This window comes from Furipterus horrens, unplaced genomic scaffold (assembly GCF_987537825.1).
Source record: "Furipterus horrens unplaced genomic scaffold, mFurHor1.1.pri manual_scaffold_16, whole genome shotgun sequence".
NCBI classification, from domain to species: Eukaryota; Metazoa; Chordata; class Mammalia; order Chiroptera; family Furipteridae; genus Furipterus; species Furipterus horrens.
Window position 1 is genome coordinate 11,595,493 of NW_028327186.1, and position 69,969 is coordinate 11,665,461.

The 69,969-nt window shown below is 50.9% G+C and overlaps 3 protein-coding genes and 2 long non-coding RNA genes across 5 annotated transcripts in view; 1 reads left to right on the plus strand and 4 right to left on the minus strand.

Moving 5' to 3' along the window:
- Positions 1 to 2,897: 2,897 nt before the first annotated feature.
- On the minus strand, positions 2,898 to 10,564 carry LOC149992144 (uncharacterized). The gene is made up of 4 exons (XR_016508436.1): positions 10,353 to 10,564; positions 8,034 to 8,080; positions 6,876 to 6,913; positions 2,898 to 4,048 (listed from the first exon to the last, which is right to left on the minus strand). It is a non-coding gene; the product is annotated as an uncharacterized LOC149992144 (long non-coding RNA).
- On the plus strand, positions 4,322 to 24,403 carry TM6SF1 (transmembrane 6 superfamily member 1). The gene is made up of 10 exons (XM_090263672.1): positions 4,322 to 4,755; positions 8,801 to 8,904; positions 10,698 to 10,795; positions 12,134 to 12,237; positions 13,723 to 13,805; positions 14,674 to 14,795; positions 15,699 to 15,803; positions 17,545 to 17,637; positions 18,003 to 18,122; positions 23,481 to 24,403. Exons 1-10 carry the CDS (start codon positions 4,664 to 4,666, stop codon positions 23,670 to 23,672), a joined length of 1,113 nt encoding a protein of 370 aa, XP_090119798.1. The 5' UTR covers positions 4,322 to 4,663; the 3' UTR covers positions 23,673 to 24,403.
- On the minus strand, positions 16,163 to 19,807 carry LOC149992146 (uncharacterized). Its single transcript, XR_016508437.1, has 3 exons — positions 19,655 to 19,807; positions 18,643 to 18,819; positions 16,163 to 16,215 (listed from the first exon to the last, which is right to left on the minus strand). It is a non-coding gene; the product is annotated as an uncharacterized LOC149992146 (long non-coding RNA).
- A 1,400-nt stretch (positions 24,404 to 25,803) lies between the features above and the next one.
- On the minus strand, positions 25,804 to 46,439 carry HDGFL3 (HDGF like 3). The gene is made up of 6 exons (XM_090263673.1): positions 46,212 to 46,439; positions 33,225 to 33,301; positions 31,650 to 31,788; positions 31,178 to 31,336; positions 28,200 to 28,346; positions 25,804 to 26,190 (listed from the first exon to the last, which is right to left on the minus strand). Exons 1-6 carry the CDS (start codon positions 46,293 to 46,295, stop codon positions 26,185 to 26,187), a joined length of 612 nt encoding a protein of 203 aa, XP_090119799.1. The 5' UTR covers positions 46,296 to 46,439; the 3' UTR covers positions 25,804 to 26,184.
- A 9,867-nt stretch (positions 46,440 to 56,306) lies between these two features.
- The window catches only part of BNC1 (basonuclin zinc finger protein 1), a 21,949-nt gene continuing 8,286 nt past the window's right edge, over positions 56,307 to 69,969 (minus strand). Inside the window, exons 2-5 of the mRNA XM_090263754.1 lie at positions 64,169 to 64,268; positions 62,969 to 63,204; positions 59,174 to 61,038; positions 56,307 to 57,148 (exon numbers count right to left, since the gene is read on the minus strand). Of these exons, the coding sequence (XP_090119880.1) occupies positions 56,464 to 57,148; positions 59,174 to 61,038; positions 62,969 to 63,204; positions 64,169 to 64,268 (2,886 nt within the window). The 3' untranslated portion in view covers positions 56,307 to 56,463. The remainder of the gene's footprint in view (positions 57,149 to 59,173; positions 61,039 to 62,968; positions 63,205 to 64,168; positions 64,269 to 69,969) is intronic.

The following is a 69,969-nucleotide window of genomic DNA, read 5'->3' on the forward strand; positions in this document are numbered from 1 at the left end:
TGATGGCTGGCGGCTCACTCTTTCACCCCCTTTCTGCCTGGGTTTTGTCATTCTTTGGCTTTCTCTATCCTTTCATTCTCCGTTTCCTACCCCGAGCACTGGAATCCCCACATCAACACCCCAGTCTAGGCTTCCTTCTCATTTTTTCCCTCCAAACCCATTCTCTGCATGACTTCTTCTATTCCCATGATTTAAGCGAATGTCTGCGATCCCCAAACCTTTCTCTCCAGCCCTGATCATTCTCCTTAGCATAACACTTGTTTTGGAGACCCAAATGCCTACTACACATCAGACTGAGCTGGCCCCATCCCCTTCCCGGGGACCTCCTTCAACTCCTTATGAAATTGCCGCTACCTAACAAAACAACACCTGCTCCTGTCTCCGTGGGGAAAAATTGGGGTCTCACGTTTAAATTTTCTCTCCCCTTTCTCCATCACTGTTTTCTATTTTCCCACCATCCTTTGCTGCATGACAAGCCACCTAAGTCTTTAAAACATCAACAAGGTGTCATCATCTTCCATGATTCTATGGGCTGACCAGGCCCTTTGGTTTATTTAGTGTTGATGCTGGGATGGCCGGGAGGTCAACTAACCTTCTTCCATGTCACCGCTGGGTCCTGGCCGGGATTGCAACTCAGGCTGTCGGCTGGGGCCTTGGTTCTTCTCCATGTGGTCCTCTCCACATGGCTGCTGGGTCTCCTGACAGCATGGTAAAGAAAGAGCATCATGAGAGGGCCAACCCTAACGTGCGAGCTCTTATCAGCCTCTGTTTACATAACACATTCTGATGTCCCATTGGCCAAAGCCAGCCAAGTGTGCAGCATGGGTAGGATGGGCAGTGTGGCTCAAGGTGCCACCAGGAACTGCTACCAGTCTTCTATGTGTCCTTCAAATTTCTGGTCCAGTCCTGGCTGGTGCGGCTCAGTGGATTGAGTACTGGCCTGCAAACCAATGGGTCATGGGTTTAATACCCACTCAGGGCACAGGCTTGGGTTGTGGACCAGGTCCCCAGTTGGGGGCGTGTGAGAGGCAACTGCACATCCATGCTTCTCTCCCTCTTTTTCCCTCCCTTCCTCTCTCTAAAAGTAAATAAATAAAATCTTTAAAAAAAAAATTCTGGTCTACCAGGAGGACCCTTTCCTGTTTCAAGCACTGCCCTGTTTTATAAAAATACATTCCTTGATTTCTTGGTCAGTTACTTATGCTACCTATTCTCATGTTAAGTCTTGAATGAGAGACTTGAAAAGCATCTAGAGAAGGGAAGTGTTAAGGAAGCCCCTTGGCCTCCCCTCCCAGCGGTTGTCTAATCCAGACGCGCTAACATACAAGGTTTTCCTATTTAAACTCAGGGGCAGTCTGGGCACTGCAGCAACCTTGGGTCTGAATACAGTCCTTGCCGCAGTGCTCAGCCTTTTCACGCAGGAAAGTCAATCTACCCTCCCTATCATCATAGAATGCTTTTTCTTCTGCCAGCCGCTATCATTTCAAACTCCCTTTTGCTTCATTTGTTTTAAAACATGGTTATGTGAAATAATATTCATAGAGCATGGGCTGATGGATATGCATCAACAGGCTTTGATCAGAGCAGGCGGATAGGTTCAAGCTGGTCTGTGAGAAGAACCCGACTGGTGTGCCCAGCAGGGGAGGTCTCCGAGATGACACACACGCAGCCTCCATGGGAAGAGAGTTCAGGGGTCGCTGGTGATGCCTGTCCTGGGCATGGACTGGAAGTGACAGTGCCAGGAAGGTCTTTTCCATTCCTGCCCCCAAAGATTGTTCACATTTACCTCTGAACCAAGCTCCAGCTTCCGAAAGATGCTCATTGGTATGACATTCTTTTGCCTTTGGGAGGGTACTGTGGGGCCCTTGGCAATAAGCCAGTCACTTGCATTGAGGCTGTAGCAGGAGACATCCATCCAGAGCCAGATTCTGTATTTGTTGCAGGAAATGTTGCAGAGGACACACTATACGACACAGTGTTCCTATGGAGAAGACCCAGGGAGAAGTCTCCCAAGCGCCAGATATGGGCACTGTTTCCCTTCTTGCTTTGGTTGCTAGGAAACCCGGGACAATGGTGCAGACCTCATGCAGCAACTGCACAAGACCTGACAAACCTTTTACCGTCTAACCTTACCTTTTCCTTCATTTTCTTATCGCTTTCTTGCAGACTTCCTCCTTCTCCCTCTACTTCCCTCCTTTTCTATTTTTTAATTGTCTTCCTTGCTTCCTCTTTTTTTTTTTTTCTCTCCAGTTAACATTTAGCGACCATATGCTCAATGCCTGACACTGGGCTAAGTGCTGGGCATACAGCTATCATCCCCCCAAAATACCCACGTTAATAACTGCAGCCCTGGTCAGAGCACTCGGGGTCACAGAAGAGGAGCCTTGTGTGTCCAGAGTCACTTAGTGTTTCTCGGAGTACACCGGTCACACTGTGGTCCCTTCTCTGGACAGGATCCGAGTGATCTACCCACGAAGGCACACCATCCTCGTCCTGGCCATTCTCAGGTCACAGGCCCCGTCCCATACACCATGTAGATCAGTCCATTTGCTCACCCTTTGCATCTAGAGCAGCGCTTTCCAGCCTTTGTCATCTCATGGCACGCAATAAAATAATTACTAAAATTCTATGGCACACCAAAAGATGTATTTTTTGCTGAACTGACAAAAATAGGTATAATTTTGATTCATACTGGACAGCTGGCTCTTGTTGCCTTGGCTGTTGTCATTTTTAAAAATTTGACAACCTAAGGGAAAAGATGTCCGTGCCCCTGATGAGTAATCAGGTAACACATGCCTTAAAAATTCTCGCAGCACATGGGGTAAAAATCGCTAGAGTGTGCAGCCTTTCGTAAGAGCACACACACAACTGTTTTCGGAAGGACTAAACAGGGGAGGGAGAGCGCCCTGCCCTGCGACAGGGGCTAAAGGATGTGTGGCTACCCTGCCTGAGCATTCTTTCTTAGTTCCTACTTCCTGAAGACAATTCCCTTCATTCCGCTTTCACTTCCTCTCCCTGGCAGAGACGGGCTGTTTAATTCCTGGTTAAGTCGATTACTTTTTAATTGACAGGACAAAGAACTGTGTCTCTCTCTTCAGGGAATGGGCAGTGTGTGCACGTCCATGGTTCTATTTTTGCTTCCAGGAAGCTCGGAGTCAAATTTCGCGGCTATGATATTAGCCTTCATGGCTTGCAAGATTGCTGCTCTTGAAAAAAACCAAGATCAAGCAACCACTTTATTATCTGAATGGCCCCTATTTGAAGTCCTACTCAACCTGTTTGCAAGCAAACAGGAACTTCAATAATTACTGATCCGCATGAAGCAGAACACCAGAGGCCACAGATGCCCAGGCAAGGAAGGAATCAGGCGGCCAAATCTGTAGTGTGTCCATTTCTAGGTGCCCAACAGAATGCTTTGCTGCTGGTTGGCCGTGGCATCAGGCGGAGAGCGACGTATCTGAAGTCCTGCATTCAAACTCACCCTCTCTCTTCTTTGCGCTTTGACCTTGGGCAAGTCCTCTCCAGCGGGCCCTGGATTCAGGAGTGGGGAGCTGGCTGGAGAGAGCCTGGGTGACTCTGGGGCGGGGCGGGCCTCTTTTCCGCTTGTTTTACTCACGGTCTCTTCAGCTCGGGTCAGTTGTGAGCACACTAAGCACCTGTCGTGTCTCCCTCGGTTGTTTGCGCTGCTGGTTCTGTGCCTGAAACTCAGGTCCCTTCTCTTTCCCAACCCGTAGACCAATCCTGGCTCAGTCCCAGGGGGCTTTCTGAGCCCTCCTCCATAACGTGGTCAAGCAGCCAGGGGAACACGTGCAGTTATCTTTCTCTGTAACCGGTAGCATCTGTCTGTCCCTGTTCTGTGCGCAGAGCCTTGGGAAGGCTGCCTGGGAGAGACAGGAACGGCGCTGGTCTCTTTTAAGTCACGGCATTCCTCGGAGGGCCACTCTCAATCCAGAAAATGGGAATTGCAGGTGACAATACGGTGAGTAGGGCAGAGTAAGCACTTGGACCCAGTGGATCCACAATCGCACTGACCTCGGTCACCCCCATTCTGTACGTAGAGAAACAGAAAGAGACTTGAAGTACCTGGACCAAGGTCAACAGCTGGTGACCTTGGGTTTAAAATGGGAATCGGACTCCACGCAGGAGCTGTGCTTGCTGCCCGCTGATGGCTGCTCCGTGGAGTGGTTCCTCGGTTTGAGGGTCATTAGTCCCTTCTCAACTCTGGGGGAGGGTCCCCCGCGTGGATGCTCTCGAGGACCCTTCTGGCCACACCCCCGCCCCCGCCCCCAGGGCCTGGCTCCACCCCCCGCTGGCCCGCACCAGCGCCGGTAGCCTCCCCAGGTTGCCCAGGAGAAGCTCCGGACTGTGCTGTCGCCTTCCCGCTGAAAGCGCGTGCCGCCGGGGCACCTGTCCCCGGGCAGGGGGCTGTCGCCGCCCCTCGACGCGCCCCGAGCTCGCGTCTGAGCCCTGGCGCCCCTGGGCTGGGGATAGGCGAGGTCTGCACGGCGGCCCTGCGCACCGGGCGGCTGCGGGCACTGTGACCGCGCCTGGGGCGCGCTGGCCAGTGGCTCAGAGGATTCGGCTGCGGGGCACGAGCGCTGCCGGAAGCAGGGGCGGGGTGCGCCCGCAAGGGATGCGGTGAAGGGCGAGCTGGTCGGCAGCAATGAGTGCCTCTGCGGCCACAGGGGTCTTCGTGCTGTCCCTCTCGGCCATCCCGGTCACCTACGTCTTCAACCACCTGGCGGCCCAGCAGCAGTGAGTGGGCGCACGGGACGGGGTGGGGGGTGGGCAGCGGGTAGCGCCCAGGGACAGCAGGAGCCCCGGCAACTTTTCAGATGGGACTGAGCCGTCACAGCAGAGCCATGGTCGCTGGCCTCCGGGGATCAGCGTCCGGCCAGGGGCAGGAGGGCAGGCGCCCCGGCCGGGGTCTTCACTGAGGCTGGCACCCTTGCCTTTCAGCGCCATTCTGGGCCAAGTGCTGGGTACCCGCTTGGCGCCAGCGCTGTGCCAGGCGCGCGGGTTTCAGAGGCCAGTAAGGCAGTGCCCCGCCCTTGAGGCGCTCAGGGAGCAGGGTTGGGGGCGGTGGGACACCCCCAGCTACGCGCAGGGCGTTCGCTGTGCTTCTGCCTCGTTCGGAGTTTCGCAGGATTGTTTCCATGTATGAACACACGCATACTTACCATTTCTGATTAATTTTAGAAACTGTTCAGAACGATCAGCAGAAATAGCCCTGAAACAGGGGCAACGCCCTGGGTTCTAGCCGGGCTTTGGCCCTGAGGGTGTGGCCTGGCCTCAGTGTTCTGGTCTGTCCAGTGGCCTGTACCTGCGTCCTAAGTCAGGATCCCAGGAGCCGGGGTGGGATGCGAGCGGGGTGGGAGGCTGGGCTCTGCCGGCGCTGCGTAATGAGATGGGGGGTGGGTGGGTGGGGGCTGAAGGGGGCCGCACAGGGGCTGGGTTCAGAGCCCTGCCCCTCAGCCCTCAGGGAGGGGTCCCTGCCTAAGTGACCCGCACGGGGCCCTGCAGGCCTGCCGGGCAGGCGGGAAGGGTGCCAGGCTTCCTGCCCGCCGATGTCCCCTGCTGCCTGCAGGAGGAGGAAGTAACCTGCTATGCTACCCACAGAGGTTGGTGCTAAGGAAATTACATCACTGGAGGCAGCAAACCCCTCCGACCTCCAGGCTGTGGAGAAGTGTCTGCTCACGGGGCCCAGACTTCCTCCTTGGTCACAACTGGGGCCACCACTTGCTGCCTCCCTTACTCAGATGGCAGCCACCGATCCTGAGGGGCCCCCAGGCACGGGCAGTGACTGCCCTTGGTCTGACCCAGACTCAGGCACATCTCCTGGAACACACAACTCTGGGCAGTGAATGTCACGTGTCTGTGACTGTAGCGCAGGGGGGACCCTGCACCCCTAAAATGGCATTTTGGGCCATCCAACCAGTATTTACTGAGTACCTACGGTATACCTGGCACTAAGTGTTGGGGACAGAGCTATGAACAAGTCAGAGAAGATTGGGGAGGCTTGTGTGGAGACAGACATCAACAAATAAAATGGTACAACATGGGAGAGTGACTGGGGAGGGACCTGGTAGTCAGGAAGGGCTTCTTGGAGGAGGTGACCTGAGCTGCCAGAGGTGGCCACAGCAACATCTGGGGACAGAGCGTTCCAGGCAGGGGAACAGGGAGCAGTGCAGTGAGAGGGACGTGGCTGGTGGCAGGGCTGTTTTGCAGGGACAGCAGCATAGTTTGCTGAAGGATGAGCCTGAGGTTTTGGCCTCAGCCACTGGGGGGACTGTGTGGCATTTACTGAGAACATGTATTATTGGTCACGCTGCTGAGCCCTGCTGTGATGCAAAGGTTCCATCCTCCCGCACTTAGAATCCCAGTCGCCTTGGACCCTTCCCTTTTCTTTCTCCACTCACCCCCTTCCACAATTCCCTCCAGCCCTCCCCCCCCCCCCCCCCCCCGGCTCTGGCCCTCTCTGAGCGGGACCATGCAGAGCCTCCCTCGGGGGCCGCCCTGCCCCAGTGCGCTGCGCCTCAGCCCAGCCCCTCACGCTAGAGCTTCAGTCTCACCAGACTGTTCCGTGCCCCTCGGACACTCCTTAACCACCCTGCCTCCTTTCCGTGCCTCCTCCCTGCCCGACCGTGGTGGCACACTGGTGCTTTATGCCCCAGAGTAAAATGCCGCCTCTTCCTTTTCCAGACCCTCCCTCAAGCAGATGTGCCCTCTGCCTCCCTCACTGCTCCTTCCCGACCCCCTTCATTGTGTTGCTGGCCTTGGTCAGAGCTTCCTTTCCCAGCCATGGCTCCCCTTTGTACTGTCCTGCCTGGCACAGGGCCTTGTGCGTGACAGGCATTCAGTTCAGGGAAAATTACCTGAAGCTAATTCCTTCCCATCAGACCTTTCACGAAGCCTGAAAAGCAGAAAAAGCAGATTAGGTTGAAGAGTCAGGAAAGGGTTGGGATCTACTTCTCTCTCCCTCTCTCACGCGCGCGCGTGCACACGCGCGCACACACCCACACACACCCACCCACACCACACACACACACACACACACACGCTGCTCATTCTCACCCACGCATGGCCCCTCTCAGTAGGTGTCTCTGTGAGCACAAGGGCCTCAGTACCCTGGCCTTACCCCACCCCCATTCCAAGGTGAACACCTTTCCCACCCTTGGGTTAGTCCCGTCCCCCACTCTCCAGTCCCTGCTGGAGCCCTCTGTCCCTGTTCCGAGTGGGCCCTGCACGTGGCTGTCGCCGGGAGACACAGATAGCCTGCTGCCCCAGTTTCATCTCTGCTCCTCCTCCAGAGGGGAGTGCGCGAGGCAGCTGTGACCCAGTGCCCCTGCCCCCTGTACCCCCGACGCGTGCCAGCTACGTGCCGCTGCCGCTGTCAGCTGACCTCGGAGGAGCAGGGGCGGGGGCTGTCTCCCGCCGCCACCTGCCCCGGGCTGTGATTAATATGCCTGCCAGCTTAGATAGCACACCTAACCAGTGCCCTCCTCCCGGGGTGCTTCAGCTCAGGGTCACACTTCCGACCCTCAACAGCTTCCAGGGCCCTCCTCTTCTCCGTCCGTTGGCTCATTCCCACAGGGGGAGCCCAGAGCATCCTCTGGTGGGCACCATGGGCACGCTCATTCTTATTGTAAATTTGTGTCGTCCTTGCATCTGTCCATCCACCATCCACCCGTCCATCCACCCACCACCCACCCGTCCATCCACCCACCACCCATCGGTCCACCCACCCACCATCCGTCCATCCACCCACCACCCATCCGTCCGTCCACCCACTCATCCATCCGTCCATCCACCCACCATCCATCCGTCCATCCACCCACCATCCATCCGTCCGTCCACCCACCCATCCATCCGTCCATCCACCCACCATCCATCCGTCCACCCACCCATCCATCCATCCACCCACCCATTCATCCATCCGTCCATCCATCTATCCACCCACCACCCATCCATCCATAACTCCTTCCTCATTTCTCTCCCCCTCCTTCCTTCCCTGATCCATCAATTTTTTATACCTTAACAGAGGTCCCAGGCAGACTTTCAGCATCACTCGTCCAGGCATCTTGAAAAAAAATGTATATTCCCATGTCCCACTCCTGCAAGTCTAGGGTACAGCACACACCAAGGGCTGCTCCCCTAGTCTCTGCGTGCCAGGGAGATGACTTTCCTGCACCCATGGCCTGTCTCCTTGGGGCCTACTAGCTGCAGGTTGGATGGATCACTTTCCGACTGTAACATTGGGGGCAGATTTCTGGCTGGCCCAGCCTCGCCTTGCCTTGGCTTTCTGGGCGTGGGGCTGGAAGCCAGCCTGCTGGCCCTGGGTGTGGGGGGCTGGCTTCATTCCAGCCTCAGGTCTGGCCCAGACTTCCCCTCCTTGGCCTGGCTGCAAGAGCCCGTGGCTCTTCTTCCTCGTCCTTGCCTGTGTGTGACCGTGACTCCAGTCCACTTCCTGGGGCTCAGTCTGAGGCTTTCTGGCTGGTACTGAGGCCGGTGGCCTGTCGGCCACAGGGGAACGGGCTGGAGGAGCAGATGGTCCGCTCAGACACACCGTCTGTGCAGGGAGCTGGCTGCTGAGAGTGAGGACCTGGTGGCTCTGGCCCCCAAAAGTCCCAGGGGGCAGCCCAGAGGGGCCAAGTGCTGTAAGTAAATGTCACTCACTCCACAGTGCTTGGGCTGCAGGCGGAGGCAGAGCTGGCAATGACTGTATTCAACAGCCAGGAAATTCCCAGCAGCAACGTGTTTGCTTTGATAAGTGACCGCCTCCCTGTTCTGGTCCTTGCAGCTTCTGGACAATTGTAGGGGTGGCTGCCCTCATCCTGCTGCTGGTGGCCCTGTTGGCTCGAATCCTCGTCAAAAGAAAACCACCCCGGGACCCGCTATTCTATGGTACGTCGGAGGCCGGAGTGCCAGGGGCAGTGGGTGGGGGAGCCCAGGGTGCCCTTCTGCCAGGATCCCAGCCATGTTGTTGCAAATGGCAGGACTGCCTTCATTTTTTAGGGCCAAAGAATATTCTTTTTATATATGTACATAATATAAACACACACATGCGCGCGCGCACACACACACACACGCAGGCACGCACGCTCCACTCCTGTTGATGGGACCGTTAGGCTGTTTCCGTATCTTGGCTATAAAGGCTGTTTTCCTTGCGCCTGGGTCTGCAGACCGGGTGCGGCTGCCCGGCTCCAGGCTGTGTGTGGGACTCGGGGCTGTCCGCTGCATCTCCCCGTCCTTGGACCAGCAGCTCCCTCGGGTGTGCCTTTATGTGGCAAATACAGAGGCCCACGCGGGGGCGTGGAGGAAGAGAGATGTCTCTTAAGGCCTTGGCCTGGAGCTGGCCCCCGAAACCTTCACACACATTCCACTGACCAAGGCAAGGTTCGCGGCTGAGCCATCACTGATGACGTGGGAATAGTCTCTGCCCACAGGGACCTTGGCAATGGTGAGGAAGACAAGAACCGTGACTAATTCCACCCAGTTTGCTTCTACAAAACACTTAGCTGCCCTCATGTCTCTCCTGACTCCTGGGGGTGCCGCACCGCTGCTCCTACACACCCAGCCCTTTGTCCTGGCCCGTCACAGTCTTGAACACGCTGCAGCCTCAGGATAGGCCCCAGACCAGACTCCTGCCCCATGGAGGGCAAAGACTGTCCTCGTCCTCTCTGACCCAGTGCTGACGCTTCCTTTCTGGGAGACACACGATGGCCGGTCACCTTGGATGGCTAGTCACTGTCAGGCAGACCTGGGCCAGAGGCCTCCACGGGCAGGGTGTGCGGGGTCCACGGGCAGGGCACACGTGGGCCTCCTGTTCCCTCTGGGGCGGTGTCACCACTGCCTCCTGGCTGCAGACTCTGGGTGGGGGAGGCCGGCTTCCCTTCCCGGGAGTCACCCACCCCACGCTCCTCCCCACGTCTTCTTTCCCCAGCAGATTTCTCCACGGTCCGTGCCCACCACTTGGTTTAAGATGCCAGTTTGTTTCAACTAGGAAGAGGCAGCTTTTCTGAAAAACTAACATAAACCAAGTCTGATCACTTGCTGATGAGAAAGTGGTTTTCCTTGGCTTTCTTGCTGCTAGCTTTAGGCCCATCTAGAAGATTCTCACAGCCCCCGTAAGACGCCCTAAGACGCTATGGCTTTCCTTGTTTGATGTTCATGTCGCATCTATTTTTAAACATCACTGGCCTTTCCTCTTAAAGCCACTGCCCTCGTATGTCAGCCACTGTCTGCGCCTGGGATCTCCGGTGCGGAGCAGGGCAAGCACCCACACGGCAAGCTGGCCTGTCTGGGAACCACTGAGATGAACGATCTCTTCCGAGTCATCATTTTAAACCCACCTGGTGGTCACCTCTGTGCTTTAGCCACTGGTTCCAGGTTTTGTCCAGGTGGGGGGTGGGGGTGGCCCTGGGCAGCCACCCATAGGGAGTGGAGGGTCGGAGGGGGTGGGTGAGTCTCCCTCTTTCCCCTGGCGGCATTCCCTCGCTGAGAGCACCCGGCGGGGAGGCCAGAGCCACGCCTCAGGCAGCGGTCCCGCGGAGTGTTCTGCCAGGCCACGTTGACACCACCCGTAGGGTCTTCTGGAAAACACGAAAAAACCCCGCTGCCGCTGGCCCGCACCCGCTCTGCGCCAGCACCTCCCCGCTGCCCACCGTGACCCGCTGCCCTCTGCCCTCTGCCCCCAGTGTACGCCGTATTCAGCTTTACCAGCGTGGTGAACCTCATCCTAGGCCTGGAGCAGGACGGCATCATTGACGGTTTCATGGCGCACTACCTGAGAGAGGTAGGCACCTTCCCTGGGTGTAAGCGGGGGCCGCACGTGGTACGTCTGCCATTCACCGCCGTGGACAGAGGCCATGCCTTCCCACGGGGCGTAAGGATTAGGTCGGGGGATGCAACTCTCTCCCATCTCACCCTGACCCACTGCCCTCCTCCTTAACTGGTGCCTAATATGAGGCACTTGAAATGAATCGAGGATCTGTGTGAGTCATATTATTTAAATATCACTCCATCTGAAAGTCCACGTCAGCCTCATGCACATCAAGGACCAGGCGTGTGATGGGCTTTTGGATTGCGGCGATCACCGCCCCCCGCCGCGGCAGGACAGAGCTGTCTGGGACCTGACAGCCCGTCCTGTTTCCTCAGTTTATGGTGTGATGAAGCCAGCTCCAGAGAGGGGAGGCAACTGACTCAGGGTCACACAGGAAATAAGGAGCAGAGAGGAAAGCAGAGTCAGCATCTATGTTTTAAATAATGGGGAGCCTTGCAGGCAGGCTAAAGGAGTTTGGCCTTTATCTTGTACACGAGGGAAGGTTTGAAGTTGGGGGACCCATCAGGAGGCATTGAGGGGCTGGGGGAGGACTCGGGGTGAGCTGGGGGTGATGGGGAGCAAGATCCTGCTTTGGGGAGAATGCTGGCTGCTCTGCCCCAGAGGAGCCAGAGGAAGCAGCGGTTCCGCAGACGTGGGCTGGGGTGGACTCCAGGGACCGAGCCCTGTCCTAGTGCAGAGACGGGGCCTGCAGAGGGAGGAACGGCTGGGGGGGGCGGGGCTCACGGTGGGGGGGGTACTGTTCTCATGTTAAAAAAAAAAAAAAAGACAATGGCAGTGGACAGTAAGCATTTCCTAGGGAGGTGGAGGGCCTTGCAAGAAGGGACCGTTTGGGCAAAAGCTTGGAGACGAGACAGGCCATGCGCCCCACCGCCAGCCCAGGGCACAGGTCTGCGGGGAGGATGCTGAGGTCCTCTGGGGACATGAGGAGTTCCAGGTGGTGGAGGCACATCCGGGCAGCGTCCCCGCTGGCAGGGCTTTGCAGCTGTGAGGGCTGTGCCCGGCGGGGAGACCGAGGCCGCCCGAGCACAGCTGGCACCTCCCAGCCGGGGGGGAGAGGGGCTGGCCCAGGAGAAGTGGGGACAGCAAAGGGCTTAGCGAGCCGGCAGCCCCAGCGTCGTTACATTTCAATGCCTTGCTGCCGCCGTGGCCATTTTAGAAGATGAAGCATGGTTTCACGTGAGCAGACGAACACCTATCAGCTCTTTTTAGTTTACCTGCTGCACAGGCCTGGGGTTCTGCACTGGTGTTCGGGCCGCGTGTAAAGCGGACTCCTGTTAATGCTTCCCTTAGGGCGAACCGCATCTGAACACGGCCCACGGGCACATGGCCTGCTACTGGGACGGCTCTGCGCATTACCTCATGTACCTGGTGATGGTGGCGGCCATAGCCTGGGAGTAAGTCACTTCGCCTGTGTGTGTGCCTTTGCCGCCTTAGCAACCGACACCCGGGTAGGTGAGGAAAGCGTACGCGGAGGCCTGCACGCCACAGGCGCCCCCCGACATGGAGACGTGCTGGAGGGAGTCAGTCACGGCTTGTTCCCTGCGCGCTCCCTGCCTTTGGACGCGTCCCTCTGGATGACCCCTGCAGCGGCGACAGCTCAGGGCGACCCCTCAGCCTTCTCATTACACTCTCTTGTGAGAACAGGCTTCTCGGGAACCTAAGCCCAGCACATTTACATTCAGAGCTTCTCTTCCCCGCATCTGGGGGGAGCCCCAAGGCTCCGGGGCCTGTCCTTTTATTCCTTCCCAAGCCAGTCTGTGCTGGCTGCCCTGGGAATGCACGTACACAGGGCTAAGAAGGCGGGAGGGTCTTAGGTGCCATTTGGTGTGCTAGGACCATGCCGTGGGGACACGCGCAGCTTCTCCGGAGACCCCTGCACCACGGCCCCGGCCGTGGCAGCGGGCAGCGCTCTTGGGCTGAATTTGGGACTTGCCTGCCCGTGCTGGTCCGCCCAGGACAGCTTAAGTCCAGCGACCTGCCCAGACCTCCCCGTGGCTCCCGGTTAGAGAAAGCCCACGTTCTTGTCTTGCCCCCCACACAACAGACCTTCAGCTAGACCAAGTGCATGCCCTTGCCCCGTGCCTCCCCCCCTCCATCGTGAACTCAAGGGCAGCCCCAGCCCGCGTCTGGACTTTTCTAGGCACCAGCCTCTCTCTTTATGAACGTTCCCAGGCTCTGGGGACCATGCCAGGTACTTCCGAGGATGCCTGGGCACTGCTGGGTGCTGTCCGGGGGGGGCCAGAGTTTCTGCAGCGGTGCAAGCACCCACTGGGAAAGGTCCCCGCCGGTCGTCCCGCTGCCCGTGTGCCACTGTGAAGGGCCTCTGGGGAGCTGTGGGGCTGGCTGGGGGGTGGGGCAGAGCGGCACGCTCCCCTCGGTTCCCTTCTGAGACTCTCTTTTCAAATGTCTCAGAGCCCTGTGTGGAGGTGGGTTATGGGGCTGTCAGCTGCCTCTTAAGAAAATTAGGGGCACACGTCACTTAGTATCATCTTTGGGGCTTTGGCCAACATTCTGCGACACCAGGGAACATCCACTTACCGTCCTATTGCGCATCCTCACGGTGACAGAAGACATGGGTCCAGTTTCCTTCCTCCCCTGAGCCTTCTTTTCCCTCTCATGCGTAAGAGTAAAATGCAGGACTCCTTTCACCGGGACGACCACGTTGTGGCCAACACGCACGATTCCTCTTCAAAAGGACACAGAGAGGGTTCTGTAGTGTGTCACACATGGAGGTGAGGTTTGCTCCCCGGGGGCTCCTCGCGTTTGGTTTATTCCTCTCCAGTGGATTTCAGCTCACGTACGTTGCTAGCTAGAATAAAGGTCATATTGTGGGACATCTTGCGTAAAACAGTATCTAAGGCGAGACCTTCTCATTACAGGGAGAGTTACAGAACCATCGGCCTCTACTGGGTCGGCTCTATTATGATGAGCATGGTGGTTTTTGTGCCAGGAAATGTTGTGGGTAAGAAACTTTCACTTAAAATTCACTTTCCTTTTCGGAAACAGCGGGGAGGATTCTTAAATAGAGACGCTATTTTGGCTGTAATAGAACCAAGGAGCTGTTTTGCAGAATTATTCCTTTTTTTCCTTCTTGAAGTGCCTTTGAGCAATTTTCAGGACGGTACCCTGAACAACGGAGGCCACTTAATGTCTCAGTCCTGACTTTCAGATTTGTGGCTACAGTCAGGGCACACATACTTCTTGTGCCTGTTCTAACGTAGAGGGCGGGTCAAATGTAGGCTTGTAGTTCTGAGTACGCAAGTGAGTTTATTCTCACATTACTATTCATTGCATTATTTTTCACATGAACGACTGTAAACCCATTGTTGCTCCCACTCTGTAAATAACTGACACACTACGAGAACTCAGTAAATGTACTTGAAAATTAAGACTTTAAAGCTAGCATCGGCCTGCGAGCCAAGTGTCACGGGTTCGATTCCTGGTCAGGGCACAGGCCTGGGGTGCGGGCCGGGTCCCCAGTTGGGGGCACGTGAGAGGCAGCCACGCATTGATGTTTCCCTCTCTTTCTCCCTCCCTTCCCCTCACTCTGAAAATAAATAAATAAAATCTAAAAAAAAAGACTACAGCTAAAGTACATGAGGTTATGTATGCATGCAAGAAATCAATAGTCGATATGCTTTAAAAACACTACAGATAGAACATGCCTGTTAAACACCTACCAGAGTTTCAAGTGGATCTGTTGTTAAAAATATCGTCTTGTCCACAGCAGAACTTTAGATGACGGGAAATGGGGAGGTATCCTAAGTGTTGCCTGTGTTTATATCTGCTTTTGGTACACTTGTGACTTTCTCCATCTCTCTTTGAAATAGGGAAGTACGGAACGCGCGTTTGCCCTGCCTTTTTCTTAAGCATACCGTATACATGTCTTCCCGTCTGGGCTGGTTTCAGAATCTGTCAGCAGCCATCAGAAAATCACCATTACCCGGCAAAGGTGACTTTCATGACGTTAACGGTGTTCGGGCTCCCAAGGCTCATGCACTCCCCTTGGCGCCTGAATGGCGCGCCTCCACGGCCTGGGGTACCCGTGAGTCGGGGGGCCGTGTCGCTTCCACAGTGTTTGTTCTGGTGGCCAAGGCCGTCTGTCTGAATACGTCCGCTCCCTGTGCCAGCGGCTGCCTTAGCCCTTCCCCTCAAATTCCGCATGGGCTCCAGGTGTGGTTTGTCTGGGGCCTGGAGTCTGGGCACCTGGGCACCCCTTTCAGAGACGCCTGTGCACACACTGTCCTGGGGGGAGGTGGGAGAGACTGCGTTCGGGGCGGCACTCACAGCCGCCGGGCCTGATGACCCGGAGATCCAGGCCTGGGGACCGGCTGCAGGACGCCCTTCCCTTCACCTCCATGTGGTCAAGGTCAAACAGTTAGGTCTTCTTTTCTAAGCTAGCGACATCTCCCTCAGTTTCTCTTCCTTTTATAGGTACTAGAGCCTTAAGCAAAACTCATATATGAAAATATGCATTACGAGAGATAATCAGAACATGATCGTCCATTTTACGAAGATTTACAACAGGGCTCGGGCTGGGTAGCTCAATTGGTCAGAGTGCTGTCTCGATACACCAAGGTTTCAGGTTCAATCCCCGGTCAGGGCACATACCAGCATCAAAAAATGAACGTATTAGTAAGGGGAACGTTTCTCTCTCTCTCTCTCTCTCCCCGCTTCCCTTCACATGGCCCAATCTGCTCATTTCCCAGATGAGGAAACTGAGACTTAGGGAAAATGATGTCCCTAAAGTTACATGGCTTTTAGCTTATTGATATGAATGTGGGTCTTCAGAATACAAGTAGATCTCAAGATTTTTAGCACTGTGGGCCTGCTCATTAGTTACGCTCTATTTTAGGTGGTCCAAGAAGTCCAATCCAAGGACCTGCTAAGAAGACCGTTCGATCTCATGTTGGTCATATGTCTACTCCTGGCCACTGGATTTAGCCTGTTTAGAGGCTTGGTAAGCATAACGTATATACCAGACTAACCATTAGATCTATATACCATTAGATCCTGGAGGGCTGGACCTGCTTCCGGCCCCTCTCCTACCTGGATCAACCCCAGACCTCCCCTCTTAAGGAGGTGGGTCTGGCTGCTTCATGCCACTTCCTTTTCAGGTCTTTAGGTCAAGCTCCACCCAGAACTGTCTTTCCTCCCTTATTTTAGGGCACCTGAAAAATTAGCCATGAGACTCTCATTCTTTAGGTCCTTCGCTGTGTCTGATTTAAGTACCCTGGGAAAGGGTGAGAACATAACACTGCAGTGGAAGTGTGGCCGGGCACTCACGTGTTCTCAGGAGTCGGGCAGCGGCTCTGTGGAGGGGCCACCAGAGCAGGGGTTAGAATCCTGGCCACTGAAGCAGCTGCGCGGACCTGAAAAAAATCACGTAACCTCTTTGACTCTCAGCCTCTTGCTCCATAGAAAGCTAGCTGATAGCATTGAAGACTAAATAATGAACATCAGACACGTGTAGAGGGCCTAATACATAGTACGTGCTCAATAAATGACCGTTACTATTTTTATGGATCAATGATCCTTCACAATTGCTCCTTGGTAGAAACAAACTTTAGCAGCCAGGATTACCTGGCACGTCATGTTTGGCCTCAGTGGCAGCTACTAACGGCTCTAAGGCCGCTGGCCTTGCACAACAGTTGGGGAGCAGGCTGGCAAGGGGAGGCTGGTGTAGCGGATTCATTGTTTTGGGGTCAGCTGGCTGGGTTCAGGGTGACACCTTGTCTTAAGACGTGATGGTTGGAAACTTCCTGGAGGAGAGCTGGCTAATAGGAGAGGCTCAGGGAAGGGAAGGGAAGGGAAGGGGAGAGCCGGGCCGTGGGCTTTGCTCAGACCACAGAGCAGTGCAACTCTTCCCTGGTCGGTTGGCTGTAGTGCCCAGAGTGAAAAGACCAGCAATGGAAACAAGCCCCACCTATTGTACCTAGTCCTGCACGGCTGGATCTCCTGCCCTGTGCGCAGGAGCGTGCACCCAGTGCGTGGGGCTTTTAGGTTGGGACCCCTTCTAGCAGCTCTGCCGCTGGCCCATGTTCATGTGTGTTATTAGGTGGGACATCTATGTGCAAGGACATGAAGGACGATGCCTGCGGGGGGTGACGGAGACGGGACCCAGTCACGTGCCGGAGACACTTTGCCTTCTCTGCGGCCTTGCGTCTGCTGTGCAGTGACCAAGCCTGTGCTGCTCCCGCAGGGAACACAGGAGGTGGTGCCAGGCGCCAGGGCCTTGCTTTCAAATCCCTGTCCTTTACTGCCCCCTAAGGCCACCTACTCTGTGAGGCGCCGGACAGAGGGTATATATCTTTCCATCTTGCAAAAGCACAGCTAAGATGAACTTGGTACAGAAATGGACTCTTCTCCCTGTAGAGCTCCTCCCCGGAGAGGGCAGGCTGCTGACCTGAGGCAGGCTGTGCTCTGCTAGCAAAACCTGGATGCTTTAACCTGAGTCCTGGACAGGCACCCGAGAGCACAGCGGTTCGGTTCCCGCTCCAGCTAACCAACCTCTGCTTCACCTCCTCCCAGCTCATCCGCACAGCACTTCCCGCCCCTTTTACGGAGGAGCTCCTACTGGACAACAGTTTTTGTTACACGGCAGAGCAGCCTGGGACTACACGTGGCACATGGAGCCGCATCAGCAAACAGAGGAACCGGAGGTGCCTGCGTGCTGATAACGAAGTCATTTTTATTCCCAGATTGCCCTGGACTGCCCAGCTGAGCTCTGCCGCCTCTATACGCAATTTCAAGAGCCCTACCTGAAGGATCCTGCTGCTTATCCTAAAATCCAGGTCAAGTAGTTTTACAAAGCCTACGATTTCTCTAAAATGAACTTTCTCTCTTTAAAAATTGGAAAATGTGACCCTGGCTGGTGTGGCTCAGTTGGTTGGAGCGTCGTCCCATAAACTGAAAAGCCATGGGTTCGATTCCCGGTCAGGGCACATGCCTAGGTTGTGGGTTCGATCCCTGGTCAGGGGGCGTGCGGAAGGCAGTTTCTGCCCCGCTCTCCCTCCCTCCTTCTCTCTGAAACTCAGCAAGCACGTTCTTGGGTGAGAATTAAAAAAGAAAAGAGTGGGGAACTGTGGGTCAATGCAGGAAGTTAGCATTCCCTCCACCGCCCGTGTTTGCTGAACTGCTGCCGCCCTGTGCCCTGCAGATGCTGGTGCACCTGTTCTACTCCGTCCCGTACTTCGTCGCGGCGCTGTACGCCCTGGCGGTGCCCGGGTGCTCCTGGATGGCAGACGCGACGCTGATGCACGCCGGGGCCCTCGCTCAGGTACCCAGGTGCCCCTGACCCAAGCGCGTGGGCACCTGCCGCCATGGTTGAGTATCTGACAAACACCTCTGCCTGGCTGGTGCCTCAGGGCAGGGAATGCTAACAGGACACGTGCCCTTCCGCTGTGTCCTTGAGATGACACTTCGGTGGCCCTGTGCTACTGGTAGGCGCTCCACTGTGAAACAGATGCGGTCCAGCAGGCGTGCGTGCCTTGTCCGCTGTGCAGCAGGTCAGAGGGTCCAGTTAGCCTTGACTTCTGTCCCCTTGCCCTGGTTCCCCTGCCTTATACTCCCGTGTCCTTCAGGACAAAGGACCTTCCCCTCTTACCAGACCTCTCCTTGAGAGGGTGAGATGCTCAGAGTGCCTCAGCTGCTTGGCACCTGCATGCTTTCAGCTAAAAGGCTGGCAAGACTGAAGCCAGGTACTGGACCTGGTCACACCCCAGGGGACAGCTGTGGAGGCCTGGTCAGGCCACAGCACGGGGCAGGCAGGTGCTTGAACCTGTCACAGTAAGACTCACCCGAATGTGCCTGCTGGTGAGGCTGGGCTTGCAGACGGGCACCTGACTCCGGCTGGGTGGTTCTGGGAAGCGCGGTGTGGGCAGTAGCGCAAGTGTCAGCATCAGTGGCAGCTTCAGCCGGGCCCCAGGCCTTGAAGGGACCCTCGCCCAGTTTGATAAGGTAGCCTGACCTGTGGACTAGACCCTGCAAAGTCAGAAGGCTCTTTCTCCCGCCCCAGCAGAACGGTGCAAACCGAGATTTCTGCGTCTGACAGCCCCGTAGTTCTTGGCTGGGGTGCTGTTATCTATCTGCCTCTTGGGAGCGTGTAGCTTAAGGAAAAGCTACAAATCACACCGCAGCCAAAGTGCTCAGGGTAAGAACACTGACTTCCCGCCCCAGGGGACGCTTCTGAGAAAGGAGTTCTCCCCTTGGGAGGGTATCTGATCATTACCATGGCAACACGCTCCGTAATCCCGACTAGCACCTCTAGCTTGCTGAAACCGCCATTCCTTATTTAGAAACTATGCATTGGTGATCCCACAAACTTTACCAAAACCTGCGTTTACTGAGATCCAGTGAACTGCCAAGAGCCACTGTGTTTTAATAAGAAATATGTATCTATCTATCTGAAAAACTTCTAGATTAGTACAAGCCAATGTTAGTTACTGGGCCCCTGATTTCAGTTCATGAAGGAGCCTAACAAATCTGCCGCCTTCAGAAATCAAGAGTGATCAGCAAGGAAATCCAATCCAATCAGGACACATTTAACACCAAAGTTCCACTGGGGACCTCCTCATAACCCAAATGCCTTCTCATATAAAATCTGCACCATAGGGTTAGGCTGAAAGTCAAATGTGAAAAGTATCAGATCCACTCATTAGCATTTTCTGTCAACGGAGAAAGCTTTCTGCTAAAATATCACTGACAAGACAAAAAAAAACAGAGCCCATATAGTCAAAATGGCCACCAGCAGGAGCTCTGGAGGCAGAGTGGTTCAGATCGCAGAGGGTCCCTGTCCCTGCAGCTCAGCACCTGGGCTCCCTCTTCTGCAGTCAGGAGTGACAGTCCCTTTGTCACGGAGCCACTGTGAGGGTTACATGCGGTGCCGTGCCGGGCACACGCTCAGCTGTGGGCCTCTTTGCTCTCCTTCTTTCCCAGTGAGAGTCTGGAGGGGGAACGCCTTGTCTTAGATTCATTTATTAACCTGTGTAGGTGTATTGTGTGTACTTACCTCCAAATCAGACAGACTGAAAGCTGTGGGACAGCCTCACCGCGGATTTGGCAGGGGGCCCGCCCTGCCGTCCTCCCACGGCCACTGAGGCCCTTCCCCCGGCGGCACAGCTGCTGAGCACTTCCTCACAGAAGGGGTCTGAGGCCGGTCTGTGGACAATCTGATTGTAGAGCTGACTCTCCTGGAGGTGGACTTTATAAGCTTCTTCCTTTAGGGAGACCTTTAAAGAATACTCAACAGTACGGGTTTAGGAAGAACACGCGTAATTGGAAGACTAATGCAAATGTCAATTCTAATCAGATACTTAAGGTGTGATTCATCACTGAACACCTTTTATGATTAAAAGTAGACTTTGGGTTTAATACCTCAGCATGCTTATTATCCTTTAGTGGAGAAAGACAGTCTTAAAACCATCAAAAGGTCAGCAAGGGGAACTAAAATGAAGCCTGGGTTTTTGGCGAGCCCAGCATCCTGAGCAGGTACTTGCATGGAGCTTTGTACCTGTGTCTGGGAAGGGCACCCTGGGCTTGGCCCCGTCCTACATCCCTCAGAAAAATCAGCTCAGCTCACGGGGCAGCCAGGAGGCTGGCTCCGTTATTACCCCATTTTTACAGGGGAGGGAGCCAAGGGACTCCATACCTAGCGCCAGGCCAGCTGCTGGGAGCCGGGACGGGACGCTCCGTCTGCTCCCAAACTCAGGGCTCTGACCCACTAGCCTGCACTGCTCAGGAAACCCCACCCCATGATAACACGGTTCTGGATTAGCTGCTTATACTGTGTCGCCCCAACAGCCTGGCTCTTGTCCCAAAGCTCACAGTAGTTTTTGCCTGTATTTACACAGACACATGAAAATTTCAGTTCTCCTTTCTGGAACCAGGAATGTGACTTCCAGTCACCCCTCCCAGGTTGCCTCTCTCGATACGAGAAAACAGCTATGAAGATGTAACCTTTCTTTGCCTTTATGCCTCATTTTCTATCCCAATCATCCATTCTTAAAAAAAAAAAAAAAAAAAAAAAAAAATATATATATATATATATATATATATATATATATATATATATATATCTCAATTAAATTTAAGTTGAAAAATGATTCGGAATGAAGTAGAAGACAAATTTTTAGGCGCTCAACCTCCCATCAGGGGATTTTGGAGAAACGTCTGGGATCCATAACTTGTAGCTGCTGATGCCGGGGCCACATGCCAGATCCCAGCCCTGACCTCACTGAGCCGGGGACCCCAGGGAGGGAGCGGCCTCTTCTTGGCTGCGTGCTTGGGAAGGAACCCCTCCTCGGGCGAGGCTGAGGCTTCTCTGAAACCTCAGGGCCCTGTGCCCTGGCCTCTGCGGACACTGGGAGGAAGCTATGGTTGGGGGTCCACCGGAAATAACCATCAACCCCGGCCTTAGGCCTCTTCTCTCACCAACACCTTTTTTAAAAAAAAATTATTTGTTTGTTGTTTTATTTGTTTATTTTTTAGAGAGGGGAAAGGAGAAAGAGAGGGAGAGAAACATCACTGTGTGGCTGCCTCTCACTCGCGCCCCCAACTGGGGACCTGACGTGCAACCGAGTCATGTGCCCTGACTGGGAATCGAACCAGCGACACTTGGCTCGCAGGCCGACGCTCAATCCACTGAGCCACAGCAGCCAGGGCTCTCACCAACACCTCTTGATTCAAAATAAAATATTTGCCCCTCATTTATATATTCTGAAGGGCCTGTTAAAACAGGCATAAAAATAAGAGAAGTGCTTTGTGGAAGCTTTCCGTATTTTGACAGTCACGAGGCCAGGATAGTAGAACGTATTTATTGAGCTGTGACAGGTGCCACACCAAACATTAGACACAGGGCCTGCCCAGGGGACTTACAGTCCAATCCAATGACAGGATCAGTTTTCACTGCTGCTGTGAGTGTGCTGTTGGTGACAGGGAGGGATGAGCGGCCCTGTTAGTGCCGGGTAAGAGCCCACGGCGCCACTGACTGTGCAGGTCTCCGGCGCAGGTACCCAGGTACTGCTCACATCGTCCTCCTAAGTATGGTTGGCGTTCCCCCAAACGTGGGGACGTGGGATGTGTACAGTACAAGCGTCTATAAAGGTAAGAGACACCAAACCCACACTTCTGAAAATCAGGGTTCAAATCTGGCCTCTAGTACAGAAGACAAAATCTGGTTCCACATTCAGAGGAGCACTGGTACTCAGAATGGACTCCGGGGAAAGCCAGGGCCGGGGGCCACGCTGCCGTCTGGTGCTCCTGGACAGCGCACGGGAGCCGCAGCTCAGGGCAGCCCCTTGAATGCCCTTCGCTCCCAGGGTCTTTTGTCTTCACAGCCCAGATGAAATGCTCCCTTTCCATCGGATGGGTCCCGTTCGTGTGTCTGCCCCAGGGCTGGCTTCACTGCTGTCGCCAGAGAGTGACACTGGACCAGAAGTCCCTGGAAGGTGTCAGTAATTTGTAAAGACGCAGCCTGTTAAAACACCGGACACAAACCCAAACACGTGCTGCTTACGGAAGCTTGTCCTTTTATTGTAAATAAAGTCAAGTGCTCGGTAACACTGTTACCTATGAACCACTTAGCAGAATAAACTGATTTCATGGGGAAGGAAACGGGAGATCACTTACATGTATTTAAAGAAAATTAGTTTTCCATGATTCACTTGGGTGACTTCTTTAGATTACACCATCTTTTGTCTCTTCACATTGATCCCGATGAATTAGTCACCCGTTATTACATTTAGATTCCCAATTCTTTATTCACGTGTATCTTGAATTTCAGTAAGATCAGAAAAGCAGACTCCAGGACTGCTCTTGGCTGACACAAGGATCCTGAGGAAATCGTATCACGGAAGCCTTTTCTAATACAGTTTTCTCCTGTTCTTAGGAAAACTATCCAAAAAGACCAACCGGCACATTCTGATGTGTGGTCCGAACACCCCTAGAGGTGCCAACGGGGCGCTGTACGCTCGGTTACAACTGGTGTGAAAGGGGGGCCCTGCACGTGCGGCGGCCGTCCCACGGCGAGCAGCCCTGTCCCTCCCCCACCCACGCTGGGCACCCCGTATCCTACCACACGACCCTCAGCGTGTTTGAGGTTGTATAAGAAACGAATACACGAATAATCGGACAAACAAACAAAAATACATAACCAAGGGCTTGGGGTCTTTGCTCCCGGGAGGAGGTGAAACGGAGGCCCTCAGTACCTCTCTTTAAACAGCGAAGCTAAAAGCGTTTTCGCTTTCTCAGTTCCTGTACTTGCTTCGTTTTCACGGGAACATACTTTGTGAGCCGCAATCGAGTCTCTTCACAGGATCTCCAGAATACGTATCAGAAAAAAAACGAGGTTTTATTCAGAGTTTTGTTAAGGTGAACTAGTAATGTTTGGTGCGGGGCGGGGGACGGGTTAGCAAACAGCTGGCGTGATAAGCCACCCTAGAGAAAGTATACTTCATCTGAACAGTTGTGTCAAGACTGGCCCTGAATTCAGTGAAATATTCAAGACCAGGATTGTTGGAAAGTACTAGTTTTTTAGGGCACAGGAACACGGTCTGAACGAGTCATTCAGAACTCATTATGCATCCAACTGAACACAAAATTCATGCTGACCCCCCCCCCTTTTTTTTTAACGCAACAGGCTCAGTTTTCTCACATCGGTGCTTCTCTTCATGCTAGAACTGCCTACATCTACAGAGTCCCCGAAGATGCGAAAATCCTCTTTCTAGCATTAAACATAGCATACGGGGCTCTTCCTCAGCTCCTGGCCTATCGCTGTCTCTACAAACCAGAATTCTTCATGAAAACAAAGGCAGATGAAAAAGCTGAATGAAAACATGACTTCAGGCTGCTCTGCTCTAGATCACTGACTTTGGTTATCCTGGTACCGATATTGTCCCCTCTCACCCCCTTCTCGTATGGGGGCACCGGAGAATACGTAAGCTCTTGTTCTGCACCATGTATGTGAGCTGTATGGGACTGTGTGGGTACAGTGTCTTTCTTTAATTTTTTTTTGGAAGGAAAGCTAAAGTTGTTGAGAAACTGTTTAAAGAAACATATTCAAATTTTTCTGGTGATAAAACTTGACCGTCTATCTCAATATTGTTTGCACATATTAAATGTAAGTGTGAAAGATTACAATTTAGCTCCTACGACAGCAAGCATGGAAATGAAACCATTCAAAAGTGAACATGGTTCATGCTTATTAAAAATGTTAAAAAGCAAATAGATTGGGTAGTTTTGCATATAAGATGTATATGCTTCATTATCGACATCGATATAAAAGGCAAATTTTATTAAGAGTATTTTAAAATGTTACTTGAAAAATCTTTTCCCAAGGAAAGTATATTATTTACTGCTACTTTAAAAACTGCTTTTACTAAAATTTTTGAGTTGAAATAGCTAAGGAGGGATTGATAACTTACTTGATCATTATCTTTAGTGGAATGCTTGTTTCACTGGTGACTGGAGATATTTCTACTGTATTTCTGTGTGTATTTTTAATAAAATCATCTCTGTCTTTTTATGATGACAAATCTTATTAAAGTGGAAACTTTTTTTTCAGCGTTTGGTAGTTTACTTTAAAAGTCTGTCACTTATATGGTCCGATTCAACACGTCACCGACCTTCTCCTCATGTTCCGGTGTCAGCAATGAGAGGCTTCAGAGGAATTAAGTTTCACTCCTTTTAAATTAAAATACTAAAAATTTTAAACGGCCTCTCAAAGAAAACACTGGATTGTCATTCCTACTGTCTCTCAGTGAACTTTCCGGATTTGGAACTGTGAGCGAGTACAGTATAATAAGGAAAAAGCAGCATTTGCGAAAGGAAAGAAACCACGCATCCAGCTGCCTCTGCAGGGCCCACGGCGAGGGACGGGCGCTTCCCTGCCCTTGACCGCCGCCGCCACCACCGCCATCATGTCATTCATTAGCCCTTCACCACAGAAAGAAAACTCAAAGAAAATGGGGCCCAGATCAATACACGGATAACATCACGTGTCTGACTTTAGAGTTCAGTGAGCTGGGAGATATTTCAGACGTACAAGCAACCACAGAGCCATCCCTCCCCTCCCCCACGTGTTCACAAAAAGCCCCTAAAACCCGTTGTTCAAAAAGAAAACCCTCACCTGCGCTTGATTCTATTGTTAACTTGCTGTTAACAAATTTTGCTTTAATATATGAATTACATTAATACCTCACATCACATATAGGAAGCCAAATTACACTAACTGAGCTGTTTACAACCTCAAATCTTACTCCCAGTACACATTCCAATAAATTTATTCTGTAAAAACAATACATTTTTTTTGTTTTTGATTTTTTTTTACAGTAAACTTTTCAACTACAAACCTCGAGTACGCGAAATACGTTCCAAGGACAAGCATGACAGGACCGAGGGGCCCACACCGACCGAGCGCGCCCCGCGATGTAAGCCGGCATAAAAATAAATAAAACTCTCTATCAGCACGACAGCAACAATGATGTACACAGAAGGATGGCTTGTGGAGGGAGAGTAGCTATTCTAAGTCTGAGAGAAAACAAGGCTGCTTTAAGTCTCTACTGAAAAGTCACGCTCTCTCTGGTTTCCCACAGGGCTGCGGCTGAACTCCCGTGTCGGCAGGTGAAGTACCCACCTTGAGGGATTTGCTCCAATTGTATTGGCCGTGGGAAAAAATACAGTGTCACCTTTTAGTTTGGAGTAACACAAAAGGACTCACTGACCTCATGTGTAGAAACTGAGTGTGTGTGTGCATAACAACATGGGTTTTGAGAAGTGGAAACGGTCAACTGGCTATTTCTAATATGGAATAGATAGTTTACAATATGGTTAAACTTTACACATGGCCTCAGAAATGAAGAACAATTTTAATTCCATCTCCAATATGCCAACATTATCTGTCTAGGAACTGGTTCCTGGGTTCTGTCGCAGAGAAGAAATATACATCACGTTGCGTGATCACTGCTTTTAAATGAGAATTTATATGTAACCGAGTGTCTGGTGCTGGCGGAGTCAAGGCAGGAGAATTGAGAACATAACTGCCTCGATAAAAGGATCCTAGACACGCTGAAGTCTGTGCAAAAACCTTGGTAATCCTTAGTGGTTAAGGGCAACTTCATGCAACCAAATAACATGAAATGAAATCAACAATCTTAAAAAAGGCTAAAATGTCCCTTTCCTTTCTCTAAACACAAACAGAGAGGACTGTGGATAATGTGCATACAAACTGCGGTTCTGTCGACGACAACAAGGACGTGTGGGTTCATATCAAATCCAGGAGTAGTGGACAACCAAACGCACAATCTTCTGCGGGTTCTCTGAATACGCAGCATTCATTACGGTAGTTAGGTCTGCAAAAGGAGGAGGAAAACAAACCTTTAAGGGATCGAGGATGATAAAACAGAGGCTGACCACGCCTGGGTCCCTGAGGTCTTCGCCTGCATTGCAGCATGACCCACACTCGGCAAGAACAGCCCGAGGCTCTGCTTTGTACCCGTCAGTGCGAACAGCCGAAGGAGCTACGAGGGTATCTTCAGTGTTCCATTCGAAAAAAAGGAAAAAAGAGTAAAACCCATGACCACTGCCTGCTGACGGGCCAGGCACCCGAGCGCAGTGGTGCGCACTCTGTACAAGTCCAGCGCAGGGTGTTTCCGGGACACCAAGTCAATGGGGAAACTGAGGACTGTGGTGCCAGAAAGAAAGGTGAGCTGTTTAAAATTTAGAAGTGGCCCTGACCAGGTGACTCTGTCGGTTGGAGCATTGTCCCACACATCAAAAAGGCTGCAGGCTCAATTCCCGGCCAGGGCACATACCTTGGCTGCAGGTTCGATCCCCAGTTGGGGCACGTACTCGGGGCAACCAGTTGATGTTTCTCTCTCCCATTGATGTCTCTCTCTCTCTCTCTCTCTCAAATCAATAAAAGCACATTCTCGGGTGAGGATTAAAGAGAGAAGCATGTGAAATGTATGCAAATTATTCTCTATAATATTTACAACCCAATCATTGTGACACATGGCTTATGGAAACACCAGAGGTGACAAAGTCAGATGGATTAGAAGAAAGGCAGGCTAGCTTTCTTCCAGAATTGAAATGGCATCCGCCTGATACAAAGATAAAATGTTTCCGTTTCCTGAGAGAATGACGTTTCTATGTGGGTCCCACTTTAAACTGTGTCAGGCTACATCTCCCCACAGGGATCCTATTTTTGTTTTCTTCATCATTAACCCAAATCCATTCACGCGCCCAGCAACGCTCTCCTGGGATGACTGGCAGAGGGAACTGGGCTCCACTCATCCTCTCGGAAGCCGCGGCTCCCGCTGCCCCCGCACTGAGCAGGGGCGTGTGCCCGTCAGCAGGCCCGGCAGCCGGGGCCGCGGCCCCCCTCCCAGCCCGACACCCGCTCTGAGCTGCACATAGGACAGGATGCAACCCCCTCCAGCCCCTGCAAAGCGGAGAGGCTGCGAAACGGCCACCCGCTCGGGTGGCAGAGACACATTTCTCAGGCTCTGGTCCCACCAAAGTGGGAAAGACAACCTCAAAAACAAAAACAAACTAACAAACAAATCACACTTAAAATTAATTTTGCAAAATGCAGTGCCTGGTGACTCCTAACTATTAACAAATAAACGTACCAGATATAAGATTATACTTATAGACTTTGAAGGATTTTCCTCCCTCGTGAAGGAGGAAGATACCCATTTAAACAATAAAACAATGTTAATCAACCAAAGAGACGTCTTGAACAATGTCTTTTTATTAAAATTAACATGAAAGGCAATAAATTCTATGTCCACACTGGTAGAAAATTCATAGAAACAACTGAATCCAAATTGATGGATAGTTTATATCCGTTTCATTGTAAAATAATTTTAACCACATTTTTAATATCACTACCAATCTTGTCAGAAAAATCTTTTGGGAAGCCGTTGGTCACGACATACTTAGGTTTTTCAGACTGTTTTCACTAAAAGCTAAAACTGTCCCACCAGCAACAAATACTGCCAGTTGCTTTCCTTGGAGTAACGGGCTCATTTCATTTATTTAAAATTTTTTTATTTTTCTAAAGATTTTATTTATTTATTTTTTAAAAAGAGGGGAAAAGAGGGAGAAAGAGAGAGAGAACCTTTGCTGCAAGAGAGAAACTATCAATTGGTTGCCTCTCACACTTGCCCACCCGGGGGCCTGAGCCACAACCCGGCCATGTGCCTTGCCTGAGAATTGAACCAGTGACCTCTCAGTCTGCTTACGAGCCACCCCAGTCAGGGCTCATTTCATTTATTTTTGACGAAGTGCCACATACCCAAGCCCGAATAAGCTATTTATCGTCATCAGTTTTTTTCAGGTCAAGCGGCGCTCTTACCCCCTCGCTGGTTTTCTGCGAGTCGGAACTTGTGTTTCGTGTGTCATTGCCGGCGTCCCCGCCCTCCGAGCCGCTTTTGTTCTCCTCCTCTTTGCAGTCCTTGTCATCTTCGTCTCCTGGAGATTTCCGGGACTGTTTAGAGGATTTCTAAATGTTCGGACAAGTTAAAAATCATAGTCAAAAGCAGAAAACCCAAACGCACAGGAGTACGGCACCCAGTAGGAGCCGACCTACACCCAGTCCTCTGGCCCGATGCAGGACATATGACCCCAGCACGCAGGGTGCCGGGGCCGGGCAGGGGACCTTGGACCCGTCATGTCACCTCCCTGGGGCTCCCTCAGTGTCACCAGCTGGAGAGCAAGCAGAGGTGGGCCAGATGACCTTTTATTCCCTAAGTTATGTCCAGCAGCGAGAGGTTAAAAGCAGAAGATACAGACTCACGTGCCCAGAGCAGGCAATGAATAGCTACCGCGGGACGCACCCCACCTCAGAAGGCTACAGAGGCAGGCCCAGCCAACTTGCGTCTGGTCTTCCAGAAATGACTTAGCAAGTGGGGGGCTTCCTCGGACGACCAATATTTCAAAATGCAACTCCCAGGGAGAAAATATCTTCTGCTTATGCGACAGACACACATAATGACATTGCTTCTACTATACGTAACGGAAACTACCGACCTGTCCAAAACATCAGTTTAAAATGAGGTCACTTTTACTCTTCCCATGAAGGGAAAGCAGGGATTTAAAAACCCAGAGCTGGAGTGTCTGGAGTGAGGGTTCAGGTCAAGTGTGACAATACAGGGCGGAATACCTTTTGTTCCCCTAGGAAGTAGGGTGAGGTCATTAAAATGTAGCAACTGCTTTATACAGGAATGTAAGGGCCGGAGCTGCAGTTCCCGGAGGCGGCAGTGAACAGCCCCCCGGGCCGACTGTGCTGACCGAGGCTGAGCAGCCTGCGGGGGGCGGCCAGGCGCCATGACGGGGGCGCACAGACCAGCGTCCAGGCAACGCCCGGCTCAGCTGACCCACGCTCGGCGCTCCGCTGAGGCGCCCGGCTGCCCAGCCCTCCTTCCGTCTTATCGGTGTGGTCTTGAACTGATCATGGGTCTACTTCTTGTCATCTCTGTTTTTTAACTAAATTCCCAGCGGTCTGTCGTGCCTCTCTGATGACCCTACTGTATACAGCGAACGACTTGCATGCAAAGTATTTTTGCCCCATAACTTCCCGGTCTCTCTTATGGCGCAAACAGGCGTCATCCACACTCACTGCTAAAAGACAGAGACATACGTAAGCTCCCTCAAATCTGTTCTGTGCTATGGCTTTTCACTCTGATGACTGACTGAGCTTGGTTTTCTTCACAGAAAAGTGGAATTAGGTAGAGGAGGTGTGGGCCCTTTCCCCCGTCTAACTGGGAAGCAGTTGAAAAGTCTGTGAACCACTGATTTTTGGTAGCAAAACAGCGTTCAGCTTTAAGAGATATAAACAAACACAGAAGTGCCGTTACTTCTGGTCTTCACAGCGAGCAATGAAACAACGCCATTTCCAGCCACACACGCGCACCCCGAGACGCCTGGGCTGCCTGGCAGCCTGGGAGGCTCCCCCGGGCACAGGCGCTCGGCAGTAACGCCCATCAGACCACACCGGCTCAGTGGGGTCTGTAAGGGAAGTCCAAAACGCTAGAAGTTATTCCGCTTAACAAATAACTGCACTGGAAAATACAGTCTGACGGGGAAAAGTTCGTTATTTGAAAACTTCACCCTCATCCAGAACAAACACCATGGTTTTCATTAGGTGCCCGGGAAGTAGGATGTCTGTATGTATACAATTTTACCTGCAGGCAGGTTTGGGAGACTTCACTGACCACAAAACAAAGCGCCTCTAGTCTGATAGACCCTCGGCACTTGATTGGAACGTACTTCCTAAGCACATCCCGCCACGAAACACCAGCATCTATCAGAATCTAAATGGAAGTAATTTATCCAAGTATTCAATCGTGTGACAGACCAATTGTAGCAAAGCCTGGACCAATCTCTGGTCTTCCAAGGTCCATTTATCTTGCTTTCAGTCTCTAAAAGGGGAACATTTTCACAATCTCACGGTTTTTCCAATTATATTTCTGTCCTATATGAGGAACCTACACGTTCCGTCTGTAAATGCAGAACTACATCGCTCCTCTGCCTGAGACCTCCAGCGAATGACTGTTACTCTGGAATACGATCCAAAGTCCCGACGCACCGACGGGACCCACAGCTCTGCAGCTTAGCTTCCGCCTGTCCCCCTCCCTCCGACACGGCTCCGCAGCCTTCTTTGAACTCAGGAGCCCCCGCTCTGCGGCTCCGGGCACGGCCCCCCCTCTGTCCCCGGCACCATCCTCGCCTTTGCACAGAGGCCGCCCGCCCCACCTCAGCAGGCTCCGCCGCCCCTGCCCCCACCATTCCCCTCGCAGTTTACGTTCACTACCCGGTGGCCTCCTCTGCCCCCTCGCCGGTCCACTGAATTCCAAGGGACAGGACGGGGGGGACAGGCTGGATCTGCTCACCACTGTACGCCCAGGGCAAGTGTCGGACCCAGAACCCGTGACGGGGAAATGAGAACGGAACACAAAGGAGCCGAAGCGCATTCTGTAAGGCCGGGAAGGGAGGCCAGAGCCTTATGTGGGCAGCGCGGGGGGTGGGCCTGCATCGCGCTGAGCCTGCCCCGTTCCTCGCTCTCCCAGACTCTCACCCCGAGGTCGCTGCAGGACATGCACCTGCCTCACGCCCCTGACTAAAGACCAGCCCTCCTCCAGCTGATGCGGCGGCACTAGCCGGCTGCCCCCTCCTGAGGGCACCTGTCTGAGGCCCCCCGGATACACGGTCTCTAAGGCAGAGGCTGCAGAGCGAGGACGTTCCCACGGGCCCAGTGAGCGGGGGAAGAACGACCCACAGCTCCCCGCGGATATGCAGGGACAGAAACGACGACGGACACAGGGTGTCAGCCACCTTGGAAGCGTAGGCCTTTTTCCGCTTCGAGCCAGCCTTCTCGTTCTTCCGCTTGCCCTTCCCGGCCCCGTCCGCTCTCTCGCCCTCCTCCTCGCTGCTGGCGTCGGCCGTGTTGCCGCCCTCGCCCTCGGTCTCCGAGGAGCTCTGCTGCTGGATGGCCTGGGGAGAAAGCGGCGGCCGCTTACAGCTCCGGAATCCCGCCCGGGACGCACACCGGGAAGAGGCTCCTTCCATTTTAATTTGGTCTTAAGATTTTCAAAGCGAAGGGCTGTCAACCTGTTTTCCCGTGGCCACGTCACTCGGACCCCCGGGCAACAGAATTGCCTTTAGTCGGAAACACCACCAAAGCCGCAGAGCACGGTGGCTTCCGCCAGGGGGCAGGGAACCAGAAGCACAGCGGGCACACGGGCCCCAGAAAGGGGTGAAGCCTCGGGAGCGCGCTCCGGCAAGTGGCGGCGACGTGAACCGTTACCTGGTATCCGGTGAACTTCACTCCTGGGTTATTTTCTATTTCCCACAGTCCTTCGTTGAATCCTTTCCGTTTGTTTGACTTCCCAAACTTGTCTTTGTATTCCTTATACGGAAAAAGGTCTTTGGGACCCAGAAATGCACTGCAGAGACACATGAGACACAGAATTGATACTCTGACCTTCAAAGGGAAGGTGTTTTTCAGATCAATATGTACTGAGGTGCCAGAGCATATTTTGGTAAACAAACTAAAAGTACAGAGGAATCCTGAGTCAGGCACGTATCGCAATGTTGCACGCACGTGCGTCACGGCAGAAACGGGGAGCTGGGAACGCGAGCCGGCACCCCTGTGCTCCTTTCTAGCAGCCTCTCTAGGAAAGAGAGTACGAGCTGCACAGTCCCGTGTCCACCAGAAAAAGCAAAACCAAATTGACTTCCTGAGAGGAACACAGCTTTCTCTCCTGTGAACGGCATCTCGGGCCCCATCCCGGCGAGCTCTCCTCCCAGACGAGGACGGGGGAGACGGCGGGCTAGGCAGAGCCAGCCGGGCCCCACTGACACCCAAGGGAACACAGGGGTGACCCGGCCTCTGAAGGCGCGCAAGGCCCTGCGGCAGCTCAGGCTGTCCCCCACCGTCGCACGGCCTGTTCCGTTTCTGGGCTGGCCTTTAGCAGACATTCTCAGGCTGTGCCCTGGTGTCCATCCTCCCCTGTCCTCTGTAAATCGATCCCCTGGCCCCCCCCCCCCCCCACGGAAGCCTACGTTTTCCAGCTTCCCTCACTGCGGGGTGCGGCCACATCCACCGACATGTCCCTGCCCCCCTGCCGTTCCTTACAGCGAGTTTTCTGCTCTTCACCCCTTCTCTTTCCCCCTTTCCTCTACCTGCAAAACACACAGGTGCTGCTTAGCCAATTGGGTTTTTTTTTAATTGTAAGTTTTTTTTTGTAAAGAAATAAGCAGACAAGGACAGCACCCCAGAGAATGGCAGGACAAATAACAGAGGAACCTGGGTCCCTAGAACAAAGCATTCTACCCCTTGTTCTATCTGCCTCTCTGGCTTGTTTCAAAAGAAAGAAATGCACTCCTGTATCATTGGAAATACCCGTTTTTTCAGTTTCCGTTATTCAACAGTTTAGCCTGTCGTCTAAACAATACAATTAGAAAACCTTCAAAAAACTGTAGTACATTTACTTGTGGATCCAACAACGTGAGAATGTCTGAGGGGACAGGCCCAGCGCGCTCTGTGAGGTACGGATGGAAGGACATTTCTCTGGAAGAGGACTGTGGAAGCGATGCAGAAGTTACGGGGAGCGGTAAGGGGCGCACCCGAGGACTTAAGTGACCTGAGGGGGACTCTGGGTGACGCCCGACACGAAAGCAGAAACAAAGATGGCATTCCAAAGCAAAATGATTGAAAATCTTTACGTTGAGAAAACATACATGATTAAGATTGGTAATCTGATGTAATTGATTATAACGATTTCTGCAACATGTAAAATGTAATAGACCGTCCATAACAATGCAGTCCAGCAGAGTCAAACGGGAGCTTTTGAAACTTTAAATTGTTTTGTTGACTTACGTTTCATGGGTGCCAAAAAAGAAGATAGGGTACTTGTTTGCTGGGGGCTTCACTGCTCCCTCTGGGAGTTCATCAATCTATTAGAAATAAAGTCAAGTTAGTTAATATGCAGTGAAATCATGGAAAATACCATAAATACAATAGAAACATTGTTTTGAGAATTTACTGCTAATTACAAAATAAAATTACTCTAAACAAAATTCCTGTAAGTTTGCTTGTCTTGGGCCTCACAAAACGATTCTGAACACCCCACCTGGCCCGACGCGTGGGGACTGCCGCTGTACCTGGGTCGTGACCACCACGGTAACACGGCACGAGGGGCCACAGCTACACACTTTCTTCCACGCAACAGAATGACCCTGCAAACCTACCTGGTGAAGTAACTAAAGCAACCACCATCGCCAAACCCCCCCAAAGATGCACTTTTGAAGGATAATAGCAAACTTACACACACCCTTAGAAATGTAAGCGTTGCAAGATAGGAGAATGATAGCAAATTTAACTCGATGGACTATGACGCGGCCTCTGAAAGATACCATTCTCTTGCCTCTGCCAGGCTCTCCCCAACCAGCAAGAATGGCCTTCGAAAGCGCACATTTAATTACACCGCTTCCTGCTTCAAACCAGCTACAGCTCCTCCCTGAGGTCAGCGTTCCCAGCTGGGCATCTTAAAACATGTGGAGCTTTGAAAAACTAAAAATACTTCAGCCTTTCCCCAGACCTACCAACTCCCATGTACAGCTGAGGCTGAGCGCCTCGGCAGGATGAAGTCCAAGTTCCTTAGTATGTCATACAGTTCTATGTACATACACACACATATATATTCCTTAGAATGTTTCAAGAAATGGCTTATGTCTCCCAAATCTGTCTGCGGCCCCACCTTTCCTTTGCTTCCAGGCATGAAATCACAAATGTCTACAAACCTTTCCCTCTGCAGGTCCTACAAGCGGCTGACGCTGGAGAAGAAGCCACACCTGCCGCGGGGACAGCAAGCGTGTGGATCGGTCTCCGGAGGAAACCCACGGGCCTCGCCTGCTCACCCACGCACCTGCCTGAGGCTCACTTGCTGTCACAAGTGCACCTCTGAACAAGAGGGACCCTGCGCCCCAGAGCACACGCGCGGGGCCCTGAGAGAGCACGTGGATGAGCCCAGAACCGCGTAGCTGCGGGCTGCTTCTGACTTGAAATGCGATAGAGGGCATCGCTTGATCCCCTGTGGCCTTGACCTTCACATCTGTAGAATGGGTGGCTATGCGAGGTAAGCCCTTGGGCTCCCTCAGACCCTGGAACCTCACGGCTTATCTAAAACGGAACTAGTCTCCCCTGATGACGCTGTCTTCATTTCCTACCTTAATGATGGGGAAGAGTTCACTGCTTCAGTGGAATCCTTCAAAACTTGCCTCCCACACCCAAAAAATTTAAGGAAAGATAATCACGTTAAACTAAACTCAGGTATCTGTGAGACCAATTTGTAAGGCTTGTGCCAATTTAGGCATCTCTCTTCATTTTTAATGCCAGTTTCATTGGGTTTTATGTTGTCAGCATAAAATGACACGCAGTCTCTGCCCTTCCCCTTAAATTCTATCCTGTCCGATAGAAGTCACTGCCGTCTGTTGGTTTTACTCAAGCGGGATAAACAGTATTTCCAACTCAGGGAGTGTCGGCCTTCGCCTGTGTTAGGTGGGTCTGTTACAAACATTGTGTTGTTGGATGTTATCGAGCCAGATGGAGACCACTCATGCTTGCAACATGCCTGGCTTTTTATGCCTGCTTTTCTTCTGTTCATGTTTACCTTTGTTCTGTGCATTATATCTCAAATACCTCATTTTTAATTCTACAAGTACTTCAAATATTTCAAGAACGCTACTCAAATTAAAATAGCATTTGCAGGGTAACATTAAGGCAATATTTATCTATTCTAATCTGAAACAAAAGGCATTTAGTGCCTCCCTCTCCTGGTCTTCATTAATCTCTCCCCCACCTTCTCTCCATCATGTTTTACTGTTCAGTTTAATACCACCCAGAGCAGGTGCCTTCAAAGGAGCAGGAGGGAGGCAAAGAGCAGGTGGACGGGACGCCAATGTGGAACTTCTCGAGGGGCAGTTTCAGCCGCAGAGCCACGGAGGGAGAGGACGCGACACTGCAAAGGAGAGGAGGCGAGTGCCCATCGGGTCAGGCCAGGAGAGGACGCGGCCGAGAACCCTTGTAACGTTAGCGCTACCGGAACAGCAGTAGCAGCAGCGGGCCGGAGAGGCCAGAGAAGAGCTGGAGGGTAGGAGAGGATTTTTGGAACAGAAAGAGCTTGGGCGTGATGGGGAGGCTTATCTCCATAGCCTCCTTCAGACTGACTCATCCCCAGGGAACCGCTACCAATAACAGCGCACTTCGCTCTAGGCTCATACGCATAATCCCACGGATGCGAATGTTTTACACCCAGGCAGGGGTGTTTCGGAGGTGGGGGGCTACTATGTGTTACATATACACACAAAATAAATCATATTTTATCAAATTCTCTGCACTTTGAAAAATCCTTAGAGTCAACTGGCATAGATCTAACTCATTTAATTTTAATGGACACATAATAATCTAGTGACTGGATAGCCTATAATTTATTTCCCGGAGAGATGGATATTTACCTATTTTTAGTGTTTTTGCCCTTAAAAAAGGCTATAGTAAACATATTTAGGTTTTTATACAGTGGAGCGTTCATTTCCACAAGATAAATGTCCAGGCGTGAGATTGTTGGATCACAGATTAGAGGTATTTTTCATTTGAATAGATATTGCCAGACTGCTTTCAAAAAGGCTGTAATAATTTACATTTCCACCAAGGAATGAAACGGCCTCCTTTCCGATCTCTGACAGCGTCAGGTGTTACTGCGCTTTCAGACTTGCATTTCCCTGATTAACGAGAGATTGAACATCTTTTCGTAGGTTTATTGGCCATCAGGCTTTGCCCTTCAGGGAATTGCCTATTCATTCCATGTTTGCATTTCTCCACAGGCCTCTCGTTTTACCACTCCTCTGTGATGCACTAACCCGGCATCTGTAACTCCCACTGCACACACGCTTATCAGAAATCTGGACGTTCTTGTCATTTCTCTCCCATAAAGACGTATCTATCGCTCAGTCCTTTCAATTACACACCCAGATACCAGCTAACCAGTTCCTTCTACACCCCCTGGGCTACTCCACCAGCACCTCACGCCTCCACTTCTCCAAAAGCCTCCTGGCGGGGTCCTCGGCATGCACGGCCCTGTCCTCCCACCTGCAACGATCGATTCTTCAGACCCTAAACACAAGCCAGAGCGCGCCATTCTAATCCAAACTCTCCAACGACTTTCCACGGTCGTGAAAAGCCTGACCTCAGCAATGTAACTGTGAGGCCCTAAGCGGTAAGAATCGTCTCCCTCCTTGAACTCGTCACCTGCCTCTCCCCGGGCCTGGCTCGTCCGTAGTGCCTGTGGGCGAGGAAGAAGCAGCAGGAAGGCAGGCGGGAGGAAACACCCTGTTGGTTCAAACCGAGGACAGAGCACCGGCCCCGACGACCGGGAACAGACACCGGCAAGTCGCCGAATCCAAGCGCATCCTATTGTATTTATCGCTTTTTAAGGATAAAAATATGATGACAGCTTTGTCTTTCTGCCAAAAGCAACCATCTGAAAATAAAGAAGAAAAGCAAAGGACAAAACTAAAAAGCTCTGATGAACACATGCTCCTGACAGGGCGGCTAAACAAACATTTAAAACTAGAACGTGGACAGTAGGGAGAACCACTGCCCTGTGCCACAGCTAAGGGAGCAGACGGCGGCCGTCACTCAGAGTCAGGAACTCCTGTGAACTCTCCTGCGTCACTGTCACGGGCGACGGAGTAAGAAAAAGACAACCCACCCCCAGCTGGCTGCAACGGTCCCACCAGCAGAGGACAAGGCTTGGATTCTGGTAAACAGCACCCAGAAAATGCTCTTTTGGGTACTTTTCTCAGAGACAGCTTCCTTCAGTTTATGTCCCGGGGGTGAAACTCATCACATGAACATTTGAGTAATTCTAGGCATAAAACAAAGTCAAACCATATTTAGGCTTAAGCTGAGCCTGTTTTTGACAACAAAGCAGGGCCGGGCTGGCCTCCGCCTCCCCTGGGCGCCTTGCAGCAGCTTCCTCTCGTGAGCCTCCCCAGGTGTTTGAGAGCAGGGGATACCCCAGGATCTCTGCCTCCCCCACGTGTGCTGCACACGGCCTTGCCTAAAAACCGGCTGTCCCACCCGGGATGTCTTTTCAGAGGCCTGTTCTGTGCTTATTTAGATAACGATAAGGAGCACCACAATCGACAGAGTGAAAAGGCAACCCACGCAACAGGAGAAAACATTTGCAAATGATGGATCTGATAATGAGTTAATACCCACAATATGTCAAGAGCTCTTACAACCCATAACAAAACAATGCAATTTAAAAATGGGCAAAGGACTTGAACAGGTATTTCTCCAAAGAAGATATACAGATGGCCAATAACCATAGAAAAGATGCTCTATTTCACTAATCATTAGGGAAATGCAGACCAGAACCACGAGGTACCACCTCACACCCATTAGGATGGCGACTATAAAACAAACAAACAAACCCGGAACATAATAGCTGCGGACAATGATGTGGAGAAACTGGAACTCTTGTGCACCGCTGGTGGGAATGTAAAACGGTGCAGTCCCTACGCAAAACAGTATGGCGTTTCCTCAGAAAATTACAAACAGAATTACACGGTCCGGCAATTCCACGTCTGGGCACACACTGCAGTCCCTCCCTATCCGCGGTTTTGCTTCCCGCGGTTTCGGTGACCTGCAGTGAACCTCAGTCCAGAAAGTCAGACTTAAGGTTCCAGGAATAAGCAACTCAGAAGTTCTAAACTGCGAGCCGTGCTGAGCAGCAATCCACCGTTCTTGCCCTCCCTGCAGACGACTCTGCAGTCCTTGGTGAACCGTGAAATGACAGAACATCTGAGATGTAAGCGTCAAGACAAAGTCCAGTGTCGATATTATTTTGGGCGTAGGGATAAAAGGAAAATGCATCAATGTTTTGACCAGGTGACCTGCTCAGAGTTGGGGAGCCACCGTCCCCTCCATCCGCTGCAGCAAACCCCTCCGACCGCCCGCGCCTGCTGAACTGCGAGGCAGCAACTTAGGGAGCAAAGCTAACGGGCGAGCTGCAGCCCAATTATATGTAAACTGCAATCTAAATATCTAAGAGGGGTCACATGGAATTTGGTGAAAAGAATTTTCTGGTGTGTGTGCATGAAATAAATATTTATTTCTGACTGTGGATTTAAGCCACAAAAACCCCTGAAGGCCACTGAACCGGACTGTATCAGAATCCGTCAGCGACGATGACTCATTTCCAAGGTCGAAATACTTTTTCAAAATTATTCACCCAATCCTCATGGAGCAGCAGTCCAGTAAAGGAGACAAAAAAAATAGTGGGGTTTCATTTCAAAATTCAAACAGAAGTCTAGAGGGTATTAATTTTCAATCCCTTCAGCATACGCTAACTGTAAAAAAAAAAAAACCTAAAAATTTATAATATTGCTCCTCTGAATATTCATTTCCTCCAAAATCACAGATGTCATTAGTACAAAAGCGCACTGCGGTGACAAAGGAAAAGAGATCTAACTTCTCTGAACCCGTCACTTCTAACAGCTCTCATCTGAAACATACGTGGGGGGGGGGGGGCGCGGGATACAGAAGTAGGTTTATGTTGTTTGTATGAAAAATAATACAGTAATTAATATAAACTCTTTCACATACTCCCAGCTGTAAACTGCTTTTGCCCACCCTGTGTTCCGCAATAGACACTGAGGAGTCCCTACAGGTTATTAAGAGCTCCCCGGCCGCCAAGGAGGCCACCTTCCGTCAGCACTGACACCTACACTTTGCAAACTGGGTCTCTGCCCTCCGGGTAGTGTAATCTCAGAGACTCTGTGGCAGATTTAGAGAAGCCACCCTGAACTTGGTCTCGGAGAGCAAGAGGCAGAGCAGTTCACTCACAGACCCTCTGCAAGGCCGGAGCCCAGTCTGGTCTGTGCCCAAATCCTGCAGCTACTGGAACCTCTAGGAACGACGCGTCACACTCAGGAGTCTGAGGGAGGGGGTGACAACGGGGAGCCCCACGACTGCCAGAGTGCAAAGCCAACTCACCACCATAAAGCCACAAGGAAGCCGCGGAAAGACACGCCAGCCAAACCACAAACGCGTTCACGGAGACTTTACAAGCGTCTTAGCATTTTGTGATAAGGAGTCTGGTGCCCCTGGGAGGCAAATATGAGGCACTCAGTCAGCAGACCCTTCTCTCATGTGCATCTTAGGGGAAAAAAGAAAGAATGATCAACAGGCCTAATTCATGGAGGATGTAACAGAAAGAGAAGCGGAACGAGGGTCCACACCAACGCCAATTGTTTGTTCAGCCCTTTCACTTAACCCAATACCACATTTCTTATGTTCCTGTGGCGTTCTGAATAGTCGGGGATTAAGACACCTACTAAGTGGGACCGTACATGAATTTCTTAAGCTAAATCCCAGCTCTCTTATGGGGACAGCTAGCTATACCTTACAGCACCGCTATAGAAGTTCAAACCTGTCATCGAGACATACAGCAATGTGATTTTATACCTATCCTATATGATATATACATACGTTCACATTCAGCCTAACTTGTAAGTAAAACATTTAATTCAATTACGTATTTATTAAAATGACAAAGATTTTTAAAAATTTGAATCACCTATTTTTAATGAATGTGTAAGAAAACAGACATTTTCTTATTCTGCTAGTGGGTTAAGAGTCAAAACGTCCCTTGGCTGGGAAGCTCAGTTGGTTAGAGTGTTGTCCTGATACGCCAAGGTTGTGGGTTCAATCCCCGGTCAGGGCACATGCAAGAAGCAACCAATGAATGCATAGATAAATGGAACAACAAAATTGATGTTTCTCTCTCTCTCTCTAAAAAAAAAAAAAAAAATCAATAAGTAAAAAGCATGCCTCCTGACTCAAAATATAATTTCCGGAGATCTGTCCTAAGGAAATAATTAATTAATGCTTTAGCTCAGTGATTTTCAACCTTTGTCATCTCATGGCACATAAACTAATAATTACTAACATTCTGCAGCACACCAAAATAAACAGGTTTAGTTTTGATTCATTCACATCTATTGTTGTGTTGGTTATTGTCATTTTTTAATTTGATGTCTAAGGGAAAAGAGATTAGTGCCCCTGACTAAACAGTCAGGTACTGTATGTTTTAAAAATTCTTGCGGCACATCAGTTGAAAATAGCTGATTTAGTGAAAAGAAATATTTTTCAGAGTACTATTTTATAGTAAAAAAAATTGGAAATAATCTAAATGTCCTATAACAGGAAGTGGTTACTGTTTATAATAGGTCCATATCATAAATTACCAGATGGCTATTACAAATAATGTTATAGAAATATATTCACTGACAGTGAAAGACATTTAAGATAAAAGGTTTAATTGGGGGGATGACGTGAAACTGTATATACTACAAAAATTATGTACCTACACGTATATGTACATAGTCATGATGCCAAGAACTAGGCTCAGGGATATTAATCTTTCAAAAATTTTATTTGTGTAATAAAATTTTTTTACACAGGTGAAAATTAATATTTATAACATGAGGGTCACTCCATTCTCTCTTAAATAGAGATAGTTTATCTTTACAGCAGAGCAAATTGTTTTAGGTACAAGGACCACTACTGACCTTTAAAGGTCCTTTATAGTCAGCACTTTTCTGTGGCAAAGGACCCTTTTTATTTTTTAATTTCTAATTTGTTATAGACTGCCATTTTTATGAAATAGATTAAAGATGAATTATTGGAAAACTAAAATTAAAAGACATACAATATACAAGCCTCATTTTTTAAAGTATTAGACTCACAAACATAAAGTTACTCTACCAAATTGCTAAAAAAAATGTCGAAACTCTTCTTCTTGATTTTTGTACCTCTCCTGTCACTGACAGGTAACAGGCGTCCACAAACCACTGCTTGAGATGATGATTAAAAAGCCTTTTTGCGGTGGACTCATCACTCTGTCAGGTGGGCTAGATTCTGATCTAACGTCTGGAGACTCTTCCACAACAGATGAGTTTCTCCAACAAACAGTAATTTTTGGGTTCTCCCCCTATTATATTTAACTAGAGTTACTAGTTTATAATGTTTTTCTAATGCTTATAAGACATTTTCAATAAAGTCATATATAATTTTAAACCACCAGTCATTTTTACAAAAGACTCTAACACAATCTCATATAGGGGAAACCTGGCTTGAGAGAATTAATATTTTCCAAAATAGGGAAACAGTACTCACGAGCGCATTCCCAAGGGGACGTGCCAGGAATACAGATTCGTCCGGTTGACGTGGGAGCAATGGGGAAAGTACACCTTGGCACGGAGAGTTTAAGCTGCCTGTTTGCTCCAGGATTAAGCAGAAGAAAACGAGACACTTTGCCAACTCCTTGGCAACATGAATACACTCGCAGTCCCGGGGGGAAAAGGCTGAGTGAGCCTGTCACTCTACCTGAGGAATGAATGGCTGGTGGACTTCCCTGGACTCAGGCCAAAGTAATGAAGATTATAAACATCTTACTTCATGTTAAGATTATAAAGAATTTAAGTCCCAAGCAATTCCCTGAAAATATGTAGCCTGATTCCCAGAAATAAAGTCTCACAGTCGAGTAGTTTATTACCAAAGGCAAAACAAAACAAAACAAAACATCAAAGTGCTATGGATCACAAATCGGGGATTCCCAACTAGTATTTATATCAGTAAAGGGTAATAAAGGATATGACAACACTTTAATTTTAATCATGTTTTTTAAACTTGCTGAAATGCTATGTTGGTAGAAAAGGAAAAGCTATACCTAGCACAGTGCCTTACATACAGTAGGTGCTCAATAAAAATTCAGCACGAGTTGTCACAGAACGATAAGTTAAATGCTCTGTTCTTGTTTTATCAAGTGAGAGGTTGAAGCTGGATCAAAAATATGATGAGCTGTGGCCGGGTGGCTGAGCTGATCGGAGCATCAACCTCCTACACCAAATGGCTGAATGTTCGATTTCTGACCAGGGCACATACCTAGGTTGCAGGTTCGATTCCCAGTTCCAGGGCCTATGGGAGGCAATCAACTGATGTTTCTCTCTCTCTCTCTCTCTGCTCCCCCTTCCTCTATCTCTAAGATAAACACATGAAAAAAATATGATGAGCAGCAAACTGCAGGACTGAAGCCTTAAAGAAAAAAAAAAATCCTCTCTGAAATCAGAATGGCGCACTTCAATGCCTGAAGAAGCTTGGAGTATTAGATTCTTCTTCCCCCCCCCCCATATGTAGCGTGTGATTTTTAAATTGAGGTATTAACTTACATACAGTACAGTGCACAAGTCTTAAGTGTGCATGCAGCTTGATACATTTTCATATATTTACACACCATGTAATCACCCAGATCTCCAGCACCTCCTCCAGGCAGTACTCCACCCTACCCCGCCTACCACCGCCTGATCACCACTGATGAACTTCCTGTTTTTGAAAGGCACGGAATCACATAGAGCGCACTGTTTTGTGTCTGGCTTTTGCGTTCAACCTTATATTGTTGATCATCTTTATGACTGAGTAACACGCCACTGCATGAACACACTTCCAATTTGTGCATCCGTTCCCCTGCTGACAGACATCTGAGTCATCGATGGGGGATAAAGCTGCTGGGTGTTAGCCTTCCTGTACAAGCCTTTGGGTGGACATCAACACTCATGTCTCCTGTGGGGATACGCCTACAACAGACTGCTAACCCCACGGCAGACAGGGGTTTAACTGGAGTAGATCAGGCCGGTTTCCTGAAGGGATTGTATCATCTGAGAGTGCTCGTATAAAGTCTTAAAAGTTAGAAGAGCTCTTCAGTTGAAACAGAGTCTTGAAACTTTTTGTTTTCCCATCTTTTAAAGCAGGGGTAATATAAGCAGAATGCCCACACCCCAGGCATACACAAGATAGTTTGGGGATTGTGAGAAGAAAATAGTGTAACTTCTATTTTAGTTTCTTCTTCTTTTACTTAAAAAGTAAATTTTACTATATTTACTACATACATTGACACTACTGCCCTTATTCAGACGGTTCTATTTATTCACTTGGGGCATACTGTGACTTACTGCCATTTGTGCGCGGCTGTTGAGCAGAATTACGGAATATCTACTACTGAATCCTCACCAAACGAACAGGTGGCTAGAAGGAGCCCTACAGATACAATACTAACAATGTAAGCACAAGTGAACAAGGAAATGGCCAAGCTGACAATTCTATTGTAGAAAATCTCTTTAGAACAGAAAAACTATGACCATGTAGTCAGATCTCACAAGAAGCAGGCAAAATATACTCCAAAACTTCCAACACTTTAAGAAATATGGACTTAATTTATTATAGTAATGATATTTTGCCAATAAGAATTTTAAAACGTCAAATATCATTTGTATCATATCACCCCTTTTAGAATTTCATAATGTACTTGTACAAATACATATAAGTTTAAAGTAAATTTACACATATTTGGGATGCACGCTCAAATATTTTGTTACCAACAGGATATACAATCAAGAGGGATCAGATTCTCGTTTTAGCCTAAGTATTTAGCTAGGCAATCCCTATGCATAAACAGACTTTGAATTTTTAAAGTCATATACAATAAAGTATATTCTATTCAAAATAGCTAGCTGCTACTTAATATCAGAACAAGAATATGTGAACAGAGAGGTGCACAGGAATCCACAGGGAAAAGGCACGAGAGAATTTCCATGGGCACTGGTACTGCTCTGTACCTTGGTAGGGGTTTATTGTACCAGTGTATGCATTTGTCAAGTTCAGTGAACGGTACATTTAAGGTGTGTTTCAGTCTATGTAAATCTTACCTCAACAGGAAAAAAATAAAATAAAAGGATCTATAAAAAATATTGACCTCTAGTTAAGGATATGTATCCTGAAGTGTCTAGGAGTAAATTGCAGTGATGTCTGCAAATTACTTTGAAATGCATTAAAATAAGACAAACTGCTACATGGACAGAAGAACAAATGGGACAGAGCAAGTAGAATACAACGTTCGTTATAGAATCTCAGTGGTGGATGCATGAGTGTTCACTATCCAGTTAACTTTGCTATACGTATGAAATTTTTCATGATAAAATGCTAGAAAAAATAAACCTACTCAAGAGTTGAACATTTTATGGGTGGAGGTGGTAGAAGGTGTAAGAGGGATAAATGGTAATGAAAAAAAATACAATAAGAGTTGAAAATTTTAACAAGTGTAGTGATACAGGAGAGAAGTTAGAAGCTCCAAAGGAAAAAAGGTAGGAACATTCCAGCACCACTGCTTCTGCTTTGAGGTACACTCCTAAGTCTATGAGCTCTGCAGCAAACTGAGAGGGGAAGGGAGGAAGAAACAGAGGGAGAAATATTGATCAGCTGCTTCTCTCATGCCCCCAGCCAGGGACCTGGCCCACAACACAGGCACCTGCCCTGACCGGGAATCGAACCGGCGACTTTTCAGTTCACAGGCCAGCGCTCGACGCACTGAGCCACACCGGCCAGGGCTAGCTGTCTGTTTCTTACCTGACAAATATATTCAGGGATTCCCTAAAAGACTCTTAAAATCGCAAATCCTGCCCTTTAAGCAGTATGGCTCCATAGTATGAAAACGAGTGACTCCCCCACAAAAATTGTGCCTTCTTTCAAGACAACCCACAGTTCAGGTGCGGAGAAAAGTTACTGGCACAGCCTCGTGGGACGTGAACGAAGACTTTCCCGCACTTGCCATCGGAGGCTGTAGCGGGGAAAGGAATTCCTGGCGACGATGGTCCCCTACGTGCAGAAACGAGCATTCACAGTTGAAACGATGAGCCCAGATCAGATACCAGGTCTTCCAACTCCTGCCCCAGGGTCCTTGCCATTTTACAATCATACCAAACTAAGCGCCAAAAAACAAAGAACAAAAACCCCAAAACAAAAACAAAACCCCCCAAAACAAAGTAAACCCCAAAACAAAACAAAAATCAAACACGCAGACAGAGGTGGTTTTGTCCATCATCCGTGACTTCAACTTCACGAAACTGCAGTCTGGTCACCCATGATGTCACTTCCTCTTTTGAATGGGGGTATTTATTTTTTATTTTCCCGGTTTTGCTCCCGTCCCCGGACTACATACGAGGCAGCGTGTCGGAGCTCACACTCACGTTCGTGCCAATGTTCCCCACGCCCGGGCCCGCTCCCCAAGAACACCAGCGCGGCCTCCCACACGCCTGGGACCCCCCTTCTCACTCTTATTTCCAGCAGCGACCTGCCAACTATGGCAACATTGGAAGGGGTCCAGTTTAAACCACAAAGCACACACGGGAGCGTGGCCGCCCCTCCGCGCCCCACGGGCCTCGGACGCGAAAGCCCTGCCCGGGCCACAGGCAGGCGCCCCGAGGCCGAGGGGCGGGCGGGTCCGGGGACGCCCGAAAACAACAAACATGGAGGTGACGAGGCACGAGGGGCGTCCCGGTGGCGCCCGCCCGGGCGGCGGTTGACGAGAACGGGGCGGACAGGGGCGCACGCCCCCGGGACAGGGATGGGCGGGCGGGGGCCCCGGAGCCGCGCCCGGGGACGACTCAACAAGTCGGGATGGCGGAGGATGCTCCGAGCGATGGCTGAGCCGGTGCCAGCGGGCTCCCGCCGGCCTCGCAGTGACAGCGCCCGGCCCGGCCTCGCGGACGGCCATTTGCAGCGCGCGCTCCGACGACCCGGCCCGGCCCGGCCGCCGCCTCAGGCCGCGGCTGCCGTCAGCGCCCGGCTCCCGGCTCCCGGCTCCCGGGGCGGCGGCCTGCGGGCCCGGGAGGCGAGGGGACGGGGGCGGGCGCGCCATCATGGAGGGAAGATGGTGGGCGGCGGGCCCGCGCGCGGCCGCGTACTCACCCGGGCCGGCCAGTGCGGGTAGCCCTTCATCTTGGCGAACACCAGGTCGCCCGCCTTGTACTCGCGGGGCCGCGGACGCGCCATCCCGGCCGCTCCCCTTCCTGCTCGTCCTTGGTCGCCGCGAAGACGCCGCAGGCCGCCCCCCAGCGCGCGGGCCTCTCCGACGAGGGGCCGAGGGGACGCGGCGCACGGCGGCGGGGTGGGCGCGGGGGCGCAGCGGGCCCGCGGATCACTGCCCGGCCTCGGCTCGGCCCGCCGCGCGCTCACGGACGCCGCGCCGCCTGCCTCATGCGGCCGCCGGCCTCCCTCCCGGCTCCGGGCGCGGCGGGCCGGGCCTCGCGCCTCCCCCGAGCCCCTCCTGGGCGGCAGCGGCGGCCGCGGTCCGAGGGTCGCTCCCGCACGCCCCGCCCCCGCCCCCGCCCGCGCCGGCCCCTGGGTTCCGAGGCGCACGGCCGGCTTCCGCGCAGAAACGGAGCGCGCCGGCCGCGGCGCGGAGAGCGGAGAGCGGAGAGCGGGCGGGCGGTGGGCGCGTCCTCCCAGCACCGAGCCCGCGCCGGGCGGGCGGGAGCGCCGACTCCGGGGCCGCCCGCCGCCGCGCTCTTTTGTTCTCGGCCCCGAGCTGCCCCCACGGCCCAGCCAATCACCGCCCGGCCACCCCGCCCCGCGTCCGAGCGGCGCGTGGGGTGCCCCCGGCCCCACGGTCCCCGCCCGGCTGCCCGCGGGCCAGGGAGTCGTTAAACGGCGGGAGAGGCCAAGGCTGTGGACTCGGCTGCGACCTTGCCGGGCTCTCGCCCGCCCTGGGTCTGCCCTTGACAAGGCCGTGACCCCACCCCCACCCCCACCAGGGGCACAGGCAGGATTCGAACCTGGATCTCCAGGGCTCCAAGGCCCGTTAGCGGTTGTGCATCCTTATCTCTGGGGCTTACATTACAGGCCGGTCGTTTTGCGAAAGGGACTTAACTCTGGCAGGTCACTCGTTTCCAATCCTGGCGACCTTTTTGGACGAGATGTTTCTGAATCTGCCCAAGGAATGCCTGCGCTGCCTCTTCCCTCGTCCTGAAGCCCCCCTGGAAGCGGGCCGCTGGCCCAGCTCCGCAGTGTTGCTGACTTAGTGGCCTTGATCTTGTCATTGGGACAGTGCTCCTTCGTGTCTGTCCCCTCTTCGAGGCCTGTCTGCCCTCTCTCCCTTTGGAGAAGTTGCTCTCAGCCTCTTTCTTGCCTGCCCTGCATTAGTGTGTGTGTGTGTGTGTGTGTGTGTGTGTGTCTGTACTCCCGCTCCTGTGCCCTGATGTTGGCCTCGCAGTCACGGGGCTTTCAAGTCCCTAGACTTCCTGTGACATTCCCTACTAATGCATTTCCTTACTACGTGATCTGGTGATTTTCCTTCAATGGTATTTACCCTTCTCCCCAATCCTACAGGTTCCTTTTCCTCTTCTCTTGAAGAGTGGTCCTAGGTCCTTATTCTGCCTCAGTTGTAATAGCTCACCCCTTACTCTTGTTAGATAACAAAATTCAACTGGGTACATTTTAAAGATCTCACTGGCTTTTCCCATCGATTTGTGAATGGGCAGCATCCCATCTGAGAGAACGGAGTTGTACTCAATGAAAGACTTCTAGGCAGAAGGGGGCAGGACAGGAAGTCATTAGTGAAGAGCGGATTGTTTCGGGCAAGGTCAGGTTTCTTTGGGCTCTCACCAGAAGAGAGAAGACAGGGCTTAGATGGGGCTTGCTAACTCAGTGGCCCAAGGGTGGGAAAAAGGAAGAGTCGAGAGTCAAAAACCATTCCCTGGTTTCTGACTTATGAAACAGGATGATTACTTTTGACCTTCACCAAGGCGAGGAAACCACAAAGAGCGGGCCATCTGGGGAGGAGATCGTGCGTCGTTTTGCACGTCCATGAGGCACCCAGAGAGAGAGATTTTTGTGGACAGTTGAACATACAGCTTGAAGAAAGTGGTAAAGACAGAACGTAGAGATCTGAGTGACATCCATATCTAGGTGGTGGCTGACACCAGGAGAGAGGTACCGGGGAGACCGTGTAGAATGAGAAAAGGAGTGGCCAAGGATGGAGCCAGGTAACACCAGCATTTAAGGGTCCGGCAGAAAAAGAAACGAGTAGTCCTCTTTCTGTAGGAACCACAGAATTAAAGAATTTCCAGAGGGAGGATATATCCAGATAGAGGCCACAGAGAGGTCAAGTAAGATAAGGAAGAAGGTGGGTCCACCGAAGCTGGTAGTCGGGAAGTTATTGGTGACCTTGTTGGAACCAGTTTACCTAAATGGTGTTGGGAAGAACCAGAGATGTGAACAAGAGGTGAAAACGTGGAAGCAGGGAGGGCAGACAACTCATTCCCAGCAATGGAGAAGGAACAGCATGAAAGCAGGAATGGAGAGTTGTCCTGATCACTGAGGTGGCTTTTAAAGATGGGACCAATATGAGCCTGTAATGAGAAGGAGCCAGCAGAGTGGCTGAAGATAGAGGCCAAAGGGGATCACTGATGGGGTTTGGTTACTGTGGGAATACGATTTCTCGCAGGCTGGGCTTTGGGGTGAGCTTTTCGCTGAGCCTGGTCTGACTGCTCAGCACGTGGCATTTGCCTGCCTCCCATGCCCTACCAAGTCAGACTGAGGAACACACGCACACTGGGTCCCCTTATCAGGCTCCCTCTGCCTGGTCATCGGGCGCCTCCTAATCCGTGTGGCTATGACCCCATCTGTCCCTGCAGCCAGGCTGGATGCACCACGTTGTCAGCACTGTTTTGCCAGGGATGAAACGTTGCCCTGCGGCCTCCAGTGCCGACAGAGCTTCTAGATTGGTCCTCTGCTTTTATACAGAGAACTGTTCCTGTGGCTATTCCACAACAGTGCCCTATTCAAATACTTAACAAATAATAAGTAACCCTTTAGAGATACCACTAAGATCACTTTAAAAGAGTCTAAAGTATTTCATTTTAGTCAATGTGGCCCCAAGAGCTGGTCTACTTGCTGGGTTGAAGTAGAACTGATTAACTTCCAAAACTGGGAAAGAACGCCGTTCACCAATGGTGATCATTTCAGCTTCCTTTGATCACTTTTGATTTCCACATCCTCAAATCCCTGTAGGCTAGTACTTCTCTTTCCCTTGGCTCTTTGATCTGTTTTTGGCTAGTCTTACTATTATTCACATACACTCCACGTTTTGTTGACCCTGTCTTGTTCTCACCTTCCCCGCTCATATCTTGACTCAGTTCCTCAATAAAACTCTTTCAGTCCCTTCAAATCCTTCCCCCCCCCAGTTCACCCACTCCATGATGCTTCGAGTGCCCAAAATCTGTTCCTCCACCTCAGGTTATGCATGACACATAAAAAATACTTAGGACGGTGCCTGGCACATGGCAAGTTCTCATTAAATGCCAGCTGGTTTCGTTACCTTTGTTGGTGTTCACATGGTGTAATGAAAAGAGCTGTGGAAAGGGAGTCAGGAAATTTGGTGTCCATCTTACACACACACACACAGCATGTCAGAAGGCAACTCCCCGGACTTGGCATCAGAGCTCATTTGCACTACCTTTGCTGCTAGAGGTGTCTCTCAAATGTCCTTTGACCCCGTCCTAGGTGACATGGTCTCACATTCCTGGAAAGAGAGAGAGCTGTAACATGTTGGCACCCTCTCGAAAGTCAAGTCAAAGAACACTGACATACTACTTGTGGTGAGGGAACTCCCACCTCTGTGTGAGCATCGTGACAGCTCTGGGTCGGCAGAAGGCCCTGTCAGGTCAACATGCACCGCGGCGGGACAGGGTGGGGATCAGAGGCTGGAGCGAGGGTGGGGAAGAGCAGCAACTGCGCACAGGCCACCGACCAGAGAGGCAGAGGGCACCTCAATAATGACCTCCGAAGCATGTTAATGGTCTCTGAAGGCATTACCTGAGCCTCCCGGGACCTTATTTGGGAGGAAAAGAGGGTGGTATGAGGTCCTGAGAATTCTCCTACCTGAGAATGAGAGTCCAAAGGCCGATTCCATTAAGACTGTTCATGTCCTCACCCCTTCCCTGTCCTCTCCCAGGCCAGGGAGCAAACCGGAGACCTGTAGTGAGTTCCCAGCTATTTGGGGGGGAGGTGATCCAAGATGTGGAATATACTAAAAACGTGAAGAATCTGCAGATGTGGCTACCATTTTTGCTAGTCACAGATCCAGGCCAGAGGCTTTCCGGCCCGGCCCTACACATGGAAGAGGCTGCTCATACCAAAGGTGACGGTGCCCCAAGCACCACAAAGGTCTGGGTGGCCCTGCAGCCAGTGTGGTGATCCGTGGGGGCTGGGAGTCTGGACATCTGAGGGGGAAGCATGCTCAGGGAAGAGTAAAGATCAAGTACCTTGTTCTTCCTCTGATAGCTTGAATACAACACATCTTTGCATAACAAAGTGCTTTTTTCCAGGTAGGGCTCCTGTTTGTATTCCAATTCATCATTCTGGCATAAATTAACAAGGTGCCGCCCAATAGTAGCACAGGGTGGCTGAAGATCATTTTGCAATTCTAAACAATGACAACTAATCTTATTGTGTTTATGTCTACATTTGTCTAGATATACTAGTTCTTTCCATTGGGGGAAAAAATGGACATTTTATGGGTGAATGGCAAATAGCTGTCTCATGAAACTGTTCTATAAAGTTTAAAGTTAAAATTAAAACATTTGGTTTTATATAAATGATGTATTATATAAGTAAAGTCAAAAACTGTCAAGGGCTGCTTTTCCCAGAAGATACACAAATGGCTAACAGCTATATGAAAAGGTGCTCAATATCCCTAATTATCAGGGAAGGGCAAGTAAAAATCACAATGAGCTAGCGTACCTTTAGGGAGCTGTCTTAAACACTCAAGAAACATGTTCTTTTTTTAGCTTGCCTTGGGTGGCAAGGGGAATTTCCAAATACATTTCTTAGGTCTGACATAAGAGAAATGCACATCATCATTTGCAGTATCAAGAAATTCCAGCAGAGGGCACCATTCACCAACAATCTGAAATGTGAATCCGCAAACATGTTTAGGAATTAGTGATGTAAGAAAACAGACTGCCGGTTCCTCAAAAAGTCAAGCACAGTTGGTTACCCGATCACCCAGCAATCCCACTCCGAGGTATGTATCCAAGTGAAGTGAAAACATTTATTCACACAGAAACCAGTACACAAATGTTCACAGGAGCATTATTCTTAACAGCCAAAAAGTGGAAACCACTCAAATGTCTGTCAACTGATGAGTGGAAAACCAAATTAAAACGGATGGGATATCCATACAATGGACTATATTATTTAGCCCTAAGAAGAAATGATATATGTTACGCTATAGGTGAACCTTGAAAACATTATGTTAAATGAAGAAAGCCAGATGTGAAAGGCCACACACTGTACAATTCCATTTCTGTGACAACAAGCAAATCCATAGAGGCAGGAAGTTGAGTGGTTGCCAGGGGCGGGTGTGAGGGCAGGGTGGAGAGTGCTTGCCTAATGGTACAGGGTTTTATCTGGGGGAGATGAGAATGTTTCGGAACTAGATAGACGTTGCACAACCTTGTGGGTGTACAGAATGCCGCTGGGCTATACTCTTTAAAGTGGTTAAAATGGTAAACTTTATGCTATGTGAATTTTATTTCAATCAAGAAGAGAAAAAAAAGAACAACTCTAAACCTTTCTAATAGAGGTAGATTTTAAGTAATCAGGAAAAATTGGGAGTCTAGGATAAGAGGGAAAGTTTTTGAGAGCTTCGTCCAAGAAGTAGGTGTTATCCCTAGGTGTAAGGGCAAAAAAGCTAGTTTTCATTTGTCAGATGAAGGTCTGATGATTTGAAAGCATGATCTCAGAATCTGGAAGGCTCCTGATTTTCTTCTGTTCATAGTGTAACAGAACCCCTGGGCTGCTCCGATTGAAACACAACCCACGGGCTGTTTAGTTAGGGGCCCGATTGCCCGCCGCCAGAATCATAACTCTGAATACCAGAGTTTGGTGAAAAGAAAAAGAATTGTTTATTTACACAAAGTCCTGCCTCCCCCTCCCAGACCTGGCCAGTCTTAGGAAAGTCAGAAACACCGTTTCCCTACTTCCTAGGCACAGTTCAGCTTTACCAGCAGCTGCCAATCACTCAGTTCTGATGGGGGAGGTCTTTTCTGTGCTGTGGTGCCCTCCAGCTCTCAATGCAGGACCACCTGGATTCTCAACCTCCTTGCAAACTGCCTTCTTCCTGCAAACTGCATGGATCTCCTCTCCTCCAAGCAGCCTGGCAAGAGCCTCTTCTTAAAGCCGCCTGGAGACCCCTTCTCCAAGCCACATGGAGGGAGCCCACAAGAGCCAGAGAGTGAGGGCGTGAGGGCCAGAGAGAGCCTGAGAGAGAGAGCCTCCTAGAGCCAGAGCCAGCCCAAAATGTCCGCAGCTCCTTCCCTCTTCCTCCCTGCCTCCTCTCTCCCCCTGCGTCCTCTCACGCAGTGGGTGTTGCAAACAGTTCTGACCATTCACAGAACCCTACGTAGGCTCTGTCTGCTTCTTCCCTACCAGCTCACAGTCCAAGATCCCTCCCATCTTCCTGAGTCTTGGAAGTAAAGCGGATCTTTGCCACAATGTATGCAGCCACTAGCTCCAGGCATGCAAGGGCATCCTGAAAGCTGCTTCCTGCTGCCTATCTCCCAGCTGCAAACTCTGGGGTTTGTTTTTGGACTCCCCTGTTTATGTAACAATAGGATGAAACTCACTGCTGAGATAAGTTTTCTTAACGTGTAGGGCATAGGCTCAGGTTAATCTGAACGTATATGGGAGGATGACCCTCCAGGATGAACGTTTAGGGATGTGTTGACAATGGACCGTTAAGTTCCATTTTGTAGCCACACACCTGGGAGAGGAGACTGAGCTTGTGGCCCCCTTGAGGGGGAGAAGTCCTGACCCCATGCCCTCAGGCGGATGGGCTGAGCCAGGAGAGATGCTAGCATGTTGAAGATAGAGACCCCCTTTCTGGCGATTTCAGCAGGCATAATTTATTTTTACGTTTTGGTTTCATACCTGTCTCCCTGGAGGGTCTCTAAATCCTGGAAGAGTGGGGACCATGTGTATTGAATTCCCCACGGGATATTCAGCAGTGACAGCGGGAAGCACCTGCAGGCAGGGGCCACCTGAAGGCTCACCTGGGATATCTGCAGGTTTGACTCCAAACCACCACAGTAAATCTCACAATAAAGGGAGTCACATGCATTGTTCAGTTTTCCAGTGTACATAAGAACTGTTCACACTATCCCATAGTCTATTAATAAAGTGTGCAATAATTACATCTAAAAAACAATGTACGTACCTTAATTTAAAAAATACATGAGGCCTGCCTGCGGTGAGATCCTGGTCACAGCACAGCTCCTCCCGGCTGTCCCACGGAGGTTGGGTGGGAGACAGAAATAATCTCAGAGGAGGCGGCAAGGGAAGTTGGGGACCCCTTGTCGCACCCATTGATGATGAGCATGAAGAAGAGGGGAGGGACTGAGCATGTCTTTCTGGCAGGAACATGTGGTGGTGGGTGACTGAGTGTTCCTGTCGGGAGTGAGATAAAAGAAGTCTAGAACACAGGGCACGGCCAAGGTCGTGGGGGCGAACGAGGCAACCTAGAGAGAGCACGAGGGACCGACCACATGTCGTTTGGATACGGCCATCTGGGAGTCACGGGGGAGTGTGGGGAGAGTGGGGCCTTCGGCGGGTGAAGGAGGAGGCAGGAGCGCAGTGACTGGGTGACATCAGGCACAGCCTATTATTCTGAGCACCTCGCTGCACGAGGAGGAGGAAGGAAGTCACTCACGAGGGATTGGAGGCCCAGAAAGCTGTTTTTTTGTTCTTTTAATCATTAAGATGAGGAAGACTCACAACCATTACAGGCCGGAGAGAGGGAAGGAGCTAATGAATGGGAGCGGGGAGAAGGGAAGAAATGACCCCGTGGGCAGTTGGAGGGGTGAGGTGAGACCACCTGCCTTCAGAAACAACAGGGGTACTTCAGAGTCCAGCAAAGAGGACATAGGGGCTTTAGAAAGGCCGGGTTTAGCCACAGACTCCAGGGCCTCTCCTCCAGACCCACTGTCATGTTTGCACAGAGGCCACACTTCCCATGGCAGCTGGCTGCTGATGGCCAAGGGGCAGAGACACTGTGACGGGGCTGCCCGCGCTCATCACCTCAGAGGGGACCAGGGAGGGCAGATGGGCTCACGCTTTCAGCTCTACACCGGAAGGGCACAGAAAAAGGGGTGAAGAAGTTAAAACAGTTAAAAGATGTTACCAACAGTTACTTTTAAAAACCATATATTTAAGAATGAAGAAGGAAGCTGAAGTCTTCCATTGCATTCCGTTCAGAGCATTACCTATTGGATGTACCTATGACGGCACAGGACTTTTTGAAAACCGCTGAATTTTGATAACAAATCACAAATCAACCCTTAGTCCTTCTGCCCAAGGAAGGAGCCCCTCCCTTCCTCTGTGCCTCACGAATTGCAGCGGGTCCCGTCTCGCTGAGACAGCAGTGACTGACCCTCGCTGTGGTCCTCCAGCCTCCCCTGGGACTTCTGGGACTTCAGCTCTGAACAAACCCCTCCCTGTGTGTCTGTCTGCGTGTGTGTGTATGTGTGTATGACCACAGGCTCTCGTACAACAAGCAGTCCACGTGACAAAAACCAGTGTTACAAAGTATTTGCCTTCGTAAACCAAAAGTATGCCATATACTTTTATTAAATCATAGAAAACTCATTTGTATACAAATTCTTTCCTCTTTGGGGAAACTGGGATATTGAACAGCTGGGTAACAAAACAGATGAACGCTGCATCTCACCTGAAGCGGAGATGAGTTTGAAGTTGTCACATTTATTTATTTTTTTAAAGTTGAAATAATCAGTAACAGGTTCTTGGCTTCTTTCACCTTTCGGCCACAGCAATACTCTCTCTTACAGCCCCCAGTTCTCTTTAAGGATGTTTTTCATTACTTGAAACAACCATAACTTTAAAAGATGGTTCACTTGACATCTTAATATGAAATCAATTTCTCCTTCCCTAGCACAGGCCTGCGGAGCACAAATGCCGGATTGCAGGGGACGGCCTTGTGCGGGCTTCCTTTCCACATCAGCAAAAGCACACAACAATGTGGAATGTATTTCAGAATAAGTTAACTATTAAGACATGTAGCATGGCAGTAACATCCTAGTTTTCTTTCTACCATGTAAATCCAGAGGTTCCCCCTAACCTCACATTTGTAAAGGGTGAAGACTAGGGACCCAGTGATACTGAAAGTGGGTGACCACCACTGGGACCACGTCCTTCTCTAAACGCGTGGGCCGGGCCTACACGGACGGTCCCACAGAGTCATGCCTGATCTTGCTCCACAGGGGCCCACGGGGGACAGACTCGGAATTTCAGCAGATGCCAACGGGCGGCGGTTTCAAAGTTTAGGGCGCCACTCATTCTGCTTACGAACAAGACCCAGGTCACACTGCAACCTGTCGGCACTCACCCCCAAAACTCACATAATATAAACACAAATTAAATATTATCCAAGTTACTTTAAATTAAATCGAAGACCACTATCCTTAAGTGCATGGTCTCCCCCCACAGCTTCGTGAATGCGTGTCACAGGGTGAGAACCACCATCCTTGGCAACGTTCACGTTTCTATGCGTTAGAAGCCAACCTGCTTCCTCTGAGAGCTCCCTGGTGTAACACCTTCATGGGCAGGCGGGGGGCGGGGTGGTGGTGGTGGTGGTGGCAATCTGCCACTCCAAATGGGGGAACTGTCTCAAACAGCCATCTTAAACCAAAGTCTGCATTTCAGAGTCATTAAAGCAGGAACTAAACAATGGGATCTTTGGGACGGGCTCTCCACCCGTGGTGACAGCCTGCTCTCCCAGGACACGCAGCTGACCCTTAATCCTGCAGCCCACTCTCACTGCCCCCAGGCCCGGGGCCCCTGCCTTCAATCAGCAGACCTGGACGTTTCCCGGAGGACGGGTAGACAAATCTGGGAAAGATGGCCACGCTGCTGCAAGTTTCCATCACGTCACTGAAAAATCCCTTGGGTTTGGGAAAAGAACAGGAGAGGCCGCCGCACTGTCCGCGGCCCAGGAGGCCTGTCTCTCGCCCACCCTGCTGTGGGAGGCGAGAAAGTCAACGCAGACGCCTTTCGCTCAGCTTGTCCCAAACGGCGTCAAACTAGTGAGAAACGTGTCTCTGCACTCCCTCCTTCCTGAAACGTGACCAGCGCTTATGCAGTCCTGTTACTGGAGGTGACTCGGAGAGGACCCCAGGCTCTTGTGCAGGTTGGGGTTCTGGCTGTGTCTGTTGCGGCTGCGAACAGACGAGAACATGGTGTTGCAGCCCGGAACTTTGCACTTGTGCAGCTGGCGCAGGTGCACGGTCTTGTAGTGCGCCCTGAAGGTCCCTCTGTTGCTGTACGTCTTCTGGCAGAGGTGACACGTTATGGGCAAGCCAGAGGGCAAGCTGGCCAGGCTCCGGTCGGCCTTGTCCATCAGGACACAGATGGGGTACTCATCGTCGCCGGGGACAAGACCCGGGCCGTCGCAGGTCCCGTCACTGTCCTCCATGAGCACGGTGCCTTCCTCGCTGGCCCCGTCTGAGTCCCAGGAGGAGTGGCTGCTGCTCTCCGACTTCATGCTCGAGGTAGTGCTCAGATCCAGGATGGTGCCCTCGCTCGGCGGCCCCGAGCTGTAGCCCTCCAGGCTGCGGCCGTGGACTTGGGTTATGGGGTAAACCAGGCCGCCCATCCGCCCGTTGCCCTTGAAGATGACGGACGTCTGGGAGGCTTGCTGTGTGAAAGCCACGTCCTGGTAGGCGTCCTTCGCCACGTCCTTGAGAAGGTAAGCTGCCCGGAAGTGGTCTTCACTGCTTTCCACGGCTTCTTGGGTCAATACTTTTTGGTGGAGGTTTAGATTTGAACTGTGTCTACAAGAGTGAAAAGACGGTTAGCAGAGGGTTGGGCGGACACCAGACAAAACGCGCGGCATGTGGGAAGTGACGGAAAGGGGCCCAGGGTGCCGTGCGGGTTTTGTGGCCACGGCCCCCTGCTGGTCCCCGCGTGCCAGAAATGAGCTTCCCAGGAAAGCCCGCAGTCTGGACACTGGGAACACGTACTTCTCTTCCACGTCCGCCGCCTGACTGACATGTGACTTCCCGGGCCTCATCTAAAGAGGAGAGCTGGACGGTATCAGTCAGGCCACTTTGGCCGGGACACTGGCACCAGGGGGTCCCAGGAACTAACTGGTCACCAATGATAAGGAACTAAACAGGGGACTTTATTTCAATGAAACCAGAAAACATCACCTTCTAGAGCTGCACTGTCTAATATGACAGCCACTCACATGTCGCTGCTGGGGGCTCGACACGCGGCGGCACCAGATATTGAAATGATACTGTTCGGGACAGACAGAAAGATAATGTGATTGAAACGTACTTTGCTGGTTTCTTTTTATTTTTTCTAATGTGGCTACTGGGAAAGTAAAGTTTTCCTCTGCGGCTCACATCAGGGGCTAGAGCATTGGCAGGCCTATCGCCCCAGAAGTTCTACAGGTATGAAAATCTGATTGGCTGGAAACAGTAGGGGGTGTGTGTGTGTGTGCATGTGCGCACACGTGTGTCTGTGTCTGCGTGTGTGTGCGTGCGTGCACACGTGTCTGTGTGTGCGTCTGTGTCTGCGTGTGCGTGTGTGTGTGTAAGCACACTAAGCTCAGTTCCTACTTGCAGCGTTTCCCTGGATACCCAATGGATTTTGCGAATGCAGCGCTGTGAGCACCCCAACCATCACCCACCTCCCCTCGGTGATTACCCCTCAAGGGCAGGTAATGAGTATCCATTACGGCTCATGCCTTCGACTAGCAATGTGTCCATCAGTGCGGGCCTCGCTCAGAGATCCCCTGCCTACCTGGCCAGCAAACACAGGGCTCGCCAGGGCTACAGTCTTCAAGGCGGCAGGTAAAAGTCTCCGAAGAGCAGGCCATGCACGCCAGGGCCGAACTGGGACAAACACCCTCCCCTCAATAAATAAGGGCTGAAGTTTCTCTTCTAGATCTCCAAGGGCATACAAGGAGGGGAGAAAGTTTAATCCTATTTCACATTTCCTGTTCAACATCTCTCTTCTCTCCCCTCACACTTTCTTTTTTTCTGGGCGTCATCAGAATCGCACTCCCAGATCACCCACTTCGCAGCAGCTCTTAACAACAGCTCTGACCTGTGATTATGTCAGCGTTCTGGGTTGAAGGGGCAGGAATGTGTCAGCAGAAAACCAGACACGAGGTCGACATACAGGTTCCAGTACATACAAGTGATTTAAAAAAAAAGCCAGACAAACACATTCACTGGAACCTTGTTCAGAAAGGTCCGTGCAGCGCCTAAGCCAAGTCCGGGCCCCACGCGCGGCTCCGCAGTATCCCATGAGCACCGAGAGCTACGGTGATTATTTTCAAGGCACATTCCTCCTTCCTCTAACGTGAGAACTAGCTTACAATTCCTTATGCCGCACCCCTGGGGCCAGATGGGTCTGAATTCAGGATTTCTCCGACTTCAGAAAAAGCACAGGGATGCGTATACTGTAATAGCGCGTTACCGCCCCCATAATAAATCCATGAGTATCTCTGCACTGAATACACACAAAAAAATCCACACAGAGTGTGATTTTAAAAACAACAAACAGCTTCCCATCATTTCAGGTCACGTCTTGCGGCCAGATGAGTTTAGATTTCGGACCTGAAAAGCCAGGAGGGTGGAGCTATGGGACCGTGTTTCTCACCCTGCGCGCCCGGCCCAGCAACGAACGTCGCGTCCCCTGGGCACTGAGCAGTGCGCGGTCTCAGGCCCCAGGCAGACCTCCTGAAGCGGGAGCCCTGCGGGCAGGACTCAGAAGCACATTTAATGACCCTCCCGGTGACTGAGACCCAGCACCTCAGGACAAACACTAGCCAGTTGGTGCCTTACCTGTCCCTGCTCCGGCGGGAAGGGAACGTGGCTTCACAGCCCTCCACGGTGCACACGTGCGTCTCCTTGCTGTGCATGTTCTTGTGGTGCAGTTTCACGCCGCACGCGTTCTTGAAGGTCTTCTGACAGATGTCACACTGGTGGCGACCTTCTTCCTTCTGCCTCCCCAACGCGTGCTGACCCGGGTGCTCCAGTGCTTTAGAATCTTCAAAACAAGGAAAGGCCACTCCTCGGGTGGACAGAGCGCCGAAGAGCCCCCCGGCCAGCAGGCGCTGCTGCAGTCTGACGTAGTCTGGGAAAGGGACACAGGGCTCCGTCCCCGGGGGGAGGGGCAGCTCCCAGTCCCCGTCCTCTGCCTCCCTGGGCACCATGCTCGGCTCCGGCCTCTGCTCCGTCTCCCTCTCCGAGTCGTGGGCGGCCTGCTCAGGGGTTCCGCGGATGGCTCCCCCGGGCTCGATCACCGACGGCAGGTGGCAAGCCCTCTGCCCTTCGGGGAGGGGTTTCCCTAAGCGTCCCGACGGGGCATGCTGCTCCTCCCGCGCCCTGTCCGGATGTGGACTGCAGGCCTCCGGCTCCTCCTCGCTGACCACCTGCAGGGGCACGTCCTCATCCGAGCTGAGCGCCTGCCTCTCCTCGTCGGCTGTTTCCGCGGCCTCCTTCTCTATTTTGATGGGCATGCTGGACTTCCGGGACTTCTTCTTGGGAAGGGCGTCAAACGGCAGTTCGCCGAACACCAGCTGTTCCGAGATCGAGGAGGACAGGAGCGGGAGAGAAGGCAGCAGCCCGGGCGTGTTGGCCAGCTCCGCCGGCGTGGCCGGGCTGCGGTAGAAAGGAAGGACCGGCTGCACCGTCTTCAGGTTGGGGAAGAGCACGCCGTTCTGCGTGACGCTCGCGAAGGCTGCCTGGCCCCCGGCCTCGTCGCCCAGGCCGGGGCAGCCCGGGAGCGGCCTGCAGCCCGGAGCCGTCCCCGGGAGCCCCGCACGCTTGCAGGTCTCGGCGGCGGCCAGGCCCAGGCTGCTCCGGAGGTCCTTGTCCCTGTTGTTTCTGTTCATGGGCATGTGCAGCCGGGGGTTGGGGTTGGCGCTGTGGCGGTTCCGGCTCCGCAGGGAGCTGAACACCATGTTGCACCCCTCGATGGTGCACTTGTGCTTGATCTTCAGGTGCACGGCATTGTAGTGGATCTTGAGGGTGCCCTTGTCGTAGAAGGTCTTCTCGCAGGCCGTGCAGAACACCCGGCCCTTCTTTGGGCCGAGGCTGCTCCTCTCGGGCTTCCCTTTGGCCTCGGGGGACAGCTGCGTCCTTTCCAGCTTGGTGACCATGTCGTAGGGGCCGGGGTCGCTGAAGTGGGCGTTACCCTCCTTGCTGGGAACAGCATCGGGACAGCTCAGACACGGCTCTTTCTCGACCTGGAACGGTGCGGAGCTGGCAGTGAGGAAGCCGCTGTCGGGAAAGGATCCGTGCATTTCCTGTCTGGGGTCCTCACTCTGGTCCTGACCCTGCTCCAGCATATACTGCTCAGGCAGCGACCCCAGCAGTGCGGGGGGCAGAGGGTTGAAGAACTGGAAAGGCAGCATGAAGGTCATGTTGTTCATGAGGCCCTCAAAGGGGTGCGCGCTGCTGGGGTGGCCCTTGTCCCCGGCAGCGGGGAGGCTGGCGCTCCTGTGGCCGCAGCTCTCGATGAAAGCCCTGATATCCACGTTCGCTGTGGGAGGCGGGATGAGCACGGACTGCTCCTCCTTCTCTTGAATGGCCATGAGCTCCACTATGGACTTGGTCTCCCCAAAACGCAGGAACTGCTGCAGGGTGGCCACCTCCTCCTCGCTGGTCATGATGCTCCAGTGATCCAACACCTTTCCCGACGCGTCCTAAAGGCAAACCGGGATTGCAAAGTGTCATTAATCTGCCGCTCTTTCCCCTCTTCTCTAAGAAAGTGCCCTGTGTTCACAGCCTCCACTGGCACCGCCGGGCACCTCTGTGCAGATTCGAACATGACACCCCCTCTGGATGAGCACGGGCTGGTTCGGGTCAGCCCCCACGCACGCCACTCTCCAAGGCCAGAAGCTTTGTGCGGAAAACAGACTACACGAACGTAAGCAGTGGTCCGAGAGAGGCGTAAAATTCTGCTACTCACACCTCAGGGAAATCTGGTGATCATGTTCTGTCTTATTGCAAACCAACGGGTTGTCTGGCAGGAGGCATTATAATGTTCCCGACAAAAATTAAAATATGTATCTTTTGAAAGTAGTCGCTTCTTTATCGAAAGACTCTAGATGGAGCAATCAGACCTTGCTATAGCTCGAGTATTTATTCACTGCATTTTAATAATCTGCCCGAGTGACTACCATCAGAAAACAAATGAACCTGTATTGATCTACAGCCCGTGTTCACAAAGCAGAGCTGTAATTATGCTGGCGTGTTGGAGATCTTTCAAACTCTAGCAAGGCCTAACTTTTCCCAAAACTACAATAAATATTTTATCACAGAACATGTATTTGATGGCCTACTGAGATTTTTCACAGTGCACGTAAGAGTTTTGAAGATGAGGAGGAATGTAACATCATAAATTTTTCATGCACTAGAGGTTCAAGGTAATTGATTCCATATTTTTAATCCCAACACGAGAAAGCAAGATTATTAGGATCATTAAATATTGATCTACGTCATAATGTAAGATCATAATGCTACTCTACATGAAAGGTTATTTCAAGCCTGCTGGGGGTCCTGCTCTCGAGGTGAGCAAACCTGTTTCCAGAGGGAGAGCATGGCTTTTAGACGCAGAGGGACGCAGGTTCAAGTTTTGGTCTGCCACATAGGCGTTGAGTGATTTCAGCAAGATTTAGAAGCACTCTGATGTTTCAACTGGAAAATGGAGATAATCAACCTACTTCATTAGATGACTTATTGGTCTAGGTCAATACGTGATTATTAGTGTTCCTGTCAGTGATATGGCCTATCTGAGAAAAGCCGGCATTTACGCTAGTCCTGGGAGTACATTCATGCCCCATTTCACTGACATTTTTACCTAAATTGGCTGACATTTTCTAGTGTAGTGGCAAGAAAAGAAAATGCTATCACTGTTTCCCATGTCAAAGAAACGATGTCATTCGTATCAGGAAATAAGTTCTTTGCTTGTGAAAACACCTTCATGGCCTCGCTTGTGACAGAAAGAGAGGTAAAACCACTCTGTAGAGTGAAGAGGGCAGACAAGACACAGAGGCACCTCCCATCTCCCCTTCATGGAGAGACAGGCACAAAATGTGTGGAGGCTGCGAGAGAGTTGGAGGGGGAGAGGAAAACAGGAGCAGAGACACAAAAATATCACCAGGTGACCGGTTCTAGGAAGGAAAATCAGCGGAGGGGCAGCAGGTGGCCATAGAGAACCGAAGCTGCAATTGTTTGCGTGTTTCTGCAAGATAAGCTCCCCTCCTCACCCCCAACACCCCAGTAAACCTCTGATCCAGAGAGCGTCTGTGTCAATAGGTATAGTTTGCAGGTAATAAAAGAAATGGAGGCAGCCCCCAGGATGGGGCTCACGGTTGACTGGGGCAGAGTTGCTTAGGAAACCCAAGTCAGAGAACTAGGTGATGCTCCCACATCCTGATTTTTACGAGATCTTGAGGAAAGCACTGAATTCCTCCCGGCACGTGAGGAAAAGATATTCAGCCGTCAGAAAAGATATTAAAGGGAAGGGTGGCCTCAATGGCTGTCGCACTGGGAGGCAAGTGGGTTCCGTCAGTTACACGGACGGGGACGTGAGAAGACATTTGCGGGGAAGGGGGGCCGCGGCGGCCGTACCTGTAGCACGTATCCTCGGATGTAATCCTGAAGCGTCCAGTCCAAGGCGTGGAGGATCTGCAGGACCTCATCTTGCTTCAGCACACTGAAGAGCCGGTCCAGCAGGATTTTCAGGCGGACGGGGATGGCCTGCGTGCCGTAGAGCATCAGGCTGCTGATGTCAAACACCACGTTGGACTGGACAATCTCCACCTGGCTCGTTGGATACATTGGGGGGATCCTCAGCTTACTCAGGGCTGAAAAAACCAAATGGAAGAAGTAACGTTTTTTTAAGGATTCTACTTTCAGGAGAAACACTGCACAGGAAGTAGGCTGGCACGGACTCTCAGTGATCTGTTCCGCCAGAGAAAGCACAACTATATAAATGATTAATTATCTTAATAGCTATCACAGGAACTTAGAAAGTGGATGGGCCTGAGACTCCCTTTCCTGTGGCGTCCCTGAGGCATAAAAGAGCCACAAGTAGAGGAAGTACCAAAAAAAGGGGGGGGGGTTTGGTAAAAACCAAGGTGGCAGGTACCTAATCAAGAGGATGGAAAACTCAGGAAGCCCTAGGTGAAGACCCTGGACTCGGGAGTCCAGCGGGCCTGGGTTTGAGCCTGGTCTGGCACCTCTAGTTGTCAGGCTTGGCAAACAAATCACTGAAATCTATGTTGCCCGATGCAATAGACATCAGCCACATACGGCTACTTCAGTTTAGATTTAAATTCATTAACATTTAAGAAACTTAGAAATTTAATTCTATACTCATACTAAGTCACATTCCAAGCTAGCATAGGGTTAGGTTTAGCAAACAAAAATACGGGATGCCCAGTGAAATCTGAATATAAACTTCAGATACACAACACATAAATGGGATACACGTGGGCTATAGAAATCTGAAATCCAAATTTAACTGAGCATTCTGTATCTTGTCTGGGCTAGGACTACTGTATCTGACCACACCGAACAATCTAGAATCACAAAATAATGGCACCGAGGCACCGTATCTGCATCCTTAGAACGGGGTTAACAAAATACTTATCATACGGAGTTGTTAAGATTCACAGCAGTAACACATATAAAGCTCCTAGCCTGTTACCTGGCACGCTGTAGTACCACACGAGTGTTAGCGGCCATTCCTAGATGTTATATTCATTCTGGAATAACTGTACATTACTTAGAGGGGATACCAGCCGAGAGAGTGGGAGAAATAGTTACCGTGGGCCACCCATCCATGTCTGCACTGCTCACATTGCCGGTGGTTTATTTTCCCTGGTTTGAAACTTGGGCAGCTGCAGTTCAGAGTACAGCCAATAGCCTGCCAAAGAGAACACAGATATGCTTAGCCCGTCAGCGGGGCGTGGGGCACACACCGCATCAACAAGACAGAACCCCCATCCAAGGCGCGCCCAGCTCCATGCCGGGCCCAGACGTGCGGACAGGACCCCGGAAAGCAGAGCAGCCGGCCCACGACCCGGAGATGGAGAGCGCATAACACAGATGTTCTTCTGCGCAGAGCACTAGCTATACACATCAGAACTTTTTATGAGATTATGGGTTGGAGAGAAATATCTGGCTTGTTGCTCTGAAGAAGGGTGAAGAGTCACATTTTCACCAGATCCCTGCATGGACCAGAGCAGCAATGTGACGTGGGGACAGAGGCCACCTTGGAACATTGGAATAAAACTGACCAGAACGGAGTCATCCCCACGCGGAATCTGCTACCCATCGAGATGTGGTGGATGCTGAATACCACGTTAGATCTGGGGACACTGAGGGTGGCCCCCGACTCTACTCATGGGACTGTGTGACTGAGGGAGACAGACACAGGCTGGACAAGCCCTGCATGGGAGCCCAGCTGCATGTCCAAGAGCTGTGTGTGGTGTGTGGGTGTGGAGCGTGCAGACATAAAACTGAAATAAAAAAATAGAGAAAGAAATAGAGATGTACGTGCCAACAGAGGTCTAGTATCAGCAACAAATCTTCACAGATTTTTTAAGGCGAGTTCCTCAAGTGGGAATAGAGGCCTGTGGAACGTAATCTATTATTAAAGAGCAGAAGCTCTTATGGAGCTGACAGCAGGCTCCCAGGAAGAGCCGCTCGTGGAATCCTTACGGTCCAAGGGAGCCTTGACAGCAGGCAGCGTGTGCGCTTGGGGGCAGGGGACGAGAAAGGCCCACAGCACGGGTTTAAGCCTCCGTCTGCCAATCAAGGGACTGTGTGGCCTTGTGTGGGGTCAGGAAGGGGAGGCTCTGGCCCGGGACTCGGGAAACTCACTTGAAGGAGTCTGGAACGAGTCTTCACTGACAGGTCAGCTGCCGGGGGGATTGTAAATGGTGCGGGCAGTTTGGGAAACAGCGTGGCAGAGCCACCAAACGATCCAGCTGTTTTCCTCATCGCTTGGTATGTGCCCGAGACAACCGAAGATGTCTGTCTACACACAAACTTGTTCCCCAACATGGAAGCCACCCCCATGTCTTCCGGTCAATAAACGGAGGAACAAAGTGTGCTCCATCCCTACAATGGAATGCCACTAGGCACTAAGAAGGAAGTCCTGAGGACCACATGGATGACTCTTGAAAACATTTAGCCAAAGAAAAAAGTACACAAAAAAATGAGAGCCCTGGCTGGTGTGGCTCAGGGGATTGAATTATGGCCTGCGAAGAAAGGGTCGCTGGTTCGATTCCCAGTCAGGGCACACGCCTGGGTCTCAGGCCAAGTCCCCGGCTGGGGGCGTGTGAGGGGCAACCGATTAGTGTATCTCGCACATAGATGTTTCTCTCCCTATTTTTCTCCCTTCCTTCCCTTCTCTCTAAAAATAAATAAATAAAATCTTTTTAAAAAATGAGAGTATAAAAGCCAAGAGGTTATATGATTCCATTTACATGAAATGTCAAGAAGAGTCGATCCATAGAGGCAGAAAGCAGACCAGTGGTTCGCACGGGTTGTGAGGAGTGGGGAGGGCCTGCTAATGGGTGGTAATGAGGGGTGAGTGGTATTCTTTTTTTTTTCATCTTTAAAAACAGTTTTAAATGGAGGTATAATTCACCCATTTAAGTATACAACTGAATGATTTTTAGTATATTCACAGAGTTGTGCGACCATCATAATGTAATTTTCATCATCCCCCAAAGGAACCCTGGTACAAGTTTCTGGTGGACACATCTTCACTTCTTTTGGGCATTTACTTATTTTTTTAAAAATAACAGTATTTATTTGTTTGTTTGTTTTTAGAGAGAGGGGAAAGGAAAAAGAGGGAAAGAAACATCACTGTGTGGTTGCCTCTCACATGCTCCCAACTGGGGACCTGACGTGCAACCTAGTCATGTGCCCTGACTGGGGATCGAACCAGCGACACTTGGTTCGCAGGCCGACGCTCAATCCACTGAGCCACACCAGCCAGGTTTGGGCACTTTCTTAGGAGTGGCATTGCGGGATCGTATAGTAACTCCATGTTTAACTCTCTAAGAAACTGCCAAACTGTAGTCCGAAGGGGCCGCACAGTCCTGCATTCCCATCAGCGATACATGAGGTCCCAGTCTCCCCACAGCCTTGCCGCCACTTCAGGAGCAGGCGGACTGCAGATGACCTTAATGGCAGTGAAGACAGTCCCAGTGCTACTATAGTGATGGATACACGTCATTATTCATTTGTCCAAACCCGCAGCGTGTGCAACACCAAGAGCCGACACTGAGGTAAACAAGAGACTCTGGGTGGTTTAAGGGGTCAGTGTTGGCTTATCATCGCTAACAACTGCACCCCCTGTTGAGGGACACTGATAATGGGGGCGGCTCTGCAGGGGGCGTACAGGAAGTCTCTGTCCATTCAACTGTGCTGCAAATCTAGAAGTGTTCTAAAGAAGATAAAGTCATAAAAGCAAATTAGTGAGCTTGCTTACATACAGCTTAAATGTACATGGTTTGACGGTCATCTACAATTCTTTCTGGATTACAACGGGCTTGACCGGAGCCAGCAGACGAGGGATTTTCAGGTGAAGGAACGGAGGGGCTGTTCATTACGCAGATAGCAACAGTGTTATTAATTACCAAAAAACAGGAAACAGCGGGAGGAAAGGTTTTACTCTTTGTAAAGTCATACGATACAAGGAACTCCAGATCGTCACAACACCCTCTTGCTCTTAATAATGCCTGCATTCCCATCGGGGGTGATATCATCCCAACGGGGTGCCGATTTGTTATTGCGGGTGAAAATATTACTCTTTTTATGTAGAAGGCACAGGCATCTATACGTAAACAGACAGTGTATAGTATAATAAAATTTCACTGGGGGAAGCCCAATTAGCAAACAATTTCTCAAGTCTCCTTAGATGTGGGGGTGAGGGGAGAAATGAAAAAAAGATGGAGAAACACTGCTCTAAGGCCAGAATTTTTTTTTAGCTTGTGGTTATAAAGTTTTTACTTAGATATACATTTTACTAATGTGTTAAATACATGAGTGCATAGTTATACCCCTATATACCTAATGGCATAGTTATCTTGACTGGCCGTTAAGAGGATCAAAACGAGCAATAATTTCATTTTTATTGCCCATCGTCCAAACGCACACGTAAAGGCCGCTGTTAGCACCTGCCGCGTGGTCCCGCTCCGCTGCCTTCCCTGCGGCTCTGAACGCGGGTCACCTGCCTTCAATAGCTCCCAGCGCACACTCAGGGCGAAGCCTCTGAAATACTGCCCTACCTATGCTCCGGGACTGTTGTAAAGAAAATTTTAAAAGGAGGGAAAAGTTCTTATTTTGGATGATGTCCCCGAAAATGCCACTCACTCCTTAAGAACAAGGGGCTCCTCCCCGAGGGTTCACGCAAAGCCCCAGGACACGCTGGGTGACTGTCTGAGGTCCCGCACAGCAAAACCGCAGGAAGAACAGTTCCCAGCACGTTTCACAGCCTAAGGTTGCCACTCATTTTTTTCCTGCATGTTTTGACACCTGACTCGGTTTCTCAACTTCAGCGTTATAATCATTCTGAGTCGGAGAGTTCTCAGTGGTGGTGGCGGGGCCGCGGGGGTCTGTCCTGTGCATCATAGGGTGTCTAGTAGCCTCTCCAGCTTCTCCGCACCATACGCCACAGTAACACCGCCCTCCCCCGGGGGTGAAAACCAAAAACGTCTCCACACATGGCCAAATGCCCCTGCGGGGCAAAGCTGTCCCCAGCTGAGACCCACGGACCCCACCTGATTATTTAGTTTCAGCAGTTTCTAGTTTTGGGGACAGCATTTTAAGCAGTTTTAGCTACAATTCCAATGTCTGAATGCTGCTTCATAAGAAACATTCGTGTGGTTCTATATGAACCTATTTGAATAAGGCTTAATAAAGCTCATTAGCCATCTACGGAACTAAATCTCAGAGGAATTATTTATGAACTAGGAAAGCTAATTACGGTGTCTTAGAAAACTTCTAATATAAGGCCCTTGAGTTGCTTCACCCCCCTCAAAATTCCACAATGTTGTAAAATTATAGCACCGTTATCTAAAGACAAATTAAAACTTCTAAAACGGAATCAAACAAAAAGAAATTGTAATTACAGGATGAAAAGTACTCATGTAAATCAAAATGGAAAACTCTTAAAACTTACATCCTTCCCTTTGGACTCCTGATAGATGATTCTTTCTTCAGAAAGATAAAGCAGATGCTGACAACATTCCAAACTCATCAAGACATGATTATTGCTTTTTGCGCACTCAATTTAATCACACCATTTCTGAATTGTTATTAGTCACTTCGATGTGCTACAGATCAACACTCAAAATTCTTGTTTGCTCTTCTGGTGACTACCCTTTGCTCATTCATTCATCCAGGCGTTACTGACACACCTAGTACGTGATGGGTGATTCAGTTATTTGCGCTCCTGGGATGAAAAGTTAAGACCTCGTGTTTAGGTAGGTTTGAGGGTCCCACTTCCTCTCCTGGGCACCCCTGAGCTACCTTCAGCTTGGGGAGGTGCAGGCTTGAATTCCCAGCAGTGGCCAGCCCCGACACACAGTGGGGCAGACACACGGACACCCACTGCTGGACAGGGTTAGGGTTTCATGGGATGTGAACTACTGAGCTTGAGAATAAAACTGTCTTCTTCAAAGCTGTTTTCATCTCTAGTACATGCAAATATATTCCTATCATGGATAAATTCAGGAGGGTATTCTTGGGGGACTAGATGGAAGCGGGGGAGAAGAAAAATTACAGACGACCTTCGAGGTCTCAAGATTCATGGCACTCACCCCTCCAGGGGAGTCGCTTGTGATCTGGCTCAGGAACAGTATCAAGCTACGTACCAGCCAGGCACGCTCAGGTTCACGTTCCTTCATCTGCCCTGTCTGACGCGGTGGCCATGTGGCCACATGGGGCTATGTAAATTAAAATGAATTAAAATCCAATAAACGTAAAAACTCCGTTCTTTGGTCACACTAGCCACCTTTCAAGTGCTCAGTAGCCACCTGTGGCCAGCGGCTACTATGTTTCTATCATCTACAGGACAGTACTGAGTCCGACAGTGAGACCCACTGTCCTTCCAGCGTCTGTCCTCCCACACGGTGGCGTACGTGTTTCATCCCCACTACATCGCAGTCAGGCGGGAACTGTTCTCAGGAAACCGTATGGAAGATCCGTGACGTGCCCACGGTCATACAGTTGGTGGGCTTCACTGAGCGTGTATTATGTGTGCAACGCTGCTATGAACAGAGCCCACAAGTTATCCCATTTCTTAAACCTACCCAGGAAGTAGGTATTATTCTCCCCATTTTATAGATGAGGAAACTGAGGAACTTACAGTCTATCAGGGTGGTCTCAGATTTGGATACTGGGGATAGATTAGTTCTTGAAATATCAATGTTTGGTGCTAACCACACTCCCATTTATAGGTTTCTTTAAGCCCTAAAGCAAGTATTTACTGAGCAGTTTATAAGCCAGACATTCCAAAATCTGAGGGTTAAAGGATTGAACAAGACCAACGAGGTCCCTGGCTTCCAGGAGCTTGTATTCTGGAGGAGAGAAAATAAATAAGTAAACAA

Excerpts from the sequence above, each read along its gene's own strand:
- HDGFL3 (XM_090263673.1), bottom strand. The coding sequence starts at position 46,295 with ATGGCGCGTCCGCGGCCCCGCGAGTACAAGGCGGGCGACCTGGTGTTC. Across the intron at positions 31,789-33,224 it reads TTTTTTGGCACCCATGAAAC|TGCATTTCTGGGTCCCAAAG; the intron begins GTAAGTCAACAA and ends GTGTCTCTGCAG. Across the intron at positions 28,347-31,177 it reads AAAAGGCCTACGCTTCCAAG|AAATCCTCTAAACAGTCCCG; the intron begins GTGGCTGACACC and ends CCGAACATTTAG.
- TM6SF1 (XM_090263672.1), top strand. The coding sequence starts at position 4,664 with ATGAGTGCCTCTGCGGCCACAGGGGTCTTCGTGCTGTCCCTCTCGGCC. Across the intron at positions 8,905-10,697 it reads CCGGGACCCGCTATTCTATG|TGTACGCCGTATTCAGCTTT; the intron begins GTACGTCGGAGG and ends CTCTGCCCCCAG. Across the intron at positions 10,796-12,133 it reads TGGCGCACTACCTGAGAGAG|GGCGAACCGCATCTGAACAC; the intron begins GTAGGCACCTTC and ends TGCTTCCCTTAG.